The sequence below is a fragment of the Triticum dicoccoides genome, chromosome 6A (genome assembly GCF_002162155.2).
Source record: "Triticum dicoccoides isolate Atlit2015 ecotype Zavitan chromosome 6A, WEW_v2.0, whole genome shotgun sequence".
Classification (NCBI taxonomy): Eukaryota; Viridiplantae; Streptophyta; class Magnoliopsida; order Poales; family Poaceae; genus Triticum; species Triticum dicoccoides.
In genome coordinates this window covers 466,869,711-466,931,767 of record NC_041390.1, presented here as the reverse complement: position 1 = coordinate 466,931,767, position 62,057 = coordinate 466,869,711, and the positions used below count along the sequence as shown (strand labels likewise).

The 62,057-nt window shown below is 46.0% G+C and overlaps 3 protein-coding genes and 1 pseudogene across 4 annotated transcripts in view; 1 reads left to right on the top strand and 3 right to left on the bottom strand.

Annotated features, from left to right (window-relative positions):
• Nucleotides 1–21,628: 21,628 nt before the first annotated feature.
• Nucleotides 21,629–30,369, top strand: LOC119317312 (transcription initiation factor TFIID subunit 4b-like). The gene is made up of 13 exons (XM_037591744.1): nucleotides 21,629–21,934; nucleotides 23,083–23,600; nucleotides 24,206–24,301; nucleotides 24,477–25,157; nucleotides 27,941–28,041; nucleotides 28,162–28,249; nucleotides 28,336–28,471; nucleotides 28,576–28,631; nucleotides 28,700–28,756; nucleotides 28,841–28,981; nucleotides 29,389–29,454; nucleotides 29,523–29,742; nucleotides 29,834–30,369. Exons 1-13 carry the CDS (start codon nucleotides 21,880–21,882, stop codon nucleotides 30,007–30,009), a joined length of 2,391 nt encoding a protein of 796 aa, XP_037447641.1. The 5' UTR covers nucleotides 21,629–21,879; the 3' UTR covers nucleotides 30,010–30,369.
• LOC119317313 lies at nucleotides 30,361–33,478 on the bottom strand (annotated as a pseudogene).
• A 20,257-nt stretch (nucleotides 33,479–53,735) lies between these two features.
• On the bottom strand, nucleotides 53,736–57,020 carry LOC119317310 (probable enoyl-CoA hydratase 2, mitochondrial). The gene is made up of 8 exons (XM_037591740.1): nucleotides 56,506–57,020; nucleotides 56,249–56,418; nucleotides 55,457–55,531; nucleotides 55,167–55,257; nucleotides 55,010–55,061; nucleotides 54,582–54,685; nucleotides 54,410–54,486; nucleotides 53,736–54,234 (listed from the first exon to the last, which is right to left on the bottom strand). The coding sequence occupies exons 1-8, from the start codon at nucleotides 56,966–56,968 to the stop codon at nucleotides 54,058–54,060; spliced, it is 1,209 nt and encodes a 402-aa protein (XP_037447637.1). The 5' UTR covers nucleotides 56,969–57,020; the 3' UTR covers nucleotides 53,736–54,057.
• Nucleotide 57,021: 1 nt separating this feature from the next.
• The window catches only part of LOC119317311 (probable enoyl-CoA hydratase 2, mitochondrial), a 9,587-nt gene continuing 4,551 nt past the window's right edge, over nucleotides 57,022–62,057 (bottom strand). Inside the window, exon 9 of one of the 2 annotated variants that reach the window (XM_037591743.1) lies at nucleotides 57,022–57,132. The gene's annotated coding sequence lies outside the window, so the exon portion shown is untranslated. Of the gene's footprint in view, nucleotides 57,138–62,057 lie in introns of both variants that reach the window. The other variant, XM_037591741.1, reaches the window with a different exon arrangement.

The following is a 62,057-nucleotide window of genomic DNA, read 5'->3' as shown; positions in this document are numbered from 1 at the left end:
ATGGGCCTTAGGGCCCATGCCTGGTGCGCCTCCCTCTCCCCCTCCCCTAGCCGCCCCACCAGATGGGTTCTAGGCTGGCCGCCACCCCTAGGGTGGAACCCTAGGTAGGGCGCAACCCCCTCCCTCTCCTCTATATATAGTTGAGGTCTTTGGGGCTGCCAACACATGAGTTTCTGACCTCTCCCTGGCGCAGCCCTACCTCTCTTTCTCCTCATATCTCGCGGTGCTTGGCGAAGCCCTGCTGGATCACCACGCTCCTCCACCACTACCACGCCGTTGTGCTGCTGGATGGAGTCTTCCTCAACCTCTTCCTCTCTCCTTGCTGGATCAAGGCATGGGAGACGTCACCGGGCTGTAGTGTGTTGAACGCGGAGGTGCCGTCCATTTGGCACTAGGATCTCCGGTGATTTGGATCACGACGAGTACGACTCCTTCAACCCCGTTCTCTTGAACGCTTCCGCTTAGCGATCTACAAGGGTATGTAGATGCACTCTCCTTCCCCTCGTCGCTGGTTTCTCCATAGATAGATCTTGGTGACACGTAGGAAAATTTTGAATTTCTGCTACGTTCCCCAACAGTGGCATCATGAGCTAGGTCTATTGCGTAGATTCTATGCACGAGTAGAACACAAAGTAGTTGTGGGCGTTGATTTTGTTCAATATGCTTACCGTTACTAGTCCAATCTTGTTTCAACGGTATTGTGGGATGAAGCGGCCCGGACCGACCTTACACGTACTCTTACGTGAGACAGGTTCCACCGACTGACATGCACTAGTTGCATAAGGTGGCTAGCGGGTGCCAGTCTCTCCCACTTTAGTTGGAACGGATTCGATGAAAAGGGTCCTTATGAAGGGTACATAGCAATTGGCATATCACGTTGTGGTTTTGCGTAGGTAAGAAACATTCTTGCTAGAAACCCATAGCAGCCACGTAAAACAAGCAAACAACAATTAGAGGATGTTTAACTTGTTTTTGCAGGGTATGCTATGTGATGTGATATGGCCAAGAAGAATGTGATGAATGATATGTGATGTATGAGATTGATCATGTTCTTGTAATAGGAATCACGACTTGCATGTCGATGAGTATGACAGCCGTCAGGAGCCATAGGAGTTGTCTTAATTTATTTATGACCTGCGTGTCAACATAAACGTCATGTAATTACTTTACTTTATTGCTAACCGTTAGCTATAGTAGTAGAAGTAATAGTTGGCGAGACAACTTCATGAAGACACGATGATGGAGATCATGGTGTCATGCCGGTGACGATGATGATCAAGGAGCCCCGAAGATGGAGATCAAAAGGAGCAATATGATATTGGCCATATCATGTCACTATTTGATTGCATGTGATGTTTATCATGTTTATACATCTTGTTTACTTAAAACGACGGTAGTAAATAAGATGATCCCTCATAATAATTTCAAGAAGGTGTTCCCCCTAACTGTGCACCGTTGCGACAGTTCGTTGTTTCGAAGCACCACGTGACGATCGGGTGTGATAGATTCTTACGTTCGAATACAACGGGTGTTGACGAGCCTAGCATGTACAGACATGGCCTCGGAACACATGCGAAACACTTAGGTTAACTTGACGAGCCTAGCATGTACAAACATGGCCTCGAAACACGGAAGACTGAAAGGTCGAACATGAGTCGTATAGAAGATACGATCAACATGAAGATGTTCACCGATGATGACTAGTCCGTCTCACGTGATGATCGGACATGGCCTAGTTGACTCGGATCATGTAATCACTTAGATGACTAGAGGGATGTCTATCTGAGTGGGAGTTCATAAGATGAACTTAATTATCCTGAACATAGTCAAAAGGTCTTCGCAAATTATGTCGTGGCTCGCGCTTCAGTTCTACTGTTTAGATATGTTCCTAGAGAAAATTTAGTTGAAAGTTGATAGTAGCAATTATGCGGACTAGGTCCGTAAACTGAGGATTGTCCTCATTGCTTCATAGAAGGCTTATGTCCTTAATGCACCGCTCAGTGTGCTGAACCTCGAATGTCGTCTGTGGATGTTGCGAACATCTGACATACACATTTTGATAACTACGTGATAGTTCAGTTAAACGGTTTAGAGTTGAGGCACCGAAGACGTTTTGAAACGTCGCGAAACATATGAGATGTTTCGAGGGCTGAAAATGGGATTTCAGGCTCGTGCCCGCGTCAAGAGGTATAAGACCTCCGACGATTTTCTTAGCCTGCAAACTAAGGAAGAAAAGCTCAATTGTTGAGCTTGTGCTCAGATTGTCTGAGTACAACAATCATTTGAATCGAGTGGGAGTTGATCTTCCAGATGAGATAGTGATGTTTCTCCGAAGTCATTACCACCAAGCTGCTAGAGCTTCGTGATGAACTATAATATATCAGGGACATATATGATGATCCTTGAGATATTCGCGATGTTTGACACCACAAAAGTAGAAATCAAGAAGGAGCATCAATTGTTGATGGTTGGTGAAACCACTAGTTTCAAGAAGGGCAAGGGCAAAAAGGGATGCTTCATGAAACGGCAAATCAGCTGCTGCTCTAGTGAAGAAACCCAAGGTTGAACCCAAACCCGAGACTAAGTGCTTCTGTAATAAGGGGAACAACCACTGGAGCAGAATTACCCTAGATACTTGGTAGATGAGAAGGCTGGCAAAGTCGATAGAAGTATATTGATATACATTGTGTTAATGTGTACTTTACTAGTACTCCTAGTAGCACCATGGTATTAGATACCGGTTCGGTTGCTAAATGTTAGTAAACTCGAAATAAAAAGCTATGGAGTAAACGGAGACTAGCTAAAGGTGAGCTGGCGATATGTGTTCCCAAGCTTGATGTGATCAAACATCGCACCTCCCTCTACCATCGAGATTGGTGTTTGTGTTGAGCATAGACATGATTGGATTATGTCTATCGCAATACGGTTATTCATTTAAATAGAATAATGGTTACTCTGTTTATTTGAATAATGCCTTCAATGGTCTTGCACCTAAAATGAATGGTCTATTGAATCTCGATCGTAGTGATACACATGTTCATGCCAAAAAGATATAAGATAGTAATGATAGTACCACCTACTTGTGGCACTGCCACGTAAGTCATATCGGTATAAAATGCATGAAGAAGCTCCATGTTGATGGATCTTTGGGCTCACTCGTTTTGAAAAGTTTGAGACATGCGAACCATGTCTATTGGTGTATATGCATGAAGAAACTCCATGCAAATGGACCGTTTGGACTCACTTGATTTTGAATCACCTGAGACATGCAAATCATACCACATGGGCAAGATGACTGAAAGCCTCGTTTTCAGTAAAATGGAACTAGAAAGCAACTTGCTGGAAGTAATACATTTTGATGTGTGTAGTCCAATGAGTGCTGAGGCGTGCAGTGGATATCGTTATGTTCTTACTTCACAGATGATTTGAGTAGATGTTGAGTATATTTACTTGATGAATCACAAGTCTGAATTATTGAAAGGTTCAAATAATTTCAGGGTGAAGTTGAAAGATCGTCGTGACAAGAGGATAAAAGATCTATGATATGATCATAGAGATGAATATCAGAATTACGAGTTTGGCACAGAATTAAGACATTGTGGAAATTGTTTCACAACTAATACAGCCTGGAACACCATAGTGTGATGGTGTGTCCGAACATCATAACTGCACCCTATTGGATATGATGCATACCATGATGTCTCTTATCGAATTACCACGATAGTTTATGGGTTAGGCATTAGAGACAACCACATTCACTTTAAATAGGGCACCACGTAATTCCGATGAGATGACACCGTATGAACTATGTAAAGTTTGGGGCTGCGACGCTTATGTGAAAAAGTTTCAGGCTGATAAGCTTGAACCCAAAGCAGATAAATGCATCTTCATAGGACACCCAAAAATAGTTGGGTATACCTCCTGTCTCAGATTCGAAAGCAATAAGGGATTATTTCTAGAATCGGGTCCTTTCTCGAGGAAAAGTTTCTCTCGAAGGAATTGAGTGGGAGGATGGTGGAGACTTGATGAGGTTATTGAACCGTCACTTCAACTAGTGTATAGCAGGACACAAAGAGTTGTTCCTGTGGCACCTACACCAATTGAAGTGGAAGCTTATGATATTGATCATGAGACTTCAGATCAAGTCACTCCCAAACCTCGTAGGATGACAAGGATGCATACTACTTCAGAGTGGTACGTAATCCTGTCTTGGAAGTCATGTTGCTAGACAACAATGAACCTACGAGCTACGGAGAAGCGATGGTGGGCCCGGATTCCGATAAATGGCTCGAGGCCATAAAATCCGAGAAAGGATCCATGTATGAAAACAAAGTGTAGACTTTGGCAGAACGGCTCGATGGACGTAAGGCTGTTGAGTACAGATGGATTTTTTAAAAGGAAGATGGACAATGATGGTAAATGTCACCATTAAGAAAGCTCGACTTGTCGTTAAGATGTTTTCCGACAAGTTCAAGGAGTTGACTACGATGAACTTTCTCACTCGTAGCGATGCTAAGAGTCTGTTGGAATTATATTAGCATGATTTATGAAATCTTGCAGATAGGATGTCAAACACTGTTTCCTCGATGATTTTCTTGAGGAAAGGTTGTATGTGATACAACCAGAAGGTTTTGTCAATCCTGAAAGATGCTAATAAGTAAGCAAAGCTCCAGCAATCCTTCTAAGGACCGGAGTAAGCATCTCGGAGTTGGAATGTATGCTTTGATGAGATGATCAAAGATTTTGGGTGTATACAAAGTTTATGAGAAACTTGTATTTCCAAAGAAGTGAGTGGGAGCACTATAGAATTTCTGATGAGTATATGTTGTTGACATATTGTTGATCAGAAATGACGTAGAATTTTTGGAAAGCATATAGGGTTATTTGGAAAGTGTTTTTCAATGGAAAGCCTGGATTAAGCTACTTGAACATTGAGCATCAAGATCTATAAGGATAGATCAAAACGCTTAATGGCACTTTCAAATGAGCACATACCTTGACATGATCTTGAAGGTGTTCAAGATGGATCAGTCAAAGAAGGAGTTCTTGCCTGAGTTGTAAGGTATGAAGTTAAGACTTAAAGCTCGACCACGGCAGAAGAAAGAGGAAGGACGAAGGTCGTCCCCTATGCTTTTGTCATAGGCTCCATACGGTATGCCATGCTGAGTACCACACCTGATGTGTGCCTTGCCACATTTTTGGCAAGAGGGTACAAAGGTGATCTAGGAGTAGATCACCAGATAGCGGTCTAAATTATCCTTAGAGGAATAAGGATATGTTTCTCGGTTATGGAGGTGATAAAGAGTTCGGCGTAAAGAGTTACGTCGATGCAAGCTTAACACCTATCCGGATAGCTCTGAGTAGAGATACCGGATACGTATAATGGAGCAACAATTTATAATAGCTCCAAGTAGAACAGTTATTTGAAATGGCTCCAAATGTAGCGTAGTAGTTGCATCTACAAGATGACATAGAAATTTGCGAAGTACATACGGATCTGAATGCTGCAGACCCGTTGACTGAAACCTCTCTCACAAGCATAACATGATCAAACCCAGAACTCTTGGGTGTTAGTCACATGGGGATGTGACCTTGAGTGTTAATCACATATCGATGTGAACTGGATTATTGACTCTAGTGCAAGTGGGAGACTGTTGGAAATATGCCCTAGAGGCAATAATAAATTGGTTAATATTATATTTCCTTGTTCATGATAATCGTTTATTATCCATGCTAGAATTGTATTGATAGGTAACTCAGATACATGTGTGGATACATAGACAACACCATGTCCCTAGTGAGCCTCTAGTTGACTAGCTCGTTGATCAATAGATGGTCACGGTTTCTTGACCATGGACATTGGATGTCGTTGATGAAGGAAATATGCCCTAGAGGCAATAACAAAGTTATTATTTATTTCCTTATAATCATGATAAATGTTTATTATTCATGCTAGAATTGTATTTACCGGAAACATAATACATGTGTGAATACATAGACAAACAGAGTGTCACTAGTATGCCTCTACTTGACTAGCTCGTTAATCAAAGATGGCTATGTTTCCTAACCATGAACAATGAGTTGTTATTTGATTAACGAGGTCACATCATTAGTAGAATGATCTGATTGACATGACCCATTCCATTAGCTTAGCACCCGATCGTTTAGTATGTTGCTATTGCTTTCTTCATGACTTATACATGTTCCTATGACTATGAGATTATGCAACTCCCGTTTACCGGAGGAACACTTTGGGTACTACCAAATGTCACAACGTAACTGGGTGATTATAAAGGAGTACTACAGGTGTCTCCAATGGTCGATGTTGGGTTGGCGTATTTCGAGATTAGGATTTGTCACTCCGATTGTCGGAGAGGTATCTCTGGGCCCTCTCGGTAATACACATCACATAAGCCTTGCAAGCATTACAACTAATATGTTAGTTGTGAGATGATGTATTACGGAACGAGTAAAGAGACTTGCCGGTAACGAGATTGAACCAGGTATTGGATACCGACGATCGAATCTCGGGCAAGTAACATACCGATGATAAAGGGAACAACGTATGTTGTTATGCGGCCTGACCGATAAAGATCTTCGTAGAATATGTAGGAGCCAATATGGGAATCCAGGTCCCGCTATTGGTTATTGACCGGAGACGTGTCTCGGTCATGTCTACATTGTTCTCGAACCCGTAGGGTCCGCACGCTTAAGGTTACGATGACAGTTATATTATGAGTTTATGCATTTTGATGTACCGAAGGTTGTTCGGAGTCCCGGATGTGATCACGGACATGACGAGGAGTCTCGAAATGGTCGAGACATAAAGATTGATATATTGGAAGCCTATATTTGGATATCGGAAGTGTTCCGGGTGAAATCGGGATTTTACCGGAATACCGAGAGGGTTACCGGAACCCCCCGGGAGCTATTTGGGCCATAGTGGGCCTTAGTGGAAAAGAGAAGGGGCTGCCCTAGATGGGCTGCGCGCCCCCCCTTCCCCTAGTCCTATTAGGACTAGGAGAGGTGGCCGGCCCCCTCCTCCTCTTTTCCCCTCCGAGGAATCCTAGTTGGACTAGGATTGGAGGGGGAATCCTACTCCCAGAGGGAGTAGGACTCACCTGCGCCTCCCCCCCTTTGGCCGGCCAGCCTCCCCTCCTCTCCTCCTTTATATACGAAGGCAGGGGCACCTCTAAACACACAAGTTGACACAAGTTGATCCACGTGATCTATTCCTTAGCCGTGTGCGGTGCCCCCTGCCACCATATTCCTCGATAATACTGTAGCGGAGTTTAGGTGAAGCCCTGCTGCTGTAGTTCATCAAGATCGTCACCACGCCGTCGTGCTGACGAAACTCTTCCCTGACACTTTGCTGGATCGGAGTCCGGGGATCGTCATCGAGCTGAACGTGTGCTCGAACTCGGAGGTGCCGTAGTTTCGGTGCTTGATCGGTTGGATCGAGAAGACGTACGACTACTTCCTCTACGTCGTGTCATCGCTTCCGCAGTCGGTCTGCGTTGGGTACGTAGACAATACTCTCCCCTCGTTGCTATGCATCACATGATCTTGCGTGTGCGTAGGAAATTTTTTGAAATTACTACGAAACCCAACAGTGGCATCCGAGCCTAGGTTATTGATGTTGATGTTATATGCACGAGTAGAACACAAGTGAGTTGTGGACGATACAAGTCATACTGCCTACCAGCATGTCATACTTTGGTTCGGTGGTATTGTTGGACGAGACGACCCAGACCAACCTTACGCGTACGCTTACGCGAGACCGGTTCCCTCGACGTGCTTTGCACAGAGATGGCTTGCGGGCGACTGTCTCTCCAACTTTAGTTGAACCAAGTATGGCTACGCCCGGTCCTTGCGAAGGTTAAAACGGAGTCTATTTGACAAACTATCGTTGTGGTTTTGATGCGTAGGTGAGATTGGTTCTTACTTAAGCCCGTAGCAGCCACGTAAAAACATGCAACAACAAAGTAGAGGACGTGTAACTTGTTTTTGCAGGGCATGTTGTGATGTGATATGGTCAAGGCATGATGCTGAATTTTATTGTATGAGATGATCATGTTTTGTAACCAAGTTATCGGCAACTGGCAGGAGCCATATGGTTGTCGCTTTATTGTATGCAATGCAATCGCGATGTAATGCTTTACTTTATTACTAAACGGTAGTGATAGTCGTGAAAGCATAAGATTGGCAAGACGACAACGATGCTACGATGGAGATCAAGGTGTCGCGCCGGTGACGATGGTGATCATGACGGTGCTTCGGAGATGGAGATCACAAGCACAAGATGATGATGGCCATATCATATCACTTATATTGATTGCATGTGATGTTTATCTTTTTATGCATCTTATCTTGCTTTGATTGACGGTAGCATTATAAGATGATCTCTCACTAAATTATCAAGAAGTGTTCTCCCTGAGTATGCACCGTTGCAAAAGTTCTTTGTGCTGAGACACCACGTGATGATCGGGTGTGATAGGCTCTACGTTCAAATACAACGGGTGCAAAACAGTTGCGCACGCAGAATACTCAGGTTAAACTTGACGAGCCTAGCATATGCAGATATGGCCTCGGAACACGGAGACCGAAAGGTCGAGCGTGAATCATATAGTAGATATGATCAACATAATGATGTTCACCGATGAAACTACTCCATCTCACGTGATGATCGGACATGGTTTAGTTGATTTGGATCACGTGATCACTTAGAGGATTAGAGGGATGTCTATCTAAGTGGGAGTTCTTTAATAATATGATTAATTGAACTTAAAATTTATCATGAACTTAGTCCCTGATAGTATCTTGCTTGTTTATGTTGATTGTAGATAGATGGCTCGTGCTGTTGTTTCGTTAAATTTTAATGCGTTCCTTGAGAAAGCGAAGTTGAAAGATGATGGTAGCAATTACACGGACTGGGTCCGTAACTTGAGGATTATCCTCATTGCTGCACAGAAGAATTACGTCCTGGAAGCACCGCTGGGTGCCAGGCCTGCTGCTGGAGCAACGCCAGATGTTATGAACGTCTGGCAGAGCAAAGCTGATGACTACTCGATAGTTCAGTGTGCCATGCTTTACGGCTTAGAATCGGGACTTCAACGACGTTTTGAACGTCATGGAGCATATGAGATGTTCCAGGAGTTGAAGTTAATATTTCAAGCAAATGCCCGGATTGAGAGATATGAAGTCTCCAATAAGTTCTATAGCTGCAAGATGGAAGAGAACAGTTCTGTCAGTGAGCATATACTCAAAATGTCTGGGTATAATAATCACTTGATTCAATTGGGAGTTAATCTTCCAGATGATTGCGTCATTGACAGAATTCTCCAATCACTGCCACAGGAGTCTCGAAATGGTCGAGACGTAAAGATTGATATATTGGAAGCCTATGTTTGGAAATCGGAAGTGTTCCGGGTGAAATCGGGATTTTACCGGGTTACCGGGAGGTTACCGGAACCCCCCGGGAGCCATATGGGCCATCATGGGCCTTAGTGGAAAGGAGAAAGGGGCAGCCCAAGGTGGCTGCGCCTCTTTCCCCTCCCCTAGTCCTATTAGGACTAGGAGAAGGTGGCCGGCCCCCCTCTCTCCCTTCCCCTCCGAGGAATCCTAGTTGGACTAGGATTGGGGGGAGGAATCCTACTCCCAGAGGGAGTAGGACTCTCCTGCGCCTCCCTCTTTGGCCGGCCAGCCTCCCCTCCTCTCCTCCTTTATATACGGAGGCAGGGGCACCTCTAAACACACAAGTTGACACAAGTTGATCCACGTGATCGATTCCTTAGCCATGTGCGGTGCCCCCTGCCACCATATTCCTCGATAATACTGTAGCGGAGTTTAGGCGAAGCCCTGCTGCTGTAGTTCATCAAGATCGTCACCACGCCGTCGTGCTGACGAAACTCTTCCCCGACACTTTGCTGGATCGGAGTCCGGGGATCGTCATCGAGCTGAACGTGTGCTCGAACTCGGAGGTGCCGTAGTTTCGGTGCTTGATCGGTTGGATCGTGAAGACGTACGACTACTTCCTCTACGTCGTGTCATCGCTTCCGCAGTCGGTCTGCGTTGGGTACGTAGACAACACTCTCCTCTCGTTGCTATGCATCACATGATCCTGTGTGCGCGTAGGAAATTTTTGAAATTACTACGAAACCCAACAGTGGTATCAGAGCCTGGTTATTGATGTTGATGTTATATGCACGAGTATAACACAAGTAAGTTGTGGACGATACAAGTCATACTGCCTACCAGCATGTCATATTTTGGTTCGGCGGTATTGTTGGACGAGACGACCCAGACCAACCTTACGCGTACGCTTACGCGAGACCGGTTCCCTCGACGTGCTTTGCACAGAGATGGCTTGCGGGCGACTGTCTCTCCAACTTTAGTTGAACCAAGTATGGCTACGCCCGGTCCTTGCGAAGGTTAAAACGGAGTCTATTTGACAAACTATCGTTGTGGTTTTGATGCGTAGGTGAGATTGGTTCTTACTTAAGCCCGTAGCAGCCACGTAAAACATGCAACAACAAAGTAGAGGACGTCTAACTTGTTTTTGCAGGGCATGTTGTGATGTGATATGGTCAAGGCATGATGCTGAATTTTATTGTATGAGATGATCATGTTTTGTAACCAAGTTATCGGCAACTGGCAGGAGCCATATGGTTGTCGCTTTATTGTATGCAATGCAATCGCGATGTAATGCTTTACTTTATTGCTAAACGGTAGTGATAGTCGTGAAAGCATAAGATTGGCGAGACGACAACGATGCTACGATGGAGATCAAGGTGTCGCGCCGGTGACGATGGTGATCATGACGGTGCTTTGGAGATGGAGATCACAAGCACGAGATGATGATGGCCATATCATATCACTTATATTGATTGCATGTGATGTTTATCTTTTTATGCATCTTATCTTGCTTTGATTGACGGTAGCATTATAAGATGATCTCTCACTAAATTATCAAGAAGTGTTCTCCCTGAGTATGCACCGTTGCCAAAGTTCGTCGTGCCCAGACACCACGTGATGATCGGGTGTGATAAGCTCTACGTCCATCTACAACGGGTGCAAGCCAGTTTTTGCACACGCAGAATACTCAGGTTAAACTTGACGAGCCTAGCATATGCAGATATGGCCTCGGAACACGGAGACCGAAAGGTCGAGCGTGAATCATATAGTAGATATGATCAACATAAACGATGTTCACCATTGAAAACTACTCCATCTCACGTGATGATCGGTCATGGTTTAGTTGATTTGGATCACGTAGTCACTTAGAAGATTAGAGGGATGTCTATCTAAGTGGGAGTTCTTAAGTAATATGATTAATTGAACTTAAATTTATCATGAACTTAGTACCTGATAGTATCTTGCTTGTTTATGTTGATTGTAGATAGATGGTTCGTGCTGTTGTACCGTTGAATTTTAATGCATTCCTTGAGAAAGCAAAGTTGAAAGATGATGGTAGCAATTACACGGACTGGGTCCGTAACTTGAGGATTATCCTCATTGCTGCACAGAAGAATTATGTCCTGAAAGCACCGCTGGGTGCCAGGCCTGCTGCTGGAGCAACGCCAGATGTTATGAACGTCTGGCAGAGCAAAGCTGATGACTACTCGATAGTTCAGTGTGCCATGCTTTACGGCTTAGAATCGGGACTTCAACGACGTTTTGAACGTCATGGAGCATATGAGATGTTCCAGGAGTTGAAGTTAATATTTCAAGCAAATGCCCGGATTGAGAGGTATGAAGTCTCCAATAAGTTCTATAGCTGCAAGATGGAGGAGAACAGTTCTGTCAGTGAGCATATACTCAAAATGTCTGGGTATAATAATCACTTGATTCAATTGGGAGTTAATCTTCCGGATGATTGCGTCATCGACAGAATTCTCCAATCACTGCCACCAAGCTACAAGAGCTTCGTGATGAACTATAATATGCAAGGGATGAACAAGACTATTCCCGAGCTCTTCGCAATGCTGAAAGCTGCGGAGGTAGAAATCAAGAAGGAGCATCAAGTGTTGATGGTTAACAAAACCACTAGTTTCAAGAAAAAGGGAAAAGGGAAGAAGAAGGGGAACTTCAAGAAGAACGGCAAGCAAGTTGCTGCTCAAGAGAAGAAACCCAAGTCTGGACCTAAGCCTGAAACTGAGTGCTTCTACTGCAAGCAGACTGGTCACTGGAAGCGGAACTGCCCCAAGTATTTGGCGGATAAGAAGGATGGCAAGGTGAACAAAGGTATATGTGGTATACATGTTATTGATGTGTACCTTACTAGAGCTCGCAGTAGCACCTGGGTATTTGATATTGGTTCTGTTGCTAATATTTGCAACTTGAAACAGGGACTACGGAATAAGCGAGCACTGGCAAAGGACGAGGTGACGATGCGCGTGGGAAACGGTTCCAAAGTCGATGTGATCGCGGTCGGCACACTACCTCTACATCTACCTTCGGGATTAATATTAGACCTAAATAATTGTTATTTGGTGCCAGCGTTGAGCATGAACATTATATCTGGATCTTGTTTAATGCGAGACGGTTATTCATTTAAATCAGAGAATAATGGTTGTTCTATTTATATGAGTAATATCTTTTATGGTCATGCACCCTTAAAGAGTGGTCTATTCTTATTAGATCTCGATAGTAGTTATACACATATTCATAATGTTGAAACCAAAAGATGCAGAGTTGATAATGAAAGTGCAACTTATTTGTGGCACTGTCGTTTAGGTCATATCGGTGTAAAGCGCATGAAGAAACTCCATACTGATGGACTTTTGGAACCACTTGATTATGAATCGCTTGGTACTTGCGAACCGTGCCTCATGGGTAAGATGACCAAAACACCGTTCTCCGGTTCTATGGAGAGAGCAACAGATTTGTTGGAAATCATACATACCGATGTGTGCGGTCCAATGAATATTGAGGCTCGTGGCGGATATCGTTATTTTCTCACCTTCATAGATGATTTAAGCAGATATGGGTATGTCTACTTAATGAAACATAAGTCTGAAACATTTGAAAAGTTCAAAGAATTTCAGAGTGAAGTTGAAAATCATCGTAACAAGAAAATAAAGTTTCTACGATCTGATCGTGGAGGAGAATATTTGAGTTACGAGTTTGGTGTACATTTGAAAAACTGTGGAATAGTTTCGCAACTCACGCCACCCGGAACACCACAGCGTAATGGTGTGTCCAAACGTCGTAATCGTACTTTACTAGATATGGTGCGATCTATGATGTCTCTTACCGATTTACCGCTATCGTTTTGGGGTTATGCTATAGAGACGGCCGCATTCACGTTAAATAGGGCACCATCAAAATCCGTTGAGACGACGCCTTATGAACTGTGGTTTGGCAAGAAACCAAAGTTGTCGTTTCTTAAAGTTTGGGGCTGCGATGCTTATGTGAAAAAATTTCAACCTGATAAGCTCGAACCCAAATCGGAGAAATGTATCTTCATAGGATACCCAAAGGAAACTGTTGGGTACACCTTCTATCACAGATCCGAAGGCAAGACATTCTTTGCTAAGAATGGATCATTTCTAGAGAAGGAGTTTCTCTCGAAAGAAGTGAGTGGGAGGAAAGTAGAACTTGACGAGGTAACTGTACCTGCTCCCTTACTAGAAAGTAGTTCATCACAGAAAACTGTTTCAGTGACACCTACACCAGTTAGTGAGGAAGCCAATGATAATGATCATGAAACTTCAGATCAAGATACTACTGAACCTCGTAGATCAACCAGAGTAAGATCCGCGCCAGAGTGGTACGGTAATCCTGTTCTGGAAGTCATGCTACTAGATCATGATGAACCAACGAACTATGAAGAAGCGATGGTGAGACCAGATTCCGCAAAGTGGCTTGAAGCCATGAAATCTGAGATGGGATCCATGTATGAGAACAAAGTATGGACTTTGGTTGACTTGCCCGATGATCGGCAAACAATTGAGAATAAATGGATCTTTAAGAAGAAGACTGACGCTGATGGTAATGTTACTGTCTACAAAGCTCGACTTGTCGCAAAAGGTTTTCGGCAAGTTCAAGGGATTGACTACGATGAGACCTTCTCACCCTTAGCGATGCTTAAGTCCGTCCGAATCATGTTAGCGATTGCCGCATTTTATGATTATGAAATTTGGCACATGGATGTCAAAACTGCATTCCTGAATGGATTTCTGGAAGAAGAGTTGTATATGATGCAACCGGAAGGTTTTGTCGATCCAAAGGGAGCTAACAAAGTGTGCAAGCTCCAGCGATCCATTTATGGACTGGTGCAAGCCTCTCGGAGTTGGAATAAACGTTTTGATAGTGTGATCAAAGCATTTGGTTTTATACAGACTTTCGGAGAAGCCTGTATTTACAAGAAAGTGAGTGGGAGCTCTGTAGCATTTCTGATATTATATGTGGATGACATATTACTGATTGGAAATGATATAGAATTTCTGGATAGCATAAAGGGATACTTGAATAAAAGTTTTTCAATGAAAGACCTCGATGAAGCTGCTTACATATTAGGCATTAAGATCTATAGAGATAGATCAAAACGCTTAATTGGACTTTCACAAAGCACATACCTTGACAAAATTTTGAAGAAGTTCAAAATGGATCAAGCGAAGAAAGGGTTCTTGCCTGTGTTACAAGGTGTGAAATTGAGTAAGACTCAATGCCCGACCACTGCAGAAGATAGAGAGAATATGAAAGATGTTCCCTATGCATCAGCCATAGGATCTATCATGTATGCAATGCTGTGTACCAGACCTGATGTATGCCTTGCTATAAGTTTAGCAGGGAGGTACCAAAGTAATCCAGGAGTGGATCACTGGACAGCGGTCAAGAACATCCTGAAATACCTGAAAAGGACTAAGGATATGTTTCTCATATATGGAGGTGACAAAGAGCTCATCGTAAAAGGTTTCGTTGATGCAAGCTTTGATACTGATCCGGACGATTCTAAATCGCAAACCGGATACGTGTTTACATTAAACGGTGGAGCTGTCAGTTGGTGCAGTTCTAAACAAAGCGTCGTAGCGGGATCTACATGTGAAGCGGAATACATAGCTGCTTCGGAAGCAGCAAATGAAGGAGTCTGGATGAAAGAGTTCATATCCGATCTAGGTGTCATACCTAGTGCATCGGGTCCAATGAAAATCTTTTGTGACAATACTGGTGCAATTGCCTTGGCAAAGGAATCCATATTTCACAAAAGGACCAAACACATCAAGAGACGCTTCAACTCCATCCGGGATCTAGTCCAGGCGGGAGACATAGAGATTTGCAAGATACATACGGATCTGAATGTTGCAGACCCGTTGACTAAGCCTCTTCCACGAGCAAAACATGATCAGCACCAAGGCTCCATGGGTGTTAGAATCATTACAGTGTAATCTAGATTATTGACTCTAGTGTAAGTGGGAGACTGAAGGAAATATGCCCTAGAGGCAATAACAAAGTTATTATTTATTTCCTTATAATCATGATAAATGTTTATTATTCATGCTAGAATTGTATTTACCGGAAACATAATACATGTGTGAATACATAGACAAACAGAGTGTCACTAGTATGCCTCTACTTGACTAGCTCGTTAATCAAAGATGGCTATGTTTCCTAACCATGAACAATGAGTTGTTATTTGATTAACGAGGTCACATCATTAGTAGAATGATCTGATTGACATGACCCATTCCATTAGCTTAGCACCCGATCGTTTAGTATGTTGCTATTGCTTTCTTCATGACTTATACATGTTCCTATGACTATGAGATTATGCAACTCCCGTTTACCGGAGGAACACTTTGGGTACTACCAAACGTCACAACGTAACTGGGTGATTATAAAGGAGTACTACAGGTGTCTCCAATGGTCGATGTTGGGTTGGCGTATTTCGAGATTAGGATTTGTCACTCCGATTGTCTGAGAGGTATCTCTGGGCCCTCTCGGTAATACACATCACATAAGCCTTGCAAGCATTACAACTAATATGTTAGTTGTGAGATGATGTATTACGGAACGAGTAAAGAGACTTGCCGGTAACGAGATTGAACTAGGTATTGGATACCGACGATCAAATCTCGGGCAAGTAACATACCGATGACAAAGGGAACAACGTATGTTGTTATGCGGTCTGACCGATAAAGATCTTCGTAGAATATGTAGGAGCCAATATGGGCATCCAGGTCCCGCTATTGGTTATTGACCGGAGACATGTCTCGGTCATGTCTACATTGTTCTCGAACCCGTAGGGTCCGCACGCTTAAGGTTACGATGATAGTTATATTATGAGTTTATGCATTTTGATGTACCGAAGGTTGTTCGGAGTCCCGGATGTGATCACGGACATGACGAGGAGTCTCGAAATGGTCGATACGTAAAGATTGATATATTGGAAGCCTATATTTGGATATCGGAAGTGTTCCGGGTGAAATCGGGATTTTACCGGAATACCGAGAGGGTTACCGGAACCCCCCGGGAGCTATTTGGGCCATAGTGGGCCTTAGTGGAAAAGAGAAGGGGCTGCCCTAGATGGGCTGCGCGCCCCCCTTCCCCTAGTCCTATTAGGACTAGGAGAGGTGGCCGGCCCCCTCCTCCTCTTTTCCCCTCCGAGGAATCCTAGTTGGACTAGGATTGGAGGGGGAATCCTACTCCCAGAGGGAGTAGGACTCACCTGCGCCTCCCCCCCTTTGGCCGGCCAGCCTCCCCTCCTCTCCTCCTTTATATACGGAGGCAGGGGCACCTCTAAACACACAAGTTGACACAAGTTGATCCACGTGATCTATTCCTTAGCCGTGTGCGGTGCCCCCTGCCACCATATTCCTCGATAATACTGTAGCGGAGTTTAGGCGAAGCCCTGCTGCTGTAGTTCATCAAGATCGTCACCACGCCGTCGTGCTGACGAAACTCTTCCCCGACACTTTGCTGGATCGGAGTCCGGGGATCGTCATCGAGCTGAACGTGTGCTCGAACTCGGAGGTGCCGTAGTTTCGGTGCTTGATCGGTTGGATCGAGAAGACGTACGACTACTTCCTCTACGTCGTGTCATCGCTTCCGCAGTCGGTCTGCGTTGGGTACGTAGACAATACTCTCCCCTCGTTGCTATGCATCACATGATCTTGCGTGTGCGTAGGAAATTTTTTGAAATTACTACGAAACCCAACAGTTGATAACGTGATCACATCATTAGGAGAATGATGTGATGGACAAGACCCAATCCTAAGCCTAGCACAAAGATCGTGTAGTTCGTATGCTAAAGCTTTTCTAAATGTCAAGTATCATTTCCTTAGACCATGAGATTGTGCAACTCACGGATACCGTTGGAATACTTTGGGTGTGCCAAACGTCACAAGTAACTGGGTGGCTATAAAGGTACACTACAGGTATCTCCGAAAGTGTCTGTTGGGTTGGCACGAATCGAGATTGGGATTTGTCACTCCGTGTAAACGAAGAGGTATCTCTGGGCCCACTCGGTAGGACATCATCATAATATGCACAATGTGACCAAGGAGTTGATCACGGGATGATGTGTTATGGAACGAGTAAAGAGACTTGCCGGTAACGAGATTGAACAAGGTATCGGGATACCGATGATCGAATCTCGGGCAAGTATCGTATCACTAGACAAAGGGAATTGTATACGGGATTGATCGAATCCTCGACATCGTGGTTCATCCGATGAGATCATCGTGGAACATGTGGGAACCAACATGGGTATCCAGATCCCGCTGTTGGTTATTGACCGGAGAGAACGTCTCGGTCATGTCTGCATGGTTCCCGAACCCGTAGGGTCTACACACTTAAGGTTCGATGACGCTAGGGTTATAAAGGAAGTTTGTATGTGGTTACCGAATGTTGTTCGGAGTCCAGGATGAGATCCCGGACGTCACGAGGAGTTCCGGAATGGTCTGGAGGTAAAAATTTATATATGGAAAGTCCTGTTTTGGTCACCAGAAAGGTTTCGGGTTTTATCGGTAACGTACCGGGACCACCGGGAGGGTCCCGGGGGTCCACCAGGTGGGTCCACAAGCCCTGGAGGGCTGCATGGGCCAAGTGTGGGAGGGGACCAGCCTCAGGTGGGCTGGTGTGCCCCCCCACAAGGGCCCAAGGCGCCTAAGGGGAGGAGGGGGGGCAAACCCTAAGGGCAGATGGGCCTTAGGGCCCATGCCTGGTGCGCCTCCCTCTCCCCCTCCCCTGGCCGCCCCACCAGATGGGATCTGGGCTGGCCACCGCCCCTAGGATGGAACCCTAGGTGGGGCGCAGCCCCCTCCCTCTCCCCTATATATAGTTGAGGTCTTTGGGGCTGCCAACACATGAGTTTCTGACCTCTCCCTGGCGCAGCCCTACCTCTCTTTCTCCTCGTATCTCGCGGTGCTTGGGGAAGCCCTGCTGGATCACCACGCTCCACCACCACCACCACGCCGTTGTGCTGCTGCTGGATGGAGTCTTCCTCAACCTCTCCCTCTCTCCTTGCTGGATCAAGGCATGGGAGACGTGACCGGGCTGTACGTGTGTTGAACGCGGAGGTGCCATCCGTTCGGCACTAGGATCTCCGGTGATTTGGATCACAACGAGTACGACTCCTTCAACCCCGTTCTCTTGAACGCTTCCGCTTAGCGATCTACAAGGGTATGTAGATGCACTCTCCTTCCCCTCGTTGCTGGTTTCTCCATAGATAGATCTTGGTGACACGTAGGGAAATTTTGAATTTCTGCTACGTTCCCCAACACCTCTGCTGCTGCTGCTGATCGCCTTGTGATTGCTCTCCGTGATGATTTTGCCGTCAAGGATTTAGGTGCTCTTCATTTTTTCCTTGGTCTTGAGGTTTCACGGTCCTCTGCTGGTTTGACTCTCACTCAGAAAAAGTACGCCTTGGACTTGTTGCGTCGTGCTGGAATGCTCACATGCAAACATGTTCACACTCCGATGTCTGCCACTGATCGGTTGTCTGCTCTTGACGGTGACCCTCTCTCGTCTGATGATGCTACTGAGTATCGCAGTATCATTGGTGGTCTGCAATACCTTACTATTACCAGGCCTGATATCTCCTATGCAGTCAACCGTGTCTGTCAGTTTTTGCATGCACCGAGGACGTCTCACTGGTCAGCTGTGAAGCGTATTTTGCGCTATGTCAGTCTTAGTGCCTCCTATGGTTTGCTCCTTCAGTCTGCACCGTCGTATGAGCTCTCGGCTTTCTCTGATGCAGATTGGGCTGGTAGTCCAGATGACAGGCGATCCACGGGGGGCTATGCGGTATTTCTGGGTCCTAACTTGATCGCCTGGAATGCTCGCAAGCAAGTAACTGTGTCTCGCAGTAGTACTGAGGCTGAGTACAAAGCGGTTGCTGATGCAACTGCTGAGATCATATGGGTACAGTCTCTGTTGAGAGAGTTGCGTGTTCCTCAAGCTCGTCCTCCGGTCCTGTGGTGTGACAACATTGGTGCGACATATCTTTCTTCTAACCCGGTGTTTCATGCTAGGACAAAACACATCGAGGTGGATTATCACTTTGTTCGGGAGCGTGTTGCACAGAAGCTACTCTGTATCAAGTTCATCTCGTCAAAGGATCAACTTGCTGACATCTTCACGAAGCCTCTTCCACAACCACAGTTTGTAGGCTGTAGGCGCAATCTTAACTTGCTTTGTACTTCAGGACATAGTTAAGATTAAGGGAGGGTGTTAAACTGTATATACGTAGCCTTTGTATATCTGTATTGTAACATTGTATTGTACCCCTTGGGTACCTCTATATAATGAGATAGCCACACCCCAGGTTAGGGGTGTCGAGCAGTTCCCAAATTATATGTTTAACAGTGGATCCTATATGACGCCTACGGCTTCGCTGAAGCCAGAGGCGAAATGTGCCGGCCCATTCGGCGCGTATGATCTGCGTTCTGGCTTCGTTATGTTTTTTCGTTATGATTAATATTTTTCAACTTAAGAACACCTTTAAAAGTTTATGATCTTTTAGACAACCTTGAACACCTTTTAAATTTCGTATTTTCACTTCCCTCATTTGTGAAATATTATATATTTTTTAAAAAATTAGCTGGCCCAAGAGCATGTCCCTTATATTTTTTTTGAGCAAAAGTAGAGTTTTATAATTTAACGGCGTCGAGGCAAATCACATGAGATACAAACAACCATTTGGAGCGGTACAATAGATTTCTAGCTAATGGTGTTATTTGGTAAACACATACGACCAACTTTTGCTAGTTCATGTGCTAACGAGTTTGCATCACGCCTACGAACCGTAAAGCTTTGTTTTGAGAGCCACATCTTTAGCTGGAATTTCATGTCCTCGATGTCAACATAACGTGAGGAATCAAGATTTCGTAGATCTAAAGCTTCGGACAAGAGTTGAGAGTCCGTTTCAAAGACCATTATGATGACGCCTATAGTTCAACAGTGTCCGCTACTACTGCGGTTATGATACTAACTTCTGCCCCAGTTTCTTCCTGAAAACCGGGCCAAACGCCAAATGTGCTACATGAAGCGCCATTTTCGTTTTCTTAGGGCGGAGGAGTTGGGTCTGTGTCACATCCAACCCCTAAAAATCGCTCAGGACTAAGATATGGGCCGGTCACCTGAGCGAGTTGGCGATGGCGTTTGCTCATTACTCTGCGCGGTGCACGTGTAACAAGAGACTCACGGCGAAAGTGCCTTTCTGCTCCCGAGCTCATTTGAGCTCGGTGAACAGTAAAATTGAAAAAAATCAAATAAAAATTCAAAAAATTCTAATTTTTTTGGAGAAACATTGACAAAAATTCTAAGTGCTTGCAAAAATTCATCATGAAATCACATTCCTGTAAAGCGTGGCAAAAAGAAAACAAATTCAGTGCTCCAAAATGCTTTTGAAAGTAGCTTTTTCAGAGTACTGATTTTGTTTTTTTTGCCACGCCTTCTAGAAATGTGATTTCATGGCGAATTTTTGCAAGCACTTAGAACTTTTGTCAATGTTTCTCCTAAAAAAATTAGATTTTTTTTAAAAAATTTTGATTTAGTTTTGATTTTACTGTTCACCCGAGCTCATTTGAGCTCGGGTGCAGAAACTCCGCGTCCGACTCACGGGTGCTATATAACGCCCCTACTCCAAACAGAGCTGCCAAAAGGGCCGGCCCGGCCTGGTCCAGCCCGGTCCAGCCGATTGTAATCATGCTGGCACGGCCCAGGCCGCCGAGGCACGATTACTTACGGGGTCGTGCCGTGCCAACCCGCGTGCTGCACCTTAGAGCCCAGCACGGCCCAGCTGCTAATCGGGCCAGCCCGTTGGCATGCCAAGCCAACTGGCCTTATATAGGTATATAAAAAATAAAAAATATATAAAAAAGATAATCGGGTCATGCCGTGCCGGCCCGTGTGCTCAGCCTAGCAGCCCAAGCACGGCCTAAGGCGTGCCGCGTGCCGGGCCCGGCCTGTTTAGCCCGTGTCGTGCCTTGTCCATAACGGGCTGTGCCGGCGTGCTCGCGGGCTGGTCTGCTTGGCCCGGCCCGTTTGGCAAGTCCCTATCCTTTTCTTGCCTTTTCCAAACTCGGCGTCGGGCGGAGCAGCCCAATCTATCGTAAACTGAAGCCCAGCAGGCCGCACCGCCGCTGCCCTATCCTACCTACCCCCTCCGCGCCGCACGCGACGCGCGTGGGCCCGTGGCTCGAGACCGTGACCGGCGTCAACACACTTCGGCGCTGCCGCCCCCGCCGTCCCTACCGCGCCTCCACTTGGCCGCCGGGGAAACGCGGCAGATCCCCTCGATTGCTCCGCCGCGGCCTCCGTACGGCAGCGCTCCCCGGTGCCTCTGCGGCGGCCTAAGCGTCGCCGCCCCGCGAAACCCTAGAACGCCGGAGCCGCGCACGGCTCGTGGTTCCGGGCTCGCTGTTCGCTGCCTCCATGTCCTCCCCGCCGCCGGAAGCCGTAGGGGACGCTGGTGCCCCTTCATCCAGCGGTATCAGTCATCACCCCCTCCCTCGTTTGTATCGTAGTGCTGTGTAATTAGCTTCCGAAGACCAGGTTTTGGTCTATTTGTCACGATTAGGTTTGTCTTGATTTGCTTTTCGATGCCTACAGAGTTTAGTATCTGTCTCCATGCAAGGTTTGTCTGCTATGATGTAGTGGGAACCTGCTGAGCTTGTAATTCACTCGCAGCTGCATGCTGGCATGCAAGTTTGCCTTTCCCCCCTTTTTTTGGCGTGGAGGCATGCAAGAATTCGTGGCTGGCTTTCAAGCTGTCTTGTTACTAAGCGGATTATTTGGCATCATGGAAGAAATCTTTATCTTGGGTTATGGGCACCTCGCTCCTCCGCAAACTTGTGAAATTAATCCTGCAGCGCATTGGTAACTCTGCAAAACCAATGCTGAAAGTTTGGCGGGTTGTTGAGGAAGGTCAACAATTGGAAATAAATGTTTTTGTACGATATTGATAAATGGATAAAACTTTGCTAACAGTCACAATGTTATTTTGTCAAATAGACTAATGGATATTATTTTGTTTTTATATGCTGGGGAATACATAATAAGATAAATATAAGGAAGAAATCAGGTCTACTGAAAAAGCCAAGATTTTTATGGAGCTACTGCTGTTTTTAGCAAAAAGGGTAGAGCGTAGGAATTGGTGCAGCAAGCACAGCATGTTAAAACTTGAAATTGCGAATGAATTGCTCATAATTTGAAGGATTATTTGTAGCATTTGAGTCGCCCGTATCGGTACAGTTCTGCATCCTGTATCCACGTCAGTCAGTAGTTTGGAAAAGTTTCAGCAGCTCGTATATGGGTGGAAAGAATGATTGTTTCCTATGGCACACTTATCGGACCTTGCAAAACATTTCATGAAATCATGTCAGAAATTCATGATACTTGTGCCTACCTAATGAGTCATCGGCTGATTTTGATAAAATGGTTCTTGTCTTTCTTTTTTTACCACTATTTCTTTTCTTGTTTAGTTTCGAGGAGTTGCGTTTTCAACTATGTGCTTTTATTTGCAACTTGCTATTCCTAGAGATTCTGGGTGTCCTAGTTATTCAGTAATGTGATGGTCCCTGCCTTTTGCTGTTGAGTCTCTGTGAAACATGAACAATCTCTATTTCTGCACTCCAGGTACTTTGCCACAGGACATAAGTGATGTGTCCAAATCTACAGTTGGTCAGCTGCAAGCAGCAGATCAGGAAGCAAGTTCCCAGTCAAGCCAGCAGGCAGGGCAACCACATATGAATCCATCATATCAGTTGTCTCAACCAAAATTGGAAACTGGAGTTTCAGAAAATGAAAACTTTATCCAACAGGAGGAACACCATTACCAGCCAGAACAAGAGCAGCCACGTTGTGAGAATCAAGTGCAGCAGGCAGAAACAAATAGCTTCCAGTTGGCAGAAAAAGGAACAGACTATGTTGGTCAACAGAGTTTGACAGGCTCCATGGTAGATGTCGCTCAGCCTTCAGGAGATCAGCAGCATGTAAATCCAGTTGTCGGTCAGCAAGCACCGCATGGTGCCCAGGAAACAAGGAAGAGGGGATATCAGCCATCTATACCATTTAATATGTTGATTCCAATCCTACAGGCGCATCTTGACAGAGATAAAGACATGCAGCTTCAATCTGTATGGGCAAAACTTAGGGTGCGTTTTTGTTCATTACTCTGTTATTAGCTGATGTGTTTCATAAAAAGAAAACTGATTGCATGGAGAAAATTTCCATATTTTATTTATTAGTTTGGTCAAACTTGTTTGTTTCTTGTATAGCTACGACACTATAGATTCGTTAAGTGTATTTGTTGCAAAAACTGGTAGAGTAAAAGGCCATAATAACACTAGTGGAGACCAACAGTATTTACTACTAAGGAAAAAAAGAATGAGTTGCTCTTTTTGGAAGCCATTTGACCGATGACATTAGTTAGGGCCACGTTTGGGTGAGGGTGTGGCGGCTATGATAGATTGTGCTGCCAATTTGTGTCAGATTATGCTGCCCCGTTATTATGCTATCAGTACTAATAAAGTTTCCGAGGCATCTATTTATCAAATTAATGCGAAGAGAGTAATGCAAAGTCTGCATTTTCCCTTTGTTTCCTTGTCTAACAGAAGAGGAGAACATGTTGTTTTGAAAGAACAGATTGTCATTCTTGTTACAAATTGTTGCACAAGTTGAGGGAACTGATGAAAGAAGAGTAACAAAGGCACCTCAACATAGAAACTGTTTACTAAGATCGTCTATGCTGTGTTTGCAGCGTAATGAAGTCCATAAAGATGATTTCTTAAGAGTCATAAGGAATATCGTTGGGGATCAAATGCTCAAGCAGGCGGCTCATAAAGTTTTTGCACAGGTGAATGCATGGTGTTAACACCATCCCTGCCCTTTTCCCCTTGATAGCTAACTATTCATCAAGCTTGACAAGCGTGGAGCCAGTTTGAGTTTCCGTGTTTATTGAATGACTCAATTCTTTCAGTAATATTTTGTGTTCTCATGCCTATATTTGCTTTATTTGCTCTTGTTTGCAGATGCAAGCTCAGGCACAACGAAATAATAACCAGGGAAATGCAAATCAACATCCTTCGTCATCTCTAGCATCTACAGCTGCGAGTGGATCGGCAAAATTGCCTGATCAGCTAGTTCGCATGCCCACCCCACCTAACCAGGGTCACAAAAGCCAGGGATCATCTTCACCTCAGAACTTTGTGCCACTTTCAGGCACACAAATGCAAAGCAGCATGCATTACTTTGCTCATGATAATTCTATCCAAAAGCCAGATGTAAAGGGGGTGCATGCTGTGCCGAATCGACCACCTGGTATGAGCTTGCCAATTCCACTGCAGACAAGTAACAAACAGCTGCAACCCACGGAAATCCAGCAAGCCTCACAGCAATTATATGGAACTACTAACACCCCTCAGTCGTACCCTCGGCCAACCAGTGGTTCGATGCCTCTTAGACCACAGAGTCAAGCGCCTGAAACACGACCTCCCTTTCATCCTCATGGAAGGATTCCTGCGAAAATCGGAACCGTTCCTACTCATCCGACAATGCAACAGAATGCATCGGCACGCCCAATGCAACAAAACAAGGATATAAAAAATAATGCTTATAACCCAAGTGCTAATACAAAACAAGGTTCTGAGCCTGCAGGCAAGGCCCGCCAGGTTGGCCCAGGAGGTCCTTCGGCGAAATCGCAAGGAAAGCAGGTAATTTGTCCTCCAGTAGTCTCTCACCTCCGTGTTACACAGTCCCTTCTTGCCGATTTCCAAATATCAGTGCATTTATTTCATTTTAGTTCCCTATGAATAATCTGAACTACTTAATATGAAGTTCAACATGATACAAGGGGTAATTGCAGGAAAATAAACTCCTAGAAGTATATGCTTCCCCTCACATGCAGCGTTTTTATGAATACCAGAATAAACAGAAAAGGAAATCTCACATGTCCGTGAGCGCTTTCATTGTATTATCTAGGATATTTGGCACTTCTATTGTACTCCCTCCGTAAAGAAATATAAGAGCGTTTAGATCACTACTTTACAGAGGGAGTATTAGCATCTTGCCAGAATGAACTTTTGAAGCATTTATGTATATTAGAAAATAGAACTGTTATTGATCTGTTACACTGGAATTGAAGTATTGATTTACACTAAAATACATACCAATTCACTTGGTAATTCCCTTTGATCTACCCCCTGTTATGTGGGGGCAGTAGTATAAGCGGTGGGGCCGCTCTTAGGCGCGCGCAAGGCAAGCCAATGGTGCAACAAGGTGTAGGTTTCATTTTCCCAGAATGTGTTACCAAAGAGTTTGGAGTCCTTAAGGAGGTTTGGGGTGTTTCCATCTGTATAAGGGGATACGAGCTATTGAATAGGGTGATAATAATAAGCTACCAATAACTAGCGCCTTGCTGTGGGAATTTATATCAATAAATTTCCAAGAATAAAATTAGAATATATGAGAATAATGCCCCTCCACTTTTGCGATATATGAACGGTAGCAGTAAATGGAGGGTAGACTTCACATTGTAATGCATCGTTACCTTCTGGCTCCGGGGGGATGATTTGTTGCTAGAAAAAAAGGATGACCTTGAAGGCCTGCATATGCTTGATGATGTGGAGGGAATGCATGTGGCGGAAAATGGAATATGAAGGGATTTTATGTACTTGATGATGAACGACATGACATGCGTTGTGAGGTGGGATGTGTGCATCTTGAGAAAAATGGAAGTAGCGGGGACCAACTATTTAGGTATATATAGGATTTCCCAGTCTCTCTCCCTCTGCCCTAGCCGCTGCACCACCCACATCATCTAATTACGGGACACAAGACCTCCCGGCCCAACCATCATATCTCTCATAAGTTCAGTTTTGTTGACACCAAATGGTTTGACAATGTGGATTGATTGGGCTTCTACTTCACAAGGTATGGTTGTTAGTCGCCACATATATAGTTTCAAGACAATTGCTATCAAGGCATCACCCCGTTTACGCCTCATCATCCAATAGGTTGGGGCTAGGTGCTGTGAAATCTCACTTTTCATGGAAATGATTAGGTAGGTGCAATCTGCAAAAATACCTGTTCAGGTGTTGTTGGATGTTGCTGGGGATAGACATGGCAGACACATGGGTCAGTTAAGGTCTTAGGCCCAGCTAAATTAGCTCTCTACGAATCACATTGGCCCATCCCTCTCTTAGGTTACGAACCTAATCTAAGAGGGTTGGGACTTTAGATCTCTTCACCTTTCGTTGGAGCAGCACTCCTCTTGTTGCATGTTGGATCAGCTCACAACGGGACACTACGGACGGACGAGAAGAAGCGAAGGATACTAAGGCGCTAGAGAGAAGCTCGTTTCTCCCTTACCCACTCCTTGTTGGACATGTGTTTGAACCAGGGTGCCACAAGTTTACCCTTCGGTCTTGTACCAGCCAACAATAGTAACAATTAATTTAGGGAAGAAGCCCCTGAATAGTAAAATATGCATATCCACAAATATCTTGTAACTAATACCGTGTAAAATTTAGCACTGGGAATATTTTGTCAGCAATGTTTATGAAAATAAAATAGCATATGTAGAAATGCTCGTCTTTTATAGTGTATATATATAAAGTTCCACTCTTTAAAAAAAAGGGCAACCTGGTGCATGTAGCTCCCGCTTGCGCAGGGTCCAGGGAAGGGTCCGACCACTTTGGGTCTATAGTACGCAGCCTTTCCCTACATTTCTGTAAGAGGCTGTTTCCAGGACTTGAACCCATGACCTCATGGTCACAAGGCAGCAGCTTTACCACTGCGCCAAGGCTCCCCTTCATAAAGTTCCACTCTTTAATTAGCATATTTAAGGCTTCATCTAGACTTGGATCAGCTGAAGCGCAATGTTTGTTTGCTATGCATTTTTTAAATGAGTGTTAGCCATGTAATCTACTATATCTGAATAGGAGCCCCTGCAGCCTCAGTGAGCGCCATGTAATCTACTATGTCTGAATAGGAGCCCCTGCAGCCTCAGTGAGCCACGTCATCTGAATTGTTCTAGCCGTTGATGCAATATAGCCCAGCCATCTGCAGCCGTCTGATCTCTTCTCATTCTTTTGTTTCCTCTCTTCTGCTCCATGCATACGATCCCACGGTCACCGAAGCGAGCGGCTGCTTCCTCTTCTGCCTCCCGTAACCGATGAGTCAAGAAATTTCCTCTTCCACGGGTTATTACTCCCTCAACTCTCCTCTCTCGCGAGGCTGCATCTTTCTTTGAACCCCCATCTGTCTCTCTGTGTCGCTCACGCTGCCGGCTACCTCGCGGCGCACCCCGCCTTCGCTCTCACCTCCTTCTGCCGCCTCCATGCGCCTAGCCATGTAATCTAGTTAAAAATGAGGAGAGAAAAATGTAGGGGATTTGTGGCGCTATGCATTTTTCTCATACCTCAGAACTTCGCAATTTTAAAATGTCTTCCTTCAAATATAATTTGTGCATCTACTCATCTGGCTTAACTGTCAGGCGGCCCCTAAAACATCTACACCACCTGCTGCAAGGACTAAGAAATCTGGTGGCCAGAAGAAATCATTGGAAACGGCTGGTTCAGCACCACCACCAACCAGGTTTCATAATTCACGTCATCCCACCTGTTCTGTTTTATTATCTGATTCTGAATGCATTATAGCTTACGGAGTAGTTGCATTTTATGGATAACCCCAATCTGATTTCCTTTCTGTTTCTAGCAAAAGACAAAAGACAGCTGGAGCCTTCCAGGAACAAAGCATCGATCAACTTAATGATGTCACAGCTGTTAGTGGTGTTAATCTTAGGGTACAAATCTTCCTGGTTGATGTTTGGTTTCTAATACTACTTGTGTGTCTTGTTTGTATTTTATTGGTACTTTTTTACTTCAATAGGAAGAAGAGGAACAACTGCTCTCTGCCCCCAAGGAAGAGAGCGCAGCCACAGAAGCAGCACGGAGAATCGTACAGGAGGAGGAAGAAAACCTCTTTCTGCAGAAGGGCCCTCTTCTGAAGAAATTAGCAGAAATCGGTTAATCCCTTTGAACTTATAATCTTATATTGAGACCATAAAACTGTATTTACATACACCATAAATATTTGAAGCAACACTGGCTGATGACATGTTTTTGGCAGTTCTTAAATCTAACTTGAAGAACGCTGGCGCTGATGTTGGACGTTGTTTATCAATGGTAAGTTGTTCATAGGACCGTCCGCCAGAATTTTGTGGCACTATGTCTGAAGCTTAACTCTTACTTAGTGTGTGGAGGAGCGATTGCGAAGATTCATAAGTACTCTCATAAGAGTTTCAAAGCAGGTTAGTCATTTCACATCATTTAGTTATCGGGCTGTGGTATAGTTGGGTATCATGAGATACTAACCTTGCTTGTCTTGTTGCTAGAGAACCGATGCAGAAAAGACTGGTCATCGACTAGTTATTACTTCAGATGTCGGCCGTCAAATTTTGCAGATGAACCAGAAAGCTAAAGAAGAATGGGACAAAAAGCAAGCAGAAACTGACAAGAACAAGAAACAGACTGAGGTGCTACATAATCTCCATTTTACGCATATTCAATTTGGATGACGGGCTTGTTCCGTTAAAATATCATGCTATTAGATGATTACTTGCATGGTGTCCGAAGTTAAGGATTAAGTGTTTATCCACGTGTTTCTGGAATTTATACGCATGTTGGTTAGTTCTAAATCCTCGAGAGACTGTCAGTTATGATTTGTGTCTTGATAAAAAATTCCAAGGAGAAAATAAATGAGTCGAATCAATCTAGCTGTTCTATATTGGATTACAATTTTGGTATCTTTATCGTACTGATGATTCTCTAAACTGAACAAGAGTGTTGGGTAATAAGTGTGCCCCTGGTTTCGTACTAGAAGATGTATGTACTCATTTATATAGCAAAATCTCATGGAAGTGTGTTGGCGACTTGCGTGCAGGATGGGAGCAGTGGTGGCGCAGAATTGGAGAAAGAAAAAGAGGAAAGCCGTCCAAAGAATGCAAAGGTAAGTATCTGATGTGATCTCTCTAGTTTGACATGTCTTCTTTTCCTGATATTCTTAATCTCTTGCAGCCCAACAAAGAAGAAGACGATAAAATGAGAACAACAGCTGCAAATGTTGCTGCTCGGCAGGCAGTTGGAGGAAGTGATATGTTTTCAAAGTGGCAGCTGATGGCCGAACAAGCTAAGCAGAAGCGGGCACCAGCTCCAAGACCATCCCATGCATCTGGAAAAGGGTCTGCAGAACGCAGTGAGGCTTCAAAGAGGAGCCATCTTGCGGCCTTTGGAACTGGTAAAGAGACATTCTGGCATCATTTTCCCTCCGCATTCTCTATTATTAGAGTGTTGTAAACTCAGGGCACACATCATACTGTCCATTTCAGGAGGCACGGAAAGGCAAGGCAAGGGTTCATTTGCGAATCGCCACTCGCATGGGCCTCAGCGAACTGTTTCCGTGAAGGATGTAATCTGCGTCCTGGAGAGGGAGCCTCAGATGACGAAATCGCGGCTGATCTATCGGCTGTATGAGCGATTGCCTGGAGAGTCCACCACAGATTAGGCTAAATTAGTCAATTATTTAGCTTAACCTCTACTCCCTCCATAAACTAATATAAGAGTGTTTAGAACACTACTTTAGTGATCTAAATGCTCTTATGTTAGTTTACAGAGGGAGTAGTGTGTAAATGATGTGTGGGGGTGGCAAGGTAAGTTGATGACAGTGCCGGCTAGTTGACATTACAGATCTCTTACAGATAAGATGGTGCATAGCCACCAAAATTGGTCATATAAAACCCCAGCCAGTCTAGAAAGGGTGTGTTGTGACAGGAATAAGATCATCCAGTGTCTGTCGATGCACCTGACCTGCTTTCATCTGTTGTTGTGATTCAGTGGCTCAGTTATACCAGTATACTATGATAAATCTCCTGCCCTGGTTCCCATAGTGTTGTTTGCACAAACTCGCAAGCTTAAATAGCACTGGTCGAATCAGAGCCAGGGACAAACTCTGTGGTCTAAAAGAATTCGAAGTCGAGGAACTTGCCGCCGGACTTCACCTCGGCGGCGCCGATCACCGTCGGCTGCTGGGTTGCTCCGCATTTCGCTGGCGGCTCGGCCTCGACGGGCTTGGGCACCTCGGGAGGCGTGCTGCACCGGATGAGCGCCCAGTTGACGCCCTGGAAGAAGGGGTGCTGCTTGATCTCTGCGGCGCCCCGCTTGACGCCGAGCCGCTGCTGCGGCTCCTTGACCAGCAGGCCCCTGACGAGGTCCCTGGCGGCGTGGCTCGTCGGCGGTGACTCCGGGAAGCGCAGCTGCTGGCCGACGACGTTGAAGAGCGTGGCGCGGTTGCCCGCCCCCTTGAAGGGCGTCCGGCCGTAGAGCAGCTCGTGCAGGAAGACGCCCAGCGTCCACCAGTCGACGGCGCTGCCGTGGCCCTCGCCCTTGATGATCTCCGGAGCCAGGTACTCGTGCGTCCCCACGAACGACATCGACCGCGCCGCCGTCGGCTCCGCCACCAGCTCCGGCACGCCCTGCCCCGGCTCGGAGCACCGCCGCCGCCTCCTGCTCCTCTGGCCGAACAGCCTGGGCATGAAGCACGCGGGCTGGACGCAGGCAGCGGAGGGCTCCATGCAGCCGGAGGGCCGCACGCAGAAGGCGCCGCCTGCCCTCCTGGGGTCGGAGTCGCACGCCGGCGCTCTGACGAGCGTCGGCGACACCGCGCACTGCTGCAGCGAGAGGTCGAAGTCGGAGAGCATGATGTGGCCGTCGTCGCGCACCAGCACGTTCTCCGGCTTCAGGTCCCGGTACACCACCCCCAGCATGTGCAAATACTCCAGAGCTAGGAGTACCTCCGCAGCATAAAACCTGCCCAGCACAGCACACGCACTAATCACGTCAGCATTTCATCTGTACTGAACTTCTGTTTCTCCGACTTCTCCTCATGTACCATTTCTCGAATTTATTTTGATCAAGCCATACTTCATCTGTTCACTTTTATAAGATTTTGAAGATATTTCAGACAATGTACAAAACAACATATTTTAAATTGTCTGAAACGACTTACAAAAGTGAACGGAGGGAGTATTATTATTTTCAAAACTAAAGAATGTTTAAGCAAACATGTACACCGAATTCCAAAATTAAAGAGAACAAGATAAGATATCAGCATAAACATAACCAGGAAGAAAAGCATTTTCATTTCACCTAATAATAATACAAACTGATATACCGGAACATGGATGATTTACCTCGCCGCGTACTCGGAGAAGTGCTTCCGCGGCTGGCGCTGCCGCAGCGCGTGCAGGTCGCCGCCGGGGCAGAACTCCATGAGCAGGCACGAGAAGCGGTCGGTCTCCAAGTGCGTGTACAGGGTGGGGAGGAAGGGGTGGTCCAGGAGCTGCAGGATCTCCCTCTCCGTCCGCGCCCTGCTCAGCTTCCTCCGCCCCGCCAGCGACGCCTTGTCCATCACCTTCATCGCGAAGTGGCACCCCGTCCCGCTCAGCTCCGACAGGTACACGCTGCCGATGTCGCCGCACCCGAGCCGCCTCAGCAGCCTGAAGTGGCTCATCCCCAGCGCGCCGCCCCGGGCCCGGACGGCGAGGATCGCCCGCCACCGAGGGTCGTTCCCCTTGTGGGGCTTGCTGGCGGCTCCGGTGACGCTGTTGCTCCGGCCGCTGTCGTCGCTGCTGTCGCTCGCTTGGCTCCCGCTGGTCTTTATGCTCTCCGTTGAGCTGCCTCGGAAGCTGCCCTTTGCGCTGTCTTGCGTCCTCCCGGCGGTCACCGCGGGCTCACCGGCAACGGATCCGCTTCTGCGTGTGCTTGTGCAGCTGTTCCTGATGCGTGTGGCACCGGCGCTGTCACCGGTGCGATCCTTCTCCTCCGACGACTGAGTTGAGGGCACGGCCTCGCCAGGAGGCTCTGGAACAGGGGCACCGGGCACCTTCATCTCTTCAACCAAAGCAACCACATTGGGTTCCAGGTCTGCGGCATGGACAGAAATGTCTTCCATGGACGGTGCTTTGGCTGACGGGCCTCGCAGCAAGCACCCCGGTGGCCCGGTCTTCTCCTCGTCAACCGAAACATACACGGTGCTCATAACATCCACATCGATTGGCTCCGGAGGGTGGCTCGCCCCGGAGAACGAACTCCGCCACCCTCACCCGACGATTCCTCGCCCCGGAACCGGAAGCTCTCCCCGCCTTGTGCCGACGGGTCCTTCTCATCGGGCTGCTCCGTGCCCTCCCCTTCCCTAGCTGCATCTATCACTACTGATGCTGGCAACTCTGAATTATTTGGCTGCCGGGCAGTGGCCACCCAAGGGCCCTCTGGCCCGGCAATCTTGTCAACCACCTCCATCAAACCATCACCAGCAAGATGCGGTAGCCCCTGGGCGATTCTGTCCACCAAATGAGGCAGTTCTTCAAACAATCGACAGGATTAAAACTCGGGATAATGTTTTTTGCCTTCTATTTTTCTTGGCACCAAACGGAGCTCCAGGGGCAGGGAGGCCCGCAATTTCTCTGCAATTGGAATGGCTCCACCAAGATCCAGACTTCTCCACCCTGCTCCAGCAAGAGGGCAAATGCAGGAGCCCGAAGCAGTGAATCACTCCACTCTGCAGATAAACACACGGGAAGAGGCTTAGTGCGCCAGACTGGACATGAATTTGTTGAGGAGTACACTCCAAAACCACCAAATTAGAAACCAAATTTCTTCAACCCTGAGCATCCGGAAGCCCTTCCCCAAAGCAACCCAGATTTTGACCAGCGAAACAAAGGCGCATTGGGACATTTCCCCACATAGCAAAGAAACCAGAGCTAAAATAGCTAAAATGACAGCTTCCCCCAGAAACAAGAACGGGACACATACAGACCAGGAGGGGAAAAGAGGGAAACCACACCATAAACAACTAAAATGGAGATCCAGGGCGGCTTGAGCTCGGGTTTTTGTTTGGCTCTCCCCGCCACCCTCTGCTGCTAGTCCCGAGTAAGTAGCTTCTTACTCAGACCACGCACTCCCGTGACGCGAGGAGACCGAAGCGGGGAAGGGAAAAACTGTAAAGGGTGGACGCGTCCAAGTAGGACGGAAAACTGCAACTGCAATCACTCCGTCTGTTGGCGGCGTTAGAGCTAAGGCCAACTTCACCGCGCAATCCTAAATAGATGTTTGTTTTGACCGAATTCTATCCGTTTGGATAGGACAATGTGATCGTATCCGGGCCGTTTTTTGGATGCGGTGGCCGTGCGCGCAACGCGCGGACGCATCCTATCCGCATATTTTTTTTTTCTTTGTAAGCCCTTAATTTTTTTTATCATTCATTTTTGGTACGTGGGAATACATCACCAAATTTTAACTAGAAAAGTAAGAGCAAAGAAAACAAGAATCACAAAAATACATTTTAGAAGATATCCAACTTCCATAACTGCTCCTGTAAGTTGGATTAATGTTTTCTCGATGCATTCATTGTTGATCTGCGGAGGAGCCTCGATCTTGCGTGCTTCTTTCTTATTCGAGTCTAAAGAAGTAGAGGTTGCTTCCTCGCATCTAGTCTCGTGAGTGCACTTGTCTCATCTACAGCCTCTATACTAGCTAAAAGTGCACGAACATCTACTAAATTGCGCTCTATCAATATATCGATGTACTCTTCTTCCCAATACCAAAATTTGCATCCATTCTACACAATAAAATTTAAAGTTAGCATAACTAGTCAAGTCTAGAGCACAAACGAAAGCTAAAAAGAGCACATACCCCATCGTTTAAGCACTCGATAAACACCCATCTGGGATGTTCCGGCGTTGTAGACACGCGGCTCACGACCTTCTTTGGGCAGTGGTCACACTTAATGAGTGACAACGGTGCGCCGACGAGCTTTTGGGCTAGCACCGAGCCCGCCCGACCACCATACGTGTATCTGCCGGCGGACCACCGACGGTGTAGATCCGAGCGGCTAGAGGAGGAGCCACTGCCTGCATGTGGCCTGTGCCCGACCAGTCCATGGCGCGTCGCGTCCTCCCACAGCCGGGCGAGCTCAAGACCGACCGGACCCGCCCCAAATCCGGCCGGCGGGTGCGTAAATCAGGTGGCCGTGGTTGGGTAGCTCGGGGGCGCCGAGGGGAAGGGGCTGGGCGAGCGCGCGTCCGAGCTGCACAGCTGCAATGGCGGCGGCGACGAGGAAAGAGTGAAGAAGAGTGGAGGGTGTGTGGCCGGAGGGAGGGAGGGGGCGGATAGAAAAAGGCGTCCATGTGCCACCGATGGGCGGGCCAGGGAAGGACACGCGCAGACGGCCCGCGCGTCCGCGTGCTGTCCGTTTCACCCCAAAAGCGGCGCAAACTTGGGCCAGGGATGGGTCGAAAGCGGACAGAAGACGAACAAAATGTTGGAAATATGCCCTAGAGGCAATAATAAAAGTGTTATTATTATATTTCTTTGTTCATGATAATTGTCTTTTATTCATGCTATAACTGTATTATCCGAAAATCGTAATACACGTGTGAATACATAGACCACAATATGTCCCTAGTGAGGCTCTAGTTGACTAGCTCGTTGTGATCAACAGATAGTCATGGTTTCCTGGCTATGGACATTGGATGTCGTTGATAACGGGATCACATCATTAGGAGAATGATGTGATGGACAAGACCCAATCCTAAGCATAGCACAAAGATCGTGTAGTTCGTTTGCTAGAGCTTTGCCAATGTCAAGTATCTCTTCCTTTGACCATGAGAGCGTGTAACTCCTGGATACCGTAGGAGTGCTTTGGGTGTATCAAACGTCACAACGTAACTGGGTGACTATAAAGGTGCACTACAGGTATCTCCGAAAGTATCTATTGTTTTATGCGGATCGAGACTGGGATTTGTCACTCCGTGTAAACGGAGAGGTATCTCTGGGCCCACTCGGTAGGACATCATCATAATGTGCACAATGTGACCAAGGGGTTGATCACGGGATGATGTGTTACGGAACGAGTAAAGAGACTTGCCGGTAACGAGATTGAACAAGGTATCGGTATACCGATGATCGAATCTCGGGCAAGTAAAATACCGCTAGACAAAGGGAATTGAATACGGGATTGATTAAGTCCTTGACATCGTGGTTCATCCGATGAGATCATCGTGGAACATGTGGGAGCCATCATGGGTATCCAGATCCCGCTGTTGGTTATTGACCGGAGAACGTCTCGGTCATGTCTACATGTCTCCCGAACCCGTAGGGTCTACACACTTAAGGTTCGATGACGCTAGGGTTATAAAGGAAGTTTGTATGTGGTTACCGAATGTTGTTCGGAGTCCCGGATGAGATCCCGGACGTCACGAGGAGTTCCGGAATGATCCGTAGGTAAAGATTTATATATAGGAAGTCCTGTTTCGGCCATCGGGACAAGTTTCGGGGTCATCGGTATTGTACCGGGACCACCGGAAGGGTCCCGGGGGCCCACCGGGTGGGGCCACCTGCCCCGGGGGGCCACATGGGCTGTAGGGGGTGCGCCTTGGCCTACATGGGCCAAGGGCACCAGCCCCAAGAGGCCCATGCGCCTAGGGAACCCTAGAGGGAAGAATCCTCAAGGGGGAAGGCACCTCCGAGGTGCCTTGGGGAGGATGGACTCCTCCCCCCCCCTCTAGGCCGCACCCCTTTCTTGGAGTAAGGGGCAAGGCTGCGCCTCCCCCCTCTCCCTTGCCCCTATATATAGTGGAGGGGAGGGAGGGCATCCATACCTGAGCCCTTGGCGCCTCCCTCCCTCCCGTGACACCTCCTCCTCTCCCGTAGGTGCTTGGCGAAGCCCTGCAGGATTGCCACGCTCCTCCATCACCACCACGCCGTTGTGCTGCTGCTGGATGGAGTCTTCCTCAACCTCTCCCTCTCTCCTTGCTGGATCAAGGCGTGGGAGACATCGTCGAGCTGTACGTGTGTTGAACGCGGAGGTGCCATCCGTTCGGCGCTAGGATCATCGGTGATCTGAATCACGACGAGTACGACTCCATCAACCCCGTTCACTTGAACGCTTCCGCTTAGCGATCTACAAGGGTATGTAGATGCACTCTCCTTTCTACTCGTTGCTGGTCTCTCCATAGATAGATCTTGGTGATACGTAGGAATTTTTTTGAATTTCTGCTACGTTCCCCAACAGTGGTATCAGAGCTAGGTCTATTGCGTAGATTCTTTGCACGAGTAGAACACAAAGTAGTTGTGGGCGTTGATGTTGTTCAATATGCTTACCGTTACTAGTCCAATCTTGTTTCGACGGTATTGTGGGATGAAGCGGCCCGGACCGACCTTACACGTACTCTTACGTGAGACAGGTTCCACCGATTGACATGCACTTGGTGCATAAGGTGGCTAGCGGGTGCCAGTCTCTCCCACTTTAGTCGGAACGGATTCGATGAAAAGGGTCCTTATGAAGGGTAAATAGCAATTGGCATATCACGTTGTGGTTTTGCGTAGGTAAGAAACGTTCTTGCTAGAAACCCATAGCAGCCACATAAAACATGCAACAACAATTAGAGGACGTCTAACTTGTTTTTGCAGGGTATGCTTTGTGATGTGATATGGCCAAAAGGATGTGATGAATGATATATGTGATGTATGAGATTGATCATGTTCTTGTAATAGGATTCACGACTTGCATGTCGATGAGTATGACTGTTGGAAATATGCCCTAGAGGCAATAATAAAAGTGTTATTATTATATTTCCTTGTTCATGATAATTGTATTTTATTCATGCTATAACTGTATTATCCGGAAATCGTAATACACGTGTGAATACATAGACCACAATATGTCCCTAGTGAGCCTCTAGTTGACTAGCTCGTTGTGATCAACAGATAGTCATGGTTTCCTGGCTATGGACATTGGATGTCATTGATAACGGGATCACATCATTAGGAGAATGATGTGATGGACAAGACCCAATCCTAAGACTAGCACAAAAGATCGTGTAGTTCATTTGCTAGAGCTTTACCAATGTCAAGTATCTCTTCCTTTGACCATGAGATCGTGTAACTCCTGGATACTGTAGGAGTGCTTTGGGTGTATCAAACGTCACAACGTAACTGGGTGACTATAAAGATGCACTACAGGTATCTCCGAAAGTATCTATTGTTTTATGCGGATCGAGACTGGGATTTGTCACTCCGTGTAAATGGAGAGGTATCTCTGGGCCCACTCGGTAGGACATCATCATATGCGCAATGTGACCAAGGAGTTGATCACGGGATGATGTGTTACGGAACGAGTAAAGTGACTTGCCGGTAACGAGATTGAACAAGGTATTGGATACCGACGATCGAATCTCGGGCAAGTAAAATACCGCTAGACAAAGGGAATTGTATACGGGATCGATTGAGTCCTTGACATCGTGGTTCATCCGATGAGATCATCGTGGAACATGTGGGAGCCAACATGGGTATCCAGATCCCGCTGTTGGTTATTGACCGGAGAACGTCTCGGTCATGTCTGCATGTCTCCCGAACCCGTAGGGTCTACACACTTAAGGTTCGATGACGCTAGGGTTATAAAGGAAGCTTGTATGTGGTAACCGAATGTTTTTCGGAGTCCTGGATGAGATCCCGGACGTCACGAGGAGTTCCGGAATGGTCCGGAGGTAAAGATTTATATATAGGAAGTCCTGTTTCGGCCATCGGGACAAGTTTCGGGGTCATCGGTATTGTACCGGGACCACCGGAAGGGTCCCGGGGGCCCACCGGGTGGGGCCACCTGCCCCGGGGGGCCACATGGGCTGTAGGGGGTGCGCCTTGGCCTACATGGGCCAAGGGCACCAGCCCCTAGAGGCCCATGCGCCAAGATAAAGGAAAAAGGGGAGAGTCCTAAAAGGGGAAGACACCTCCGAGGTGCCTTGGGGAGGATGGACTCCTCCCCCCTCCTTAGCCGCACCCCTTTCTTGGAGTAGGGGGCAAGGCTGCGCCTCCCCCTTCTCCCCTGCCCCTATATATAGTGGAGGGGAGGGAGGGCATCCATACCTGAGCCCTTGGCGCCTCCCTCCCTCCCGTGACACCTCCTCCTCTCCCGTAGGTGCTTGGCGAAGCCCTGCAGGATTGCCACGCTCCTCCATCACCACCACGCCGTTGTGCTGCTGCTGGATGGAGTCTTCCTCAACCTCTCCCTCTCTCCTTGCTGGATCAAGGCGTGGGAGACGTCACCGGGCTGTACGTGTGTTGAACGCGGAGGTGCCGTGCGTTCGGCACTTGATCATCGGTGATTTGAATCACGACGAGTACGACTCCATCAACCCCGTTCACTTGAACGCTTCCGCCTAGCGATCTACAAGGGTATGTAGATGCACTCTCCTCCTCCTTTCTACTCGTTGCTGGTCTCTCCATAGATAGATCTTGGTGTTACGTAGGAAATTTTTTGAATTTCTGCTACGTTCCCCAACAATGACAACCGGCAGGAGCCATAGGAGTTGTCTTAATTTATTGTATGACCTGCGTGTCATTGAAAAACGCCATGTAAACTACTTTACTTTATTGCTAAACGCGTTAGTCATAGAAGTAGAAGTAGTCGTTGGCGTGACAACTTCATGAAGACACGATGATGGAGATCATGATGATGGAGATCATGGTGTCGTGCCGGTGACAATGATGATCATGGAGCCCCGAAGATGAAGATCAAAAGGAGCAAAATGATATTGGCCATATCATGTCACTATTTGATTGCATGTGATGTTTATCATGTTTATGCATCTTGTTTACTTAGGACGACAGTAGTAAATAAGATGATCCCTTACAAAATTTCAAGAAGTGTTCTCCCCTAACTGTGCACCGTTGCTACAGTTCGTCGCTTCTAAGCACCACGTGATGATCGGGTGTGATGGATTCTTACGTTCACATACAACGGGTGTAAGACAGTTTTACACAGCGAAAACACTTAGGGTTAACTTGACGAGCCTAGCATGTGCAGACATGGCCTCGGAACACGGAGACCGAAAGGTCGAGCATGAGTCGTATGGTAGATACGATCAACATGAAGATGTTCACCGATGATGACTAGTCCGTCTCACGTGATGATCGGACACGGCCTAGTTGACTCGGATCATGTGATCACTTAGATGACCAGAGGGATGTCTATCTAAGTGGGAGTTCATAAGATGAACTTAATTATCCTGAACATAGTCAAAATATCTTTTGCAAATTATGTCGTAGCTCGCGCTATAGTTCTACTGTTTAGATATGTTCCTAGAGAAAATATAGTTGAAAGTTGACAGTAGCGATTATGCGGACACTAGAACGCTTATGTCCTTAATGCACTGCTTAGTGTGCTGAACCCCAAACGTCGTTTGTGGATGTTTCGAACATCGAACATACACGTTTTGATAACTACGTGATAGTTCAGTTAAATGGTTTAAGTAGAGGCACCAAAGACGTTTTCGAAACGTCGCGGAACATATGAGATGTTTCGAGGGCTGAAATTGAGATTTCAGGCTCGTGCCCACGTCAAGAGGTATAAGACCTCCGACAATTTTCTTAGCCTGCAAACTAAGGGAGAAAAGCTCAATTGTTGAGCTTGTGCTCAGATTGTCTGAGCACAACAATCACTTGAATCAAGTGGGAGTTGATTTTCCAGATGAGATAGTGATGTTTCTCCAAAGACATTGCCACCAAGCTACTAGAGCTTCATGATGAACTATAACATATCAGGGATAGATATGATGATCCTTGAAATATTCATGATGTTTGACACCGCGAAAGTAGAAATCAAGAAGGAGCATCAATTGTTGATGGTTGGTGAAACCACTAGTTTCAAGAAGGGCAAGGGAACAAAGGGATACTTCATGAAACGGCAATTCAGCTGCTGCTCTAGTGAAGAAACCCAAGGTTGAACCCAAACCCGAGACTAAGTGCTTCTGTAATAAGGGGAACAACCACTGGAGCAGCATTACCCTAGATACTTGGTAGATGAGAAGGCTGGCAAGGTCGATAGAAGTATATTGGATATACATTATGTTAATGTGTACTTTACTAGTACTCCTAGTAGCACCAAGGTATTGGATACCGGTTCGGTTGCTAAGTGTTAGTAACTCGAAATAAAAGCTACGGCATAAACGGAGACTAGCTAAAGGTGAGCTGACGATATGTGTTGGAAGTGTTTCCAAGTTTGATGTGATCTAACATCGCACGCTCCCTCTACCATCAAGATTAGTATTAAACCTGAATAAGTGCTCTTGCACCTAAAGGAATGGTTTATTGAATCTTGATCGTAGGGATACACATTTTCATGCCAAAAGATATAAGATAGTAATGATAGTACCACTTACTTATGGCACTGCCATGTAAGTCATAATGGTATAAAACGCATGAAGAAGCTCCATGTTGATGGATCTTTGGACTCACTCGTTTTTGAAAAGTTTGAGACATGCGAACCATGTCTATTGGTGTATATGCATGAAGAAACTCCATGCAAATGGACCGTTTGGACTCACTTGATTTTGAATCACTTGAGATATGCAAATCATACCACATGGGCAAGATGACTGAAAAGCCTCGTTTTCAATAAGATGGAACAAGATAGCAACTTGTTGGAAGTAACACATTTTGATGTGTGCAGTCCAATAAATGTTGAGGCATGCAGTGAATATCGTTATGTTCTTACTTCACAGATGATTCGAGTAGATGTTGAGAATATTTACTTGATGAAACACAACTCTGAATTATTGAATGGTTCAAGTAATTTCAGAGTGAAGTAGAAGATCATTGTGACAAGAGGATAAAATGTCTATGATACGATCATAGAGATGAATATCTGAGTTACGAGTTTTGGCACACAATTAAGACATTGTGGAAATTGTTTCATAATTAATACCGCCTGGAACACCATAGTGTGATGGTGTGTCCGAACATCATAGTTGCACCCTATTGGATATGGTGCGTACCATGATGTCTCTTATCGAATTACCACTATCGTTCATGGGTTAGGCATTAGAGACAACCACATTCACTTTAAATAGGGCACCACGTAATTCCGATGAGATGACACCGTATGAATTATGGTTTAGAGAAACCTAAGTTGTCGTTTCTTAAAGGTTTGGGGCTGCGACGCTTATGTGAAAAAGTTTCAGGATTGATAAGCTCGAACCCAAAGCGGATAAAATGCATCTTCATAGGAAACCCAAAACAGTTGGGTATACCTCCTAATTCAGATCCGAAAGCAATATGGATTGTTTCTAGAATCGGGTCCTTTCTCGAGGAAAAGTTTCTCTCGAAAGAATTGAGTGGGAGGATGGTGGAGACTTGATGAGGTTATTGAACCGTCTCTTCAACTAGTGTATGACAGGGCACAGGGAGTTGTTCCTGTGGCACCTACACCAATTGAAGTGGAAGCTTATGATATTGATCATGAAACTTCGGATCAAGTCACTCCCAAACCTCATAGGATGACAAGGATGCGTACTACTTCAGAGTGGTACGTAATCCTGTCTTGAAGGTCATGTTGCTAGACAACAATGAACCTACGAGCTATGGAGAAGCGATGGTGGGCCCGAATTCCGATAAATGGCTTGAGGCCATAAAATTCGAGAGAGGATCCATGTATGAAAACAAAGTGTAGACTTTGGCAGAACGGCTCGATGGTCGTAAGGCTAATGAGTACAGATGGATTTCAAAAGGAAGACGGACAATGATGGTAAATGTCACCATTAAGAAAGCTCGACTTGTCGTTAAGATGTTTTCCGACAAATTCAAGGAGTTGACTACGATGAGATTTTCTCACTCGTAGCGATGCTAAGAGTCTGTTGGAATTATATTAGCGATTACTGCATTATTTATGAAATCTTGCAGATAGGATGTCAAAACATTGTTTCCTCGACGATTTTAATGAGGAAAGGTTGTATGTGATACAACCGGAAGGTTTTGTCAATCCCGAAAGATGCTAATAAGTATGCAAAGCTCCAGCAATCCTTCTAAGGACTGGAGTGAGCATCTCAGAGTTGGAATGTATGCTTTGATGATGATCAAAATTTTTTGGGTTTGTACAAAGTTTATGAGAAACTTGTATTTCCAAAGAAGTGAGTGGGAGCACTATAGAATTTCTGATGAGTATATGTTGTTGACATATTGTTGATCAGAAATGACGTAGAATTTCTGGAAAGCATATAGGGTTATTTTGAAAGTGTTTTTCAATGGAAAGCCTGGATTAAGCTACTTGAGCATTGAGCATCAAGATCTATAAGGATAGATCAAAACGCTTAATGGTACTTTCAAATGAGCACATACCTTGACATGATCTTGAAGGTGTTCAAGATGGACCAGTCAAAGAAGGAGTTCTTGCCTGAGTTGTAAGGTACGAAGTTAAGACTTAAAGCTCGACCATGGCAGAATAGAGAGAAAGGACGAAGGTCGTCCCCTATGCTTGAGACGTAGGCTCTTCAATATGCTATGCTGTGTACCGCACTTGAAGTGTGCCTTGCCATGAGTCAGTCAAGGGGTACAAGAGTGATCCATGAATGGATCACAGGACAGCGTTCAAAGTTATCCTTAGTAACTAGTGGACTAAGAAATTTTCTCGATTATGGAGGTGGTAAAAGAGTTCGTCGTAAAGGGTTACGTCGATGCAAGCTTAACACCTATCCGGATAGCTCTGAGTAGAGATATCGGATACGTATAATGGAGCAACAATTTAGAATAGCTCCAAGTAGAACAGTTATTTGGAATAGTTCCAAATAGAACGTGGGAGCTACATCTAGGAGATGACATAGAGATTTGTAAAGCACACACGGATCTGAAAGGTTCAGACCCGTTGACTAAAACCTCTCTCACAAGCAGAACATGACCAAACCCCAGATCTCATTGAGTCTTGATCACATGATGATGTGAACTAGTTTAGTGACACTAGTAAACTCTTTGGATGTTGGTCACATGGTGATGTGACCTGTCAGTGTTAATCACATGGTGATGTGAACTAGATTATTGACTCTAGTGCAAGTGGGAGACTGTTGGAAATATGCCCTAGAGGCAATAATAAAAGTGTTATTATTATATTTCTTTGTTCATGATAATTGTCTTTTATTCATGCTATAACTGTATTATCCGGAAATCGTAATACACGTGTGAATACATAGACCACAATATGTCCCTAGTGAGCCTCTAGTTGACTAGCTCGTTGTGATCAACAGATAGTCATGGTTTCCTGGCTATGGACATTGGATGTCGTTGATAACGGGATCACATCATTAGGAGAATGATGTGATGGACAAGACCCAATCCTAAGCATAGCACAAAGATCGTGTAGTTCGTTTGCTAGAGCTTTGCCAATGTCAAGTATCTCTTCCTTTAACCATGAGATCGTGTAACTCCTGGATACCGTAGGAGTGCTTTGGGTGTATCAAACGTCACAACGTAACTGGGTGACTATAAAGGTGCACTACAGGTATCTCCGAAAGTATCTATTGTTTTATGCGGATCGAGACTGGGATTTGTCACTCCGTGTAAACGGAGAGGTATCTCTGGGCCCACTCGGTAGGACATCATCATATGCGCAATGTGACCAAGGAGTTGATCACGGGATGATGTGTTACAGAACGAGTAAAGTGACTTGCCGGTAACGAGATTGAACAAGGTATCGGTATACCGACGATCGAATCTCGGGCAAGTAACATACCGATAGACAAAGGGAATTGTATACGGGATCGATTGAGTCCTTGACATCGTGGTTCATCCGATGAGATCATCGTGGAACATGTGGGAGCCAACATGGGTATCCAGATCCCGCTGTTGGTTATTGACCGGAGAACATATGAGATGTTTCGAGGGCTGAAATTAGGATTTCAGGCTCGTGCCCACGTCAAGAGGTATAAGACCTCCGACGATTTTCTTAGCCTGCAAACTAAGGAGAGAAGCTCAATTGTTGAGCTTGTGCTCAGATTGTCTGAGTACAACAATCACTTGAATCGAGTGGGAGTTGATCCTCCAGATGAAATAGTGATAGTTTCTCCGAAGTCATTACCACCAAGCTGCTAGAGCTCTGTGATGAACTATAACATATCAGGGATAGATATGATGATCCTTGAAATATTCGCGTTGTTTGACACCGCGAAAGTAGAAATCAAGAAGGAGCATCAATTGTTGATGGTTGGTGAAACCACTAGTTTCAAGAAGGGCAAGGGAACAAAGGGATACTTCATGAAACGGCAATTCAGCTGCTGCTCTAGTGAGGAAACCCAAGGTTGAACCCAAACCCGAGACTAAGTGCTTCTGTAATAAGGGGAACAACCACTGGAGCAGCATTACCCTAGATACTTGGTAGATGAGAAGGCTGGCAAGGTCGATAGAAGTATATTGGATATACATTATGTTAATGTGTACTTTACTAGTACTCCTAGTAGCACCAGGGTATTGGATACCGGTTCGGTTGCTAAGTGTTAGTAACTCGAAATAAAAGCTACGGAATAAACGGAGACTAGCTAAAGGTGAGCTGACGATATATGTTGGAAGTGTTTCCAAGGTTGATATGATCAAGCATCGCACGCTCCCTCTACCACCGAGATTGGTGTTTGCGTTGAGCATAGACATGATTGGATTATGTCTATCGCAATACGGTTATTCATTTAAGGAGAATAATGGTTACTCTATTTTTGAATAATACCTTCAATGGTCTTGCACCTAAAGGAATGGTTTATTGAATCTCGGTCGTAGTGATACTCATTTTCATGCCAAAAGATATAAGATAGTAATGATAGTACCACTTACTTGTGGCACTGCCATGTAAGTCATAATGGTATAAAACGCATGAAGAAGCTCCATGTTGATGGATCTTTGGACTCACTCGCTTTTGAAAAGTTTGAGACATGCGAACCATGTCTATTGGTGTATATGCATGAAGAAACTCCATGCAAATGGATCGTTCGGACTCACTTGATTTTGAATCACTTGAGATATGCAAATCATACCACATGGGCAAGATGACTGAAAAGCCTCATTTTCAGTAAGATGGAACAAGATAGCAACTTGTTGGAAGTAACACATTTTGATGTGTGCAGTCGAATGAGTGCTGAGGCATGCAGTGAATATCATTATGTTCTTACTTCACAGATGATTCGAGTAAATGTTGAGTATATTTACTTGATGAAACACAAGTCTGAATTATTGAATGGTTCAAGTAATTTCAGAGTGAAGTAGCAGATCATTGTGACAAGAGGATAAAATGTCTATGATATGATCATAGAGATGAATATCTGAGTTACGAGTTTTGGCACACAATTAAGACATTGTGGAAATTGTTTCGCAATTAATACCGCCTGGAACACCATAATGTGATGGTGTGTCCGAACATCATAGTTGCACCCTATTGGATATGGTGCGTACCATGATGTCTCTTATCGAATTACCACTATCGTTCATGGGTTAGGCATTAGAGACAACCACATTCACTTTAAATAGGGCACCACATAATTCCGATGAGATGACACCGTATGAATTATGGTTTAGAGAAACCTAAGTTGTCGTTTCTTAAAAGTTTGGGGCTGCGACATTTATATGAAAAAGTTTCAGGTTGATAAGCTCGAACCCAAAGCGGATAAAATGCATCTTCATAGGAAACCCAAAATAGTTGGGTATACCTCCTAATTCAGATCCGAAAGCAATATGGATTGTTTCTAGAATCGGGTCCTTTCTCGAGGAAAAGTTTCTCTCGAAAGAATTGAGTGGGAGGATGGTGGAGACTTGATGAGGTTATTGAACCGTCTCTTCAACTAGTGTGTGACAGGGCACAGGGAGTTGTTCCTGTGGCACCTACACCAATTGAAGTGGAAGCTTATGATATTGATCATGAAACTTCGGATCAAGTCACTCCCAAACCTTGTAGGATGACAAGGATGCGTACTACTTCAGAGTGGTACGTAATCCTGTCTTGAAGGTCATGTTGCTAGACAACAATGAATCTACGAGCTATGGAGAAGCGATGGTGGGCCCGGATTCCGATAAATGGCTTGAGGCCATAAAATCCGAGAAAGGATCCATGTATGAAAACAAAGTGTAGACTTTGGCAGAACGGCTCGATGGTCGTAAGGCTAATGAGTATAGATGGATTTCAAAAGGAAGACGGACAATGATGGTAAATGTCACCATTAAGAAAGCTCGACTTGTCGTTAAGATGTTTTCCGACAAGTTCAAGGAGTTGACTACGATGAGATTTTCTCACTCGTTGCGATGCTAAGAGTCTGTTGGAATTATATTAGCGATTACTGCATTATTTATGAAATCTTGCAGATAGGATGTCAAAACATTGTTTCCTCGACGATTTTAATGAGGAAATGTTGTATGTGATACAACCGGAAGGTTTTGTCAATCCCGAAAGATGCTAATAAGTATGCAAAGCTCCAGCAATCCTTCTAAGGACTGGAGTGAGCATCTCGGAGTTGGAATGTATGCTTTGATGATGATCAAAAATTTTTGGGTTTGTACAAAGTTTGTGAGAAACTTGTATTTCCAAAGAAGTGAGTGGGAGCACTATAGAATTTCTGATGAGTATATGTTGTTGACATATTGTTGATCAGAAATGACGTAGAATTTCTGGAAAGCATATAGGGTTATTTTGAAAGTGTTTTTCAATGGAAAGCCTGGATTAAGCTACTTGAACATTGAGCATCAAGATCTATAAGGATAGATCAAAATGCTTAATAATACTTTCAAATGAGCACATACCTTGACATGATCTTGAAGGTGTTCAAGATGGACCAGTCAAAGAAGGAGTTCTTGCCTGAGTTGTAAGGTACGAAGTTAAGACTTAAAGCTCGACCACGGCAGAATAGAGAGAAAGGACGAAGGTCGTCCCCTATGCTTAAGACGTAGGCTCTTCAGTATGCTATGATGTGTACCGCACCTGAAGTGTGCCTTGCCATGAGTCAGTCAAGGGGTACAAGAGTGATCCAAGAATGGCTCACAGGACAGCGGTCAAAGTTATCCTTAGTAACTAGTGGACTAAGGAATTTTCTCGATTATGGAGGTGGTAAAAGAGTTCGTCGTAAAAGTTACGACGATGCAAGCTTGACACCTATCCGGATAGCTCTGAGTAGAGAGACCGGATACATATAATGGAGCAATAATTTAGAATAGCTCCAAGTAGAACAGTTATTTGGAATAGCTCCAAATAGAGCGTGGTAGCTGCATCTAGGAGATGACATAGAGATTTGTAAAGCACACACGGATCTGAAAGGTTCAGACCTGTTGACTAAAACCTCTCTCACAAGCAACATGATCAAACATAAAACTCATTGAGTGTTAATCACATAGTGATGTGAACTAGACTACTGACTCTAGTAAACTCTTGGGTATTAGTCACATGGCGATGTGACCTGTGAGTGTTAATCACATGGCGATGTGAACTAGATTATTGACTCTAGTGCAAGTGGGAGACTGTTGGAAATATGCCCTAGAGGCAATAATAAAAGTATTATTATTATATTTCCTTGTTCATGATAATTGTCTTTTATTCATGCTATAACTATATTATCCGGAAATCGTAATACACGTGTGAATACATAGACCACAATATGTCCCTAGTGAGCCTCTAGTTGACTAGCTCGTTGTGATCAACAGATAGTCATGGTTTCCTGGCTATGGACATTGGATGTCATTGATAACGGGATCACATCATTAGGAGAATGATGTGATGGACAAGACCCAATCCTAAGCATAGCACAAAGATCGTGTAGTTCGTTTGCTAGAGCTTTGCCAATGTCAAGTATCTCTTCCTTTGACCATGAGAGCGTGTAACTCCTGGATACCGTAGGAGTGCTTTGGGTGTATCAAACGTCACAACGTAACTGGGTGACTATAAAGGTGCACTACAGGTATCTCCGAAAGTATCTATTGTTTTATGCGGATCGAGACTGGGATTTGTCACTCCGTGTAAACGGAGAGGTATCTCTAGGCCCACTCGGTAGGACATCATCATAATGTGCACAATGTGACCAAGGGGTTGATCACGGGATGATGTGTTACGGAACGAGTAAAGAGACTTGCCGGTAACGAGATTGAACAAGGTATCGGTATACCGACGATCGAATCTCGGGCAAGTAAAATACCGCTAGACAAAGGGAATTGAATACGGGATTGATTAAGTTCTTGACATCGTGGTTCATCCGATGAGATCATCGTGGAACATGTGGGAGCCATCATGGGTATCCAGATCCCGCTGTTGGTTATTGACCGGAGAACGTCTCGGTCATGTCTACATGTCTCCCGAACCCGTAGGGTCTACACACTTAAGGTTCGATGACGCTAGGGTTATAAAGGAAGTTTGTATGTGGTTACCGAATGTTGTTTGGAGTCCCGGATGAGATCCCGGACATCACGAGGAGTTCCGGAATGGTCCGGAGGTAAAGATTTATATATAGGAAGTCCTGTTTCGGCCATCGGGACAAGTTTCGGGGTCATCGGTATTGTACCGGGACCACCGGAAGGGTCCCGGGGGCCCACCGGGTGGGGCCACCTGCCCCGGGGGGCCACATGGGCTGTAGGGGGTGCGCCTTGGCCTACATGGGCCAAGGGCACCAGCCCCAAGAGGCCCATGCGCCTAGGGAACCCTAGAGGGAAGAGTCCTCAAGGAGGAAGGCACCTCCGAGGTGCCTTGGGGAGGATGGACTCCTCCCCCCCTCTTGGCCGCACCCCTTTCTTGGAGTAAGGGGCAAGGCTGCGCCTCCCCCCTCTCCCTTGCCCCTATATATAGTGGAGGGGAGGGAGGGCATCCATACCTGAGCCCTTGGCGCCTCCCTCCCTCCCGTGACACCTCCTCCTCTCCCGTAGGTGCTTGGTGAAGCCCTGTAGGATTGCCACGCTCCTCCATCACCACCACGCCGTTGTGCTGCTGCTGGATGGAGTCTTCCTCAACCTCTCCCTCTCTCCTTGCTGGATCAAGGCGTGGGAGACATCGTCGAGCTGTACGTGTGTTGAACGCGAAGGTGCCGTCCGTTCGGCGCTAGGATCATCGGTGATCTGAATCACGACGAGTACGACTCCATCAACCCCGTTCACTTGAACGCTTCCGCTTAGAGATCTACAAGGGTATGTAGATGCACTCTCCTTTCTACTCGTTGCTGGTCTCTCCATAGATAGATCTTGGTGATACGTAGGAAATTTTTTGAATTTCTGCTACGTTCCCCAACACAAAAGTCTGTTTGCGCCCGCGCGCTGGGCCGTATGATTTGACTGTTTTACCCCAAACAGACGCGCGCGGACAGGATAGGGTCGCGCGGTGGAGTTGGCCTAACTCGCCGATGCAAATGGTCCACGCGTGTCCGTTTGAATCACGAACAAAAATGCCGGTCCAACACGCCGACTTAAATCTAACATCCATCCGCTCGCTTCGTCTGAACGCATTTTTGGTCTATTTTTGCGTCTGATTTTGGTTCACTTGTCGACCGCAGAACTACTCCAACCGTCGTGGTCAATGTGCCCACCTACCTTGGGCCACATGGCAACGTGTGGATGCCTCCGGAATCCACGTCTTTTTTAAATGCAAGCGTGGGAGGGAGGTGGCCTCATCCAATTACACCCCCCATTCACGTCTAGCCACGCCTGCTTCCTCGCCAGCGACAACAAACCCTAGCCATGGCGACAACAAACCCTAGCCCTAGCAGAGCTGCTGGCGCAGCAGACGGTGGAAGAGGCTGTGAGGGCGGCGTGGCAGGCTGCCTTCTCGTGGGCTATGTCGCCGCCAGACTTTGTTGACCTCACCGGCTCCAAGGAGGACGATGGCGACGCGCAGGGCTACATGATGGGCAATTGGGCGCTTGGGAGGCGTTTTTAATGTTTAATTATGTATTAAGTGGACTTTGGCTGGCAGTTGACTGGCATTTTTAATGTATAATTATGTTTAACTTATTTGCAAGCCCTAATTTTATAAGTATTTTCTTTTTTTAAATTGGCACACTAAAATTATGTTAGCCGTGTTGGGCGCACCAGCGGACCTCGTGTAGGGGGTTCCGAGCTAGTGATCTTGGCACGATGGTAACATGAAGAATATGGACACAGTATTTACCAGGTTTGAACCTTCTCGAAGAGCTAAAACCCTATGTCATGCTTTTATTATATTGACCGTGGATGAAGTACAAAGTACATGATGATCTACCTCGAGATCATATGTATTAGTTCTAAGTTCTAACCTCTAAACCTTGAAATCGTGCCTCTACAGACTAAATCCCTCGGCTTATATAGACATTGGGGGTATCTAGGATTTACACATAGTCGGTTGCAATCTAAGGATAAACATGCCGATCATTTGAATGTGCCTTGAAATGTACGCCAAGTCTTCGGAGGATTATCTTGATTACGCCGTATGGCCCATTCTTCAGTTGTTGGCGTGTCTTCGGCCCGACCCATGAATGACAAGCCGACGTGGTGTGCACCCCATAATTCAGGATACCCTTAGTAGCCCCTGAACTAGTCTTCAAGCCGAGGACACTGATTTCTTCCTCGGAACAACTTCATCTTTCCTGGTCTTCGGCTTCGTAGGCGAGTTCTATCTTCCACGCCGTCTTCTAAATCCGAGGATATATTTGGATCCAAGGTCTTTTTGGCTTTTGGCAATTATTTTCAAGGGATGCGTCAAGGTTGACGCATCAGGATCATAGATAGAATGGGTGTCCAAAAGAAAAGGCCATTGTTATTAGTACAACCAACCCTGCGCCTGCTAGAGCCCTAAAGAATCCACACGCGGATTACTCGCTCTCGTCCCACCTATCTACCATACAAATGACTGAGCCACGTTCACGCAGTAGTCCAGCCGCTCTCCAGTCCTGAGCCTCTAACTCGATCTTAACAAGCAGGTCGTCCACCGATGGCGACGCTCCATTGAAAACAATGTCGTTTCGGTGCTTCCACAACATCCATAGCACTGGTGTTATCACCGTCCACGCCTCCTTCCAAAATTGCTTCTAGGGGTTGAGTGTTGTCCACCATTCAACTAGTTTTGAATCTGCGGATGGCGTCCACTCTGGCCTACTCCAAGTGTTCATGATCTTGGCCCATACCTGTCGTGCTAGAACACATCCGAGAAGCAAATGATCCAATGTCTCTGGCAGTTGATCACAGAAGGGGCATGCCGACGGGTGCGGCAATTCATCTCGGGTAATAGGGGTTATCTTTTTAACAAGGGCCCTCCCTGTGTGTCGTGGTTTTGTCACGGCCGATGCCCTAATGAAAGGACTTAGGTGTGAGGCCATCGCTACGATGATTAGCTTGTCATATCCCCAACACTGTGCAACTTATTATTATTATTTCTTTGTGGGTCCGAAGACCTCCTTAGTTTAGCCACGAAGGCTTGCCGTGGATCGGCTGGGTTAAACACTGATAACTTTTTTCAGCCGAGAACCGAAACGTCACCACTTATGCCAGAGCCGAATCGTCCCTTCATTAGTTATGACTCAGTATATTGTGGCCCAAGGCCGTTTCCAATGGCACGTCCTATACACAAAGAGGTCGTGCTCCGGATTTTTAGCGGTATCATCATCGGAAACGCCTTGATCCCCGCACACATATACTACATGATATATCGGGAACTGGTGATTTTTACTGTGCGACCCGATGACCCTTGGTCTTTTACTGGCCTTTACCCACGCTCTCATTCCTTGCTCCATTGCCAAGAACTCCCGCAAGCTCAAGCGCTGCGAGATCCGCCTTTCGCTCCCGTTCCTCCCCACTTTCTTCCTCCACCGCAAGAGATGGCCGGCAAGGGGAAAGGTGATGCTGCTCCGGCATCCGAGGCCGCCAACACGAGGGGCAATGGCTTCCCTCCAGTGGCGGAGCCAGGAAAAAAGGACGAGGAGGGCCGAGTGTTGCTGAGCCTCGTCAGGGAGGGCCAGCCCACCATAATACACCATTTTCATAGCAAATAATCACTTGTTCAGATGTATATTAGGCTTAAATCAGTTGTATTAGGGGGGGCCAGGGCCCCTGCTGGTCCCCCCTGTCTCCGCCACTGCTTCCCTCCAATGTCACCACCGGTACCATCATCGAGCTTCAAGCCGATGGGTACCTTCCTGTCATGGTGAAATGCTGACCTCCCATGGCCACAGGCGAGGTCTATTTAGCCTCCGCCATCCCTGTGCCCCGAAAGTGGGAACGAGTCGTCTTCGTCTCCCATCTCATCCAAGGTCTAGTTTCCCCTTCCACCCCTTTGTCAGGGTTCTACTATTTTTCTACGAGCTTGACTTCCATCGTCTCGCCCCAAATATTACCATGTGTTTAACCCTATTAATATCATGTTCATGCTTATTTCTTGGATTAAGTTAATCGAGAAATTGCTAACATACTCAACAACATCTGCCTTAGGCGTGTGTGTGATGTTGGGTTGCATGCATTCTGTATATTGATCGTTGCTTTATATATAAAGTGCGGTGAAAGCCTTTTTTGGCAAATACCTTTTCAAAGAAAGAAAAAAGCAGCAAAAGTGGAAATGCTACCGCGCAAATTAACTGCCTGCCATGCTTAATGCGGCTTTTAGGCAATACGAAGGTAAGGAAGCTAAGAGAAATGCTCCACGGAGAGCAGGTTAGCTGCAATTAAAATGAACCAACTGCCATGCTTAATACGGCCTGGTGCTTAAGCACGCTGGGCCCATGTGTCTGGCTCTTGTCGCCATCCGTTTCTTCGCACGGCAGTGGCGCATGCTAAACTTTAAGAGCATCTGCAATAGTTTGTATGTTCAATCGTTGGTATAATTGTCCACATAGCAGCCAACGGCACATCATACATGCTCTTTAATGAGGTGTATCTTAAGCGTATGTTAAATAACTAAGCAGGTCCATTAAATGTTGAAGAAATGAACAGACTTGTCTTGGAGCGTTGGTTCAGATTCATACAATTCCATTCTCTCTCTTCTTTTATTATGTGCCATATTATCAAAATAGTTTAGATGGCAATTTAACCAATGATGATCATACGACTGTTGGAGATGCCCTAACGGGGGGCTCTGGTCTGTGCCATGGACGAAATGATGTCCGGTTGCTTCGGCCTGCTAAAAGCGTGCGAGTCTGGAGTCTGTGGGGAGGCTTTGCCCCCACCACCATGACGACTTGACAAGCCAAGGGAAGCCGGCCCTGGCTGGCGTGGTATGCCTTGTGTTCTTGCCTCTGGAAGCTCATCATGGCCGGCCTGCGTGCATGGCAGACAGGGCCTGCTCTGTCTGTGTTCTCTCCTGCACGTACTAGGTTTGAGCCGGCGTGCTCTCCTCTTTTTTTGTTGATACGCTGGAGAGTAGCACATCACACGATAAGTGAGACTAAATATCGGACGAAAACATCAGTGCGCATGCATGCATTCAGATGCAGAGACCACTATGAAAGAAAAGGTACAGCCAGCAAACTCCGAAGTCCAGTCTATCTTGTACCCAAGCCTGGATTATCCAAGAAAATTGCAATGATAAAACAAAACCGCGTGCTAGCTGTACTACGAAACAGTTACAGGGGTGCGGTTCATTTCAGTTTTAGGCGATCATGACACGATGAAGATGTAGCACATCCATGATACATCTGCAAATAATGTAGCATCCCAGACGCATTTTGTTATCTGGAATTCACAGTGCAATGAAGGAATGTGCATACACCTTGCGAACCTTCTGGATATCAGCAGATAAGAGGCCAAGAGGGTCGACTTCAGTACGGCCTCACTTTCCTGTGTACAAAGGTTTTCTTTTCTCGGCAAATGCAGCTAGACCTTCGAGGCGATCCTGAGTGTGCAGAACTTGCTCGTAGCACCCTTCTTCGACAGCCAACGCAGAGGACAGGTCTACCTCCATCCCTTCATTGATGGCCTTCTTCGCCATCCTTATCGCTAACGGACCCTGAAAGAAAAGAACTATTATCAGAACATCTAGAATGGCCAAAGACAGTTCATTATTGCGGCTCAAACTGGGAACTGCATTTCCAAGGAAAGCAGATGGTCACAAATTTGCGAAAAAGAATTGCGCCACAACCATATCAAATGAAGCACAGAATATGCTCAGAAAAAAGTCTTACTTTCTGATTTATCTCCCGGGCAAGTTCAAGAGCCTTTTGATAAGCCTCACCACCAGGAACACAGTAGTTCACTACTCCTGCACGCAGATTCTTCTAATGAGGTGATAAAGTCTTCTCTCAAGTACTAAGAAGCCATAACAACATGCAGAAACCTGACGAGTTTGGCCTTTACCCATATTTACAGCTTCTGTCGCATCAAATCTACGGCCAGTGAATATCAATTCCTTTGCTCTGGCCCTTCCAACAATCCTTGGAAGACGCTGTGTCCCTCCAGCTCTATGTATTGTAAGAGGTAGATGTTAACAGCTGAAGCATATCATTTCACTAAAGAGATTCCAGCAATTCTCGAACCAGTTCGGATATGGCATGCTATTCAAGGACAATAATCCACATAACATCTTTGCATCTTTTAGGATGCAATTCCTCACTTAAATTTGTACTGGTATGGAGTAATGCACCGAAGTGAATATTGCATAAAATGAAAATGTTTGGCGAATAACTGCTAGGTCAATTTGCAAGGCGATGAATACTTGATAATTCAAGACAACGTCAACACACATAATTTACTTACAAAAGTAAAGCGCCATCCTGGACACGTACCCAGGAATAATAGCAAGGCCGGTTTCTGGCAAGCTGAATGTTGCACTCTCCCCTGCAAAACATGTTGAAGAAATGCATTCAACTGTTTGAAAGGAGGGGCCAAAACTGGTTTCTATAAGATGTATGAAACTTGAGCACTGCAGAATAAAAGCAATACCACATATACGAAGATCACATGAAAGAGCCAACTCTAGTCCACCGCCAAAAGCAGCTCCTTCAACAACAGCTATTGTAGGAATGGGGAGTGCCTGTTCACACAAGAAAAACTAGATAAAATAACATGTACGCTGAGGCTTCAACGAACCATTAGGTAGTAATAAGGAAGACGAGCATGCATACAACTTGAACAGCGATATACAGTGCTTTCTCTCATCACCAAATAGCATAATATTAACTAATACACTGGATGTAACATGCTATATTAAAATGTTTCATCCTGTTACAAACCTCAAAGGATGAGAATGTAGCTCTCAAGGTATTAACAAATTCCCGGACTTCAGAAGGGCCCATTAACCTCCTTTCCTGTCAAACATACCATATATTGCGATCAGGAAATGGATTGTGATCAGTAGAACACAAAGGAAAAGATAGAGGAGGTAGAACCAAGGCATTCACCATTTTTCTATGCAACGAGTCTGATAATTTTAGTTAAATAACTTATGATGTATGCCACAAAGTAGCATCCATTTCAAAGTTCAAACGAACTGCTTCATAGGCAAATAGCACCAACACAACAATTTCATTAGTTGGTATTGTACTGATTAGAGTTTACAGCGCTCCTGTGATCCACCTGATTAAACATATTTACATTTCTCTTTATAAGTCAGAGCCTGATCTTAACCTCATAATTTATCAATTTATTACTTTCAGAAGGTGCAAACCAGATGAATGTTTTGGCATTAGCTCAACTGACATTCCTTGAGAAACTAGCTCATCCATATGTTGTCTGAACCCAACCAGGACATGTTTTATTTCTTGAATCAGTTAGCTCTTGACTGACCTCGGAGGATTAGCCAATAATTCCATAGCATTATTCACCATTGTACCAATGTGGCAATCTCACACATCTACTGTATTATGTTACTAACCATGCTTGCCAGCTACCCTATCATCTAAAATTTGAACAGACACTTAAACATATTTCATTTCACTACAGATCAACCTGAAATGAAATTAAGTGCTGAACCGCCAGAGCACAAATTCATCAAACTTGCAGCATAGGAGTGGTGGAGGTGGCACCTTGAGGTCAGCGCCCGCGCAGAAGACCTTGGGCACGGAGCTCGCTACCAGTACAACGTTGGCCGTCGGGTCGGCCCCCACCTTGTCCATGGCGCTCCGCAGCCCCTTGAGCATCTCCTTCCCGATGGCGTTCCTGGCCTCCGGCCGCTCAAGCCTCAGCTCCACGATCCCTGAAGCCAACCACACCTTGAGAGTTGAGAACACAAATTCCAGAAGCTCAAGGAAGAAGGAACAAGATGCGGTGGTCAGCGACGGACCGGAGTCGGGCGCCGAGAGCTTGTGGAGGCGGACGGGCTCCGGCTGGGCGAGGATCTGGAGGGCACGGGCGAAGAGGACGCAGTGGGGAGACGAGGAGGCGCCGCTCGCCGCCGCGAGGTGGCCGGAGACGGCGCGGAGGCCCCCGAGGCTGCGCATAGTGGAGAGTCGGGCGAGAGTGGGAGACTGGTGCCGGGCGGAGGAAAGAGCAGAGGCAGCGTCAGCAACCGTCGCGCTTGGATAGACATTGCTCTCGTGGCAGGTCAGTAGCACGCCCGTGAGGAGACGGCCACATTCCACCGACTCATCCGCCGTCGCTGTCGCGTGAGACATAGGGCGCTGGGGACGTGACCAGCCGGAAACGACGCCGTGCGCGCCGCCGGCCGGTCTCCGGAAATGCGCGTACGGCGCCGATAAGATGGCACGCAGATGCGGGGACAAGAGAAGAAGAGAGGCCCGTCGCATTGGCCCGGCGGCCCGGTCCGGCCAAGATGAAGAACGGAACAACCAACCAGGCCCACGGTAAAATATTCAACCCCGAAACATCATTCCCTTCGGCGTCACCACGCGGAGTGGCAGGAGTCCAGGAGACGATCTTGTTCTTGTCACGGCACATCAACACTGCTCTCCTGTGAGCTCGTTTTTTTAAGACCATGCTCTGTCATAGTCCGTCCGCTCGTGACGGTTGGTGTTGTTTCCAGCGTCTTCGAGGCCACTCGCCACAGTGTTTCTCTGTCGGCTGCATTGCCGCTCGGCACTCAATCCTTCTTTCCAATTCCACCAAAAAGATCCAGATTTGTTCCGTCCCCTCTCAATCCCCAGCAGCAGGTGTGTGATCTAGCATCTCAGGTGGTTCCCCGTCAGAGTATTAGAGCACACATTTAGGCGCGGCGAAGAAGTCTGGTTGGCAAAATCCCCAAATCCAATCCAAGTATTGAGAGGAACCACCAAATCCCGAGCAGCCCAACAGCGGAAGGAAGCAGTGTGTATCCAGCGAGCGCGACAGCAGTGACCGGCGGCACCTGGTGGATCGGCTTTGTCCCGGAGCTGCGGCGCGAGGCGGAGGTACTCCAAGGCGGCTGATAGGGCGGCTTTGGCCCAGAGCTGCGGGTCGCGGCCAGCATGGGCGACGGGATGGCTCCTCAGGTGGATGGGGTGGAAGGAAGGTTAAGAAATCTCAAGCTCACAGACGCAGAAAAGAAAAGCATCAAGATAGGGAAGAAACAGTCTTGCTCCCCGGAGGTGAGTAAGCTTCAGGCTGTGGGTAAGCTCTTGTCTGAAAAACCAGCAAAAGCAGAGTATCTAGGAAGAGCGTTAAGTGGTGCTTGGTGCCCTTTCTCTAGAGTGGAATGCAAGGGTCTGGGTAGAAATCGCTTCCTGTTTCAGTTTCATGATGATGTGAGCAAGAACAAAGCAATAAGAGGTGGACCCTGGATGTTTAACAAAGATTTACTGGTGATGGAAGATTTTGTGCCAAGCAAAACTATAGATGACTATGAATTTAAGTCGATTCCTATATGGGTGAGAGCATATGGCATACCAATGGGAATGATGAGCACAGAAACAGGGGAACTAGTGGGTGATCAAATTGGTGAATTTTTGGATGTTGATTTGGACGATAATGGAAGTGCAGTGGGAGTATTTATGCGAATCAAAGTGAAGATGGACATAACAGTCCCTATTATGAGGTTTATAACCATAGAAATAGAAGAAGAACAAGAAGAGGAGCAGGGGCAAGTTTTTGAGGAAATGATGGGAGTTGAAGATATAGAGAATAAGAAGAAGAAAATTGTCTCATTTGAGTATGAGCATCTCCCAGATTTTTGCTACAATTGTGGTATTATTGGTCATACAGAAAGGGCTTGCCCGTCTAGGACTAAAAGAGAAGGTGATAGACAGTTTGGTCCTTGGCTGCGCGCAATCATGTACAACGGAAGTTCCAGCGATGAACGGAGTAGGAGCTCAAGTGATCGTGGAGACTTTTGGGCCACACATAGTGCAGGTAGCAAGGGGAGTAAACATGGGAGTGACGGTCCATCCTGGAGGAAGAGCCTACCGGCAGGAACGAATGGAGATAAATCAGAAAGACGAGGAGAAGAGAAAGAAGTCACTAGCCCCCTAAAGCCAGCTAAGGATGATATGAATAGAGGGGTAAGGGGCAAGGAGTTGGTGTTTGAGGAAAACAAGCAGCCAAGGGAGATTACAAATTTAAACCTGAGACCTAGTCCCTGCAAAAAGACAGCACATTCTACAGTTTCCGAGTTGGTGTCCCAGGAAAAGGAAATGCCAAAATCTAACTTAGCAGAATTGAAGATTGGCCAGGAAGAAAAGGAGAGGAGCCAGCAGAAGGAAGATGAACATAACGAAGAAAGCAATAGGGGAATCAGGCCAGGTAAAATCCTGAAGCTTGGCACCTTCAAGCGACGTGAAAGAACGAAGGAGAAGCTACAAAAAAATGAGCCCTTTGAGACTATTCTGAAGAAGAGAAATGCTGATATGATGAATGTAGACTTGGAAGCAGAGATACTGAAGAGAGCTAGAATGGAAGTTGATGGCGAGTTAGCAACGCAAGAGGGAAATGAGGGAAACACAAAAACAGATGGAGAGAACGCTGGGCTGCAAGGACAGCCCGGTGAATCAAAATGAAAATAATAGCTTGGAACTGCCGGGGACTGGGGAATGGCCCGGCAGTCCGGGGGCTTCTGGACCTCCAGAAGCAGGAGGACCCCGACATCCTCTTCTTGTCTGAAACCAAAATGGATGAGAGGAGAATGGAGAAATTCAAGTGGATGCTGGGAATGAGCAATATGGTGGTAAGAGATTGCGAAGGAAAAAGTGGAGGACTAGCTTTGTTTTGGAAGAAAGAAATAAGGTTGGAGTTGCACAACTACTCGAGATATCATATTGATGCAGAAGTGATAGAAAAAGATGGTTTCAAATGGTGCTTCACAGGTATTTATGGGGAACCATCTACTGATAGAAGGAAAGTAACTTGGAGGCTCCTGCGCATTCTTAAGCAACAATTGAACCTTCCATGGTTATGTGCAGGCGATTTCAATGAAATATTATTTAACCATGAGAAGAAGGGAGGGCCAGCTAGAGCGCAAAGTCAAATGGAGGGATTCCGAATGGCTCTTGATGATTGTGGCCTTAAGGATTTAGGCTATGTAGGAGATAAGTACACCTGGCGCAATCAGAGTTGGGAGGCTAGCCGATACATAAAGGAAAGGCTAGACAGAATGGTAGGTTCGAGAAGTTGGTGTACAAGGTTCCCACACTTTAAAGTGGTGAACGGCGACCCGCGCCATTCAGATCACAGGCCTGTGATTATCCACATAGATGGATCCGTTGGGGCCCAAAGGTTCAGGAAAAGAGCACATAATTTCAGATTCGAAGCAAGATGGCTACAAGAGGAAGATTGTGAGGTCATTGTAAAGAATGCCTGGGCCACAGCAAGGATGAGAGGGGACACTACTACTCAAGGTATGCTAAGCAAGGTTGCAGGCGACTTAAAAAACTGGGACGTCAATATGTTGGGAGATCTTCAGAAAAGAATAAAAAATTTAAAAAAAGACTTGGAAGAAGTGAGAAGGGGCGACATCAGCCAAGACCAAGTTTCAAGAGAACATTTTCTTCAAGAGAAACTGGACCGACTTGAACACCAGCAGGATACTCACTGGAGACAACGAGCCCACGTAAAGTGGCTACAGTCTGGGGACAAAAATACATCATTTTTCCATGCCTTTGCCTCTGAAAGGAAAAGGAGAAACACAATTAAAAAGTTACAGAGGGATGATGGAAGCTGGGCAGAAGGGGAAGATGCACTGAAGGAACATATTGCAAACTACTTTTTGAACATTTTCTCCACCACGGTGACAGGGAGCAACATCGAGGAAGTTATGCATGTTGTACAACCGAGGGTGACTGAGAGCATGAACAATGTTTTGTGTGCTGAGTACACTGAAGAAGAGGTTAAAGCAGCACTAAATGGTATGGGTGACCTCAAAGCCCCGGGTCCCGATGGAATGCCTGCTATTTTTTTCAAAAAGTTTTGGCAAATTGTCGGAGAACAAGTGGTCAAGGAAGTGCTTCATATTCTGAGGGGAGGAAACATGCCAGAGGGCTGGAATGATACACTTATTGTGCTAATCCCGAAAAATAACAATCCATTGAAGATTAATGATATGAGACCAATAAGCCTATGTAATGTGGTATACAAGCTGGTCTCCAAGGTAATAACGAATAGGCTCAAAATAATTCTTCCTGATATAATCTCGCCTAACCAGAGTGCCTTCGTGCCTGGTCGCCTCATTTCTGATAATACTCTGCTGGCATATGAACTAACACACTTCTTGCAGAGGAAAAGAAATGGCTCAGCAGGTTATGCAGCAATAAAACTAGACATGAGCAAGGCATACGACCGTGTCGAATGGACCTTCTTAAAGGAGATGATGCATAGACTGGGTTTCGATGAAGGGTGGATGAATTTGATAATGAAGTGCATCTCCACTGTCAAATACAAGATTAAAGTGAATGGGGATGTAACCGAAACAATCACACCCCAAAGGGGACTTCGTCAAGGGGATCCACTTTCCCCATATCTGTTTCTACTTTGTGCGGAAGGGTTCTCAGCCATGCTGCACAATGCTGAAAGGAGAGGGTTAATTAGAGGAATTAAAATATGCAGAGGAGCTCCTTGTGTTAGTCACCTACTTTTTGCAGATGATTCTCTGCTGCTAATGGAGGCTAGTGCAAGCAGTGCTCAAGAAGTTGAACGCATTTTGAACATATATGGAAGCTGCTCAGGGCAAATGATAAACAAGGACAAGTCATCCATTTTATTCAGTAAAAATACGAGGCCTTGGCAAAAGGAAGAAATGAAGAGGACATTGAACATTATAACTGAGGGCCTTGCATCAAAATATTTAGGTCTTCCAACATATGTTGGCAAAGCAAAAGCGAAGATGTTTGAATATGTAAAGGAAAGAATATGGAAAAGGATTCAAGGTTGGAAGGAGAAACTACTTTCGAAGGCAGGGAAAGAAATTCTAATAAAAGCCGTGGCACAAGCTATTCCTGTCTACAGCATGGCGTGCTTTGATCTCACCAAGGGCCTATGTGAAGAACTGAGCACCATGATTAATAGGTATTGGTGGAGCCAAATGGATAAGGAAAATAAAGTGCATTGGGTCAGCTGGGAGAGGCTTACTAGATCAAAAAGAAATGGAGGCTTGGGATTTAGGGATCTACATGCGTTCAATCTGGCAATGCTGGCAAGACAAGCATGGAGGCTGCTCCAAAACCCCTCCTCTCTTTGTGCCCAGGTTCTTTCAAGTAGATACTACCCAGGATGTTCAATTCTGCGGGCGAGACCAAGTAGTGGCATTTCTTATGCATGGCGCAGCATACTAAAGGGTGTTGAGCTGCTGAGAAAAGGAATCATATGGAGAGTTGGGAATGGCAAGGATATTGACATATGGAGTGACCCATGGATTCCGAGAGGTAACACCAGAAGGGTCGTCTCCCATAGGGGCAATAATTTGATAACTAAAGT

Excerpts from the sequence above, each read along its gene's own strand:
- LOC119317312 (XM_037591744.1), top strand. The coding sequence starts at position 21,880 with ATGTCCTCCCCGCCGCCGGAAGCCGTAGGGGACGCTGGTGCCCCTTCA. Across the intron at positions 24,302-24,476 it reads CTCATAAAGTTTTTGCACAG|ATGCAAGCTCAGGCACAACG; the intron begins GTGAATGCATGG and ends TCTTGTTTGCAG. Across the intron at positions 28,757-28,840 it reads TCATAAGAGTTTCAAAGCAG|AGAACCGATGCAGAAAAGAC; the intron begins GTTAGTCATTTC and ends TCTTGTTGCTAG.
- LOC119317310 (XM_037591740.1), bottom strand. The coding sequence starts at position 56,968 with ATGCGACGGGCCTCTCTTCTTCTCTTGTCCCCGCATCTGCGTGCCATC. Across the intron at positions 55,532-56,248 it reads GCGCGGGCGCTGACCTCAAG|GAAAGGAGGTTAATGGGCCC; the intron begins GTGCCACCTCCA and ends TATGTTTGACAG. Across the intron at positions 54,235-54,409 it reads CCCGGGAGATAAATCAGAAA|GGTCCGTTAGCGATAAGGAT; the intron begins GTAAGACTTTTT and ends CTTTTCTTTCAG.